Source organism: Phoxinus phoxinus (assembly GCF_949152265.1).
Source record: "Phoxinus phoxinus genome assembly, chromosome: 6".
Classification (NCBI taxonomy): domain Eukaryota; kingdom Metazoa; phylum Chordata; class Actinopteri; order Cypriniformes; family Leuciscidae; genus Phoxinus; species Phoxinus phoxinus.
In genome coordinates this window covers 22,215,218-22,276,165 of record NC_136881.1, presented here as the reverse complement: position 1 = coordinate 22,276,165, position 60,948 = coordinate 22,215,218, and the positions used below count along the sequence as shown (strand labels likewise).

Here is a 60,948-nt window from a genome sequence, read left to right as displayed (position 1 = left end):
CCACCTCAGTGCTGGCTTCGGCGGGAACCCTCCACGCGACCTGGGGAGTGGAATAGGTTTATGGGAGAGTGAGTGAGTGAGTGAGTGAGTGAGTGAGTGAGTGAGTGAGTGAGTGAGTGAGTGAGTGAGTGAGTGAGTGAATAAGTGAGAGAGAGAGAGAGAACAGAAACTGAAATGACGTAGCTACACATACACGTACATGTTGAGCTATGCTCCCACAACTTATGTTGCATTAATTACTTAAATCAAACTATGCTTTAACTTGAACTTCATTCAAAACGGAAGAAGCTTTACCATCCTGCTAAAACTATGCCTCCAAAAGTTGGGAAGAGCAGAGTTGATCAGGGAGTTACAAGTCCTGACGACGGAGGAGAAGTGTTGACATTGGCGTCCATAGCCACCTTATTAGAGGAGAACCGTAAAGCCCTCACAGCTGACTTCAACGCCATCCATCCATCCATCCATCTTCTTCCGCTTATCCGGGGCCGGGTCGCGGGGGCAGCAGTCTAAGCAGAGATGCCCAGACTTCCCTTTCCCTAGCCACTTCCTCTAGCTCTTCCGGGGGGACACCGAGGCGTTCCCAGGCCAGCCGAGAGACATAGTCTCTCCAGCGTGTCCTAGGTCTTCCCCGGGGTCTCCTCCCGGTGGGACGTGCCCGGAACACCTTCCCGGGGAGGCGTCCAGGAGGCATCCGGAACAGATGCCCGAGCCACCTCAGCTGACCCCTCTCGATGTGGAGGAGCAGCGGCTCTACTCTGAGCTCCTCCCGAGTGACCGAGCTCCTCACCCTATCTCTAAGGGATCGCCCAGCCACCCTGCGGAGAAAGCTCATTTCGGCCGCCTGTATCCGGGATCTTGTCCTTTCGGTCATGACCCAAAGCTCATGACCATAGGTGAGAGTAGGAACGTAGATTGACCGGTAAATCGAGAGCTTCGCCTTGCGGCTCAGCTCTTTCTTCACCACGACAGACCGGTACATCGTCCGCATTACTGTGGAAGCTGCACCGATCCGTCTGTCAATCTCCCGTTCCATCCTTCCCTCACTCGTGAACAAGACCCCAAGATACTTGAACTCCTCCACTTGAGGCAGGAACTCTCCACCAACCTGAAGTAGGCAAGCCACCTTTTTCCGACTGAGGACCATGGCCTCGGATTTGGAGGTGCTGATTCTCATCCCAGCCGCTTCACACTCGGCTGCAAACCGTCCCAGTGCATGCTGAAGGTCCTGGTCTGATGGGGCCAACACGACAACATCATCCGCAAAGAGCAGAGACGAAATCGTGTTGTTCCCAAACCAGACACCCTCCGGCCCCTGGCTGCGCCTAGAAATTCTGTCCACAAAAATTATGAACAGAACCGGCGACAAAGGGCAGCCCTGCCGGAGTCCAACATGCACCGGGAAGAAGTCTGACTTACTGCCGGCAATGCGAACCAAGCTCCTGCTTCGGTCGTACAGGGACCGGACAGCCCTTAGCAAAGGACCCCGGACCCCATACTCCCGGAGCACCCTCCACAGGCCGCCACGAGGGACACAGTCGAATGCCTTCTCCAAATCCACAAAGCACATGTGGATTGGTTGGGCAAACTCCCATGAACCCTCCAGCACCCTGTAGAGGGTATAGAGCTGGTCCAGTGTTCCACGGCCCGGACGAAAACCGCACTGTTCCTCCTGAATCCGAGGTTCTACTATCGGCCGTATTCTCCTCTCCAGTACCCTGGCATAGACTTTCCCAGGGAGGCTGAGAAGTGTGATCCCCCTATAGTTGGAACACACCCTCCGGTCCCCCTTCTTAAAAAGAGGGACCACCACCCCGGTCTGCCATCCCAGAGGCACTGTCCCCGACTGCCACGCGATGCTGCAGAGGCGTGTCAGCCAAGACAGCCCCGCAACATCCAGAGACTTGAGGTACTCAGGGCGGATCTCATCCACCCCCGGTGCCTTGCCACCAAGGAGTTTTTTGACTACCCCGGTGACTTCAGCTTGGGTGATGGACGAGTCCACCTCTGAGACCTCAGCCTCTGCTTCCTCCATGGAAGACGTGACGCCGGGATTGAGGAGATCCTCGAAGTATTCCTTCCACCGTCCGACAACATCCCCAGTTGAGGTCAACAGCTGCCCACCTCCACTGTAAACAGCGTTGGTAGGGCACTGCTTCCCTCTCCTGAGTCGCCGGACGGTTTGCCAGAATCTCTTCGAGGCCAACCGATAGTCCTTTTCCATGGCCTCACCGAACTCCTCCCAGGCCCGAGTTTTTGCCTCCACAACCACCCGGGCTGCAGTTCGCTTGGCCTGCCGGTACCCGTCAGCTGCTTCAGGAGTCCCACAAGCCAACCAGGCCCGATAGGACTCCTTCTTCAGCTTGACGGCATCCTTTACTTCCGGTGTCCACCACCGGGTTCGGGGATTGCCGCCTCGACAGGCACCGGAGACCTTACGGCCACAGCTCCGAGCGGCCGCTTCGACAATGGAGGTGGAGAACATGGTCCACTCGGACTCAATATCTCCAGCCTCCCTCGGGATCCGGTCGAAGCTCCGCCGGAGGTGGGAGTTGAAGATCTCTCTGACAGGAGACTCGGCCAAACGTTCCCAGCAGACCCTTACAGTACGCTTGGGTCTGCCGAGTCTGTCCAGCTTCCTCTTCCGCCATCGGATCCAACTCACCACCAGGTGGTGATCAGTTGACAGCTCCGCCCCTCTCTTTACCCGAGTGTCCAAGACATACGGCCGCAGGTCAGATGAAACGACCACAAAGTCGATCATCGACCTACGGCCTAGGGTGTCCTGGTGCCACGTGTACTGATGGACACCCTTATGCTTGAACATGGTGTTCGTTATGGACAAACTGTAACTAGCACAGAAGTCCAATAACTGAACACCGCTCGGGTTCAGATCAGGGGGGCCGTTCATCCCAATCACGCCCATCCAGGTAACACTGTCGTTGCCCACGTGAGCGTTGAAGTCCCCCAGTAGAACGACGGAGTCTCCAGTCGGAGCACTTTCCAGCACCCCTCCCAGAGACTCCAAGAAGGCCGGGTACTCTGCACTGCCGTTTGGCCCGTAGGCACACACGACAGTGAGAGACCTATCCCCAACCCGTAGGCGCAGGGAAACGACCCTCTCGTTCACCGGGGTAAACTCCAACACTCCAAAATTTTTATTTTTTAATTTTTTTTACTCATGTCAATTTACTTTATTTACTAAATAGTATGTTTTTTTTCTTGTTAATTTGTATTGCCTATCTTTGGCCTTAATTGGAGCAAATAAAAAGATTCCATCTGTTCAAACTCATCCAACTTCTCCTGAGTGTTTACATCTGCCTGGAGGGGCGTGACTTCAACGCCACAATGGTGAAACTTGAAAAAAAGCTTGATCGTATTCAAACTACGGTGACGGATCACGTTGTGAAGATCGGAGAGCTCGAATTGAATGCTAATCTGCAGGATGAACGCCTGATAGCTCTGGAAACTACATGTACCAAGCTAACCGAGAGCAACGCTAAACTTGTTGCTAAAGTCATTGATTTAGAATCTCGTTGTCGGCGCAAGAATATCAGAGTGCTTGGTCTTCCTGAATTGATTGAGGGGTATAATCCCACTACTTTCTTTTCGAATATGCTGGCTGAGATTTTCGGCAACAAGATTCTTGACTCTCCGCTGGAATGCGACAGAGCTCACCGGACCCTCGCTAGGAAACCACAGCCGGGTCAGTGGCCGAGACCGGTTATCATCCGCCTTCACAATCCCCAGGTAAAGGATAAAGTGAGTCATTGACTATCCATTTTCTATCATCCCATTCAAATTGCATTTCTGAAGGACTTCATATTGAAGATCCAGTACTGGAGGTGGATTATTTGCTGGATAGACTAAAAGGCATGTCTTTCTCGTCATCGCTGTAGACTGAAGTCATGCTGGTGTCCAATATTGCCATCTCAGTCTGAAATGCGTCTGACTGTTGAGAAGTGTTATAATGGAGCTTTAGATTTTCAAGCAGGTATTGACAAATTATTGCAAGTAAATAATGGTATATAGAATAGTTAGACAAAAGACAGAAATAGCTTACAGCCAGAGTTGATCTCTTCCCGAAAGCAGTGTAGGAAAGATACGTGCCAGATAGGGACTTCCTTGACTTCTGAGAACCTTGTGGGCTGTGTTGAGGGTAGACGTGACGGAGTTGTCATGAGCAGATGTAAACACTCAGGAGAAGTTGGATGAGTTTGAACAGATGGAATCTTTTTATTTGCTCCAATTAAGGCCAAAGATAGGCAATACAAATTAACAAGAAAAAAAACATACTATTTAGTAAATAAAGTAAATTGACATGAGTAAAAAAATTTAAAAAATAAAAATTTTGGAGTTGCTTAGAAATTGACCTTTGCACAAGCCACTATACAGAGCGCATCAACAGACTTATGTCCTCTCACCTCCTGCCCCCAGAGAGATTGAAGCTACTAGTCTTTATAGGCATGAGGGCACCCCTGGGATTGGCACACACCAACACAATATTACAATACAGGGGTGCCTCAGATGAATAGGCCATAAATGCTTAAAAACAGCCGAAATGCTACATCAATTAAACTAGAAAATACATAATATTATTTGTATGGTCCCAGCTAACATTTGGCAAAGGCACAAGTCATATTAACAGCTAAAAAATTAATAACTTTAAGTCATAGCGTCATTTAAACCCCACCATTGCAGCAAATATTCCTTTACACCAACAAACAGGACTCGCCAGTAAGACACAAAGAGGGTATGTCAAAGTTATGTTCCTTTTAAACTAAATAAACAGTGTTATGGAAATTTTACATTTAGATGTGTTTCTTTTGCTTTTGTATGGGTACAACTTGTATTAACGTTGAACTTTCATTTACTCATAAGCATTTAAAGGAATATAATCATATAAGCTAAAGCACAATAATAAAATATGTAACCAGACATGCATAAGTTGGAATAGGCTTGCAGGAACAATATGTTCTAAAAAGAACTAAGTAGCAAGTGACTTTTTGTACTCCAAGTGTGAAAATATGTGCGCAGCTTTGATCGAACTAAAGATAGACAAGATGTGTGAAAAAAGAGCAGCAGTAAGAAACAGGAAACTTTTGCAGACATGACGTTGCTCAGACCAGTTAGAATTTGGGTTGGACATGAGCTAATGAGCTAAGACATCTCCATTTAAGGTAACAAAGGATTTTTACACAGGGTGTGTTAGGGTATATAACCTTGGCGAAAGGGACTAGCCTTCGCCTTCTCATGTCAGATGCTCTCTGCGTGAGAATGCCATGGGCCTTCTCATACTTAGACACTGTCTGTATGTTGAACGCTTATTTCATGCATGAAATAAAATACTTTGTTTAATCTCTTGAGAATCGACTTTGTCTCCTTCATCCAGGTTTTAATATTGAGTAATTTTCCACAACAAATGGCGACGAGGATGCGATTGCAAAACCGATGATCGTCGTGAGGGGAACAGTTGACTGGCCATCCCGAGAGAACACTCTACGGCTCGATATCCTCAAGCTTGAGGAAAGAGAATTGTTCAACTCCTCACGACGACCTAGGTGGACGCAATTAAAGAACTCACAGACAGTGAGACTCACAAGACGGTGAGAGAAAATTTAAATTATTCACATGGTGGATAAGAAAATTATTTGCGTATTGAATATTTTTTCTAAAAGGGTCAGAGTTTTGGAATAAGCGTTTCCAAACAGGGTTTGAGAATAAGCCTAAAAGTAAGTTCTCAAATGCCATGTGTTAATTCTTCTCTAAAAGGGCCAGAGTTTTGAGAATAGGTCTGATAGAAAATTTCTCAAACACCAGACAAGGTGCTCGTTCGAAGTTTCGGACATTAGAGGAGGCACTTGTTTGGGAAAGACCTGCATCGACGGAGACAGGCAATTTTGAAAGTCCTAGATTGACGAATTTAGGCATGTCGTGGTGGCCACGCTGAGAGAAGAATTAACACAGTAAATATAGTGCGTGGTGACCACGCGGGGGAAAATATTTAAATACGCAAATATAAATACTGTTGATTAAGAAGAAGGAAAGAGGAAAATTTATAGGTAAATATAAAGTAATATAATAATAAATAAAAATACGCAAATATGGATTAATAAAATTAATTAATATAGGGAAATTGAACAAACAAAATTGTCTAAGTAAAAATGGGTAACGGAAATTCAAAAAAGAAGGATGGAGAACAGGTTGATTTCTCGAAGGGTTCATAAAAAATAATGGACAAAGCAATAGGAATTTGGTATCATGAATATGTGCCGTATTTAAAAGAGCAATATGGGTTCAATGGGGGTTTAGGCGTGTCACATTTGACAAAAACAAAAGCAAAATTGGTCTACTCACGTTGTCAAGAGGAAAGACAAGACACATAGAGAAACGCATTATGCAATCTTAAAAATGACATATCTTTGAAAAATGACGTCTGACATTGTTTCTTCTTCTCCCTATTATGGCATTGTTTTTTTGTTTGTTTTTGTTTTGTGAGAATAAGATAGGAGGACAGGATGTATCCGGCTCATCTTCCACCTCCTCGCAATCCTAACCAGATTCCAGCAGCCGCAGAAGGACGGGGTCACGCAGTTCCTAACGCACCACACAAAGAACCATGCCACCGCTCTGCAGCCCTCCAGAAAATGAAAGTAAAGACTTTGTTCTTGGATGGATTGGACAGTGACATTTCAAAAGCAATTCAAAAGAGCTGTGTCGGATGGCAATTTGCCTCCACAGTAGAAATGAGACAACACGCAAGACATCATGAAAGCGCAGCGGAAAATCAACGCAGCCAAGCAAGACAAAGACCTCATGTTGGCCCTGGTGACAATGCAAGGTGTGTATATGGGCAACAACGACTCCACCCATCACCAACAGAACCAGAGAGGCAATGGCAGAGGAAGAGGCAGAGGACGTGGTCGTGGAAAAGGACCAAACTGTCAACAACAACGCCAAGAGCCCTATGATCCAGACAAATGTTTCAAATGTGGACTTAAAGGACATTGGTATAATGATTGCCCACACGGCAAAGGCAGGAATAAGGCGGATTGAAAGGAGGAGGAGGGGGTGAGCGACGGGGTTCCTGTCTCCCCAGCAGATGAGTATAATTTACCTTTATTTTCTGATTATGCTCTATGCAATGAAGACTTGCTTGCTAGGGTTTTTCTATAAGGCTAATTTTTCTTTACCCTTGATAGAAATGACTGTTAATGACGTATCTTTACTATTTCTGCTTGACACGGGAGCTTCCAATTTGGTAATTAAAGCGACAAAGTTTGAAAAACCAGTTCCACTATCTGGGAAGACGACTTCTTCCAGAAGTGCAACTGGTCATGTGGTCATAGAACAATATTCGAAAACACTTGAGTGTTTAATTGAAGGGGAAAAATAAAATAATAATGTGCATTGTTTTTTAAATTACTAAGTTATGCCCAGTGAATTTAATGCGAAGGGATTTACTTTGTAAGTAGGGTGTTTTTGTTTACTGTGGTGATCAGGGCTTATCAGCTGACATGAGAATGACGCATGAAACTGAAAGCACAGAGGATTTTTCTCTGTTTGTATATGAATGGCAAATTTCTGACACATGTCTGACCACAAAGCGGCTCATGACAGAGTGTTGCCATCTTCTGAATCTATGAGAGACTCAGATTTACATTGCACTTCTCATGTAAGCACTGATCATGATGATGAATATGCGCAGCAATGATTTAATGTTGACATAGAAATTGTGACGACTGACTATGTGTATTGGACTGACCAATGGTGTGTTTTGAATGTGAAATTGACTGACAAACAGACAGTGTTTTATGACATGGAAAATGCACAAGCCTCATATCGCTGGCCAAACCAGTGAAGGCTGAATGGCGTGACGCGGGTCCCTTCATGGCCAGGTGCCATGAACTGACCGACTGGGTCATAATAGATCAAAAAAAAAAAAGAATGATCTGCCAAAATGAAGGTACCAAAAATAGCCATGTCATAAAACACAGAAGTTTGAGAGCAGTCACAGTGTTGGATGAGGAAGTGAAACTGAACAGACTAAGTTTAACACAACTCCCTGTCATAACAGACGGGTTGGAGAGAGTTTCCAAAATGTTTATGGGCTACTGATAAAAAATTATGTAGGTCTGATTGCAGATTGTGAGCCGATTCAAATAAAGACCAAATCCGACTATAGACCAAAAATAAAATGCAGTATCCACTAAAAAGGAAGTGGCAGTTTGTAAGTGCCAGGCTCATACTTCGGGTAGTGATGACGTTTCTAAGGAAAACAGGGTGTCAGAGTTTAGCAGAGAAGGCTGCAGCTCGACTTCCTGTTCAGATAACCATAGCAATACAGCTGAATGAGGAACTAGGTGACAGAAGCGATGCAACAACAACAACGCTTCTGCCTATGATAAAGAGAAATGGAAGAAGGCAGGCCGTGAATATAAAAATGGACAATGGGGCCCCAGAAACAAATGGAGATGTTTACTATTATGCAAAATAACTGATTTACCAAAGTTTTTTCCACAGTGGCAGCAGATTTTTGCAGCAGATGTTTGATTTGTGGTATTAACAATGTGGGGAGGGGTCAGGCAATGAGACAGGGGGGCATCCCAGGCCGCAGAGACCATTCTCAAATGTAATGCTCGATTATATTGAATTATCAAAATCTGACAAAAAGAGATACTGCGTAGTGGCAGTCGACATGTTTTCAGAATGGGTAGAAGCCATGCCAACAACAAAGGCAGATTCAAAAGGAGTGGCAAAACTGCTCCTACAAAAATTGTCCCACGATGGGGAAATCCTGAAAAATTATTAAGTGACAATGGTTCACATTTTGTAAACAGTGCAATTTCAGTTTGAAACATTCCTGGGTACATCCGGAAGCGGGAGGAGCTAACTTACATGAGAATGAGAAAGAGGGGACGCGCACAGCTCTCACCATTTGAGATTCTGTTTGCTCGCCCACCTCAGATGGACTGGGAGGCACGAAATCCTCGAACATTGCCTGACACCACTATTTGTGAGCATGACATGTTGCAATATTGTGTTGAGCTGGATAAGGTGTTCTGTGATATCTCAAAACAGGTCCAGGCAGCAGTTCCAGAGCCAGCTGAGACGGCCCTGCACAGCTTCCGAGGAGAGTTCGTGTTGATAAAGGATCTGAGACGAAAGCATTGGAAGGCGAAAAGGTGACAGGGACCATTCCAGGTATTGCTGACAACTCAAAATGCGGTGAAAGAGAAGCATCAGCTCATGCGGGTAGCTGCAACGGAAGAAGAATCCCACTCAAAGCTAACGAGTGCCAAACAGAGATCAGACTAACCAGAGACGTGTCATCCCGTAGGTTACCAATTTGAAAACCACCGTCACTGGAGAGCAGACGAATCAATAGTAAGAGACGATTGTGCAATTTCAGGAGTGGTCAGAACTGTATCAAGGACTTTGTGGAACTTTAACGGCGTGGGCATTGAAATAACCTGTCTGATCATATCAACTAGACCTGCCCTGAGACCAAAAATACATCGAGAAACGGGACTGATATCGTTCAAACAAGAACATTTTCTCGCCTGACAAGGTTGTAATGTGTGGCAATAGGTCACTAAATCTTATCCTCTTAATTAGTGTGGCTGTAAGCCTAGCACGAGATGATAGCATATAGAGGTGAAAATGACAAAGGGAAAATGGGGTAAGACCATGTATTTTTGTAAGGATCCATGTCAAGGGCAATATGTGTACGGAGGTAATCAGGATGCTATCAGAGAGGGTCTATTGACCAAGGCGGGGTATGTCTCACTTCAGGGTGATTAAATTAGAATATTAGAGTGATGCCAGAGTTTTTGGAATTAGAAGAAATCACTGAAAATTTAGGAGAATTAATAGGGTTAATTCCATGTACTATGTAGAAATTACTGAATGTGAAAAATTCTGTAGAAATCATATCAAATTATCTCCAAAGAAAGTCAAAAGTCAGAACCCATCAGAACACAGCACTAGAGACTTTGACAATGTATGGGCAGTGAAACCACAATTAGGCGACGTATGTTTATGTAAATTAGGGACCCAACAAGGGGCAATAATGGCTGGTACAGCACACTGTAAAACCACGATAATCATGAATAATAACAAATGTATAACATCTAATGGTACAAATATCACATGTCCAGGTGACGACGATGACCTCGGAGAGACAACAGCTTGAACAGTATGTGCACACCCTTCCTAAGAAATGGATGGGGTGCTGTTATCCAGGACTTTTAGATGTAGGAGGTTTATTTGAAAATATGCAAAATGTTAGTAACCTCTTGTTGTTTTAATTTGACTGACGTCTTTCAAAATGTATCAGACATAATAGAACACATGAAAATGGCCATAGCCACTCCAGATGAAATGTAATTTTCACTAGATAATTGGTTCTTGGGCCTGCAGGGGTGGACGAAATTGTTAATAAGTACGATTATGCCAATCGGATGTTTGATTTTCATTTTGATTTTTCTTTTAATGATTCCATGTTTAATGAATTGTATTTCTAGAATCACGGCTAAGGCAGTGACTGTAACAATGATGAGTATGAGAATGAGTCCAGGGGAATACACAACAGTGATAAGTAGAGCACCAGAGGACGAAGTTAAGGTGTTAGTGGCTGATGATGATGAGGATTATGAGAACAAGAGCGAACATGAGTTTGACTAGGAAATTAAGTAACCATGGAAAAATTTACCTGTTGTGAATTACTATGATTATGGAAGAGTAAATGTAAAATTGTGTGTATGTTCTTTGAATGAACATATGGGGGATTGTTATGGAAATTTTACATTTAGATGTGTTTCTTTTGCTTTTGTATGGGTACAACTTGTATTAACGTTGAACTTTCATTTACTCATAAGCATTTAAAGGAATATAATCATATAAGCTAAAGCACAATAATAAAATATGTAACCAGACATGCATAAGTTGGAATAGGCTTGCAGGAACAATATGTTCTAAAAAGAACTAAGTAGCAAGTGACTTTTTGTACTCCAAGTGTGAAAATATGTGCGCAGCTTTGATCGAACTAAAGATAGACAAGATGTGTGAAAAAAGAGCAGCAGTAAGAAACAGGAAACTTTTGCAGACATGACGTTGCTCAGACCAGTTAGAATTTGGGTTGGACATGAGCTAATGAGCTAAGACATCTCCATTTAAGGTAACAAAGGATTTTTACACAGGGTGTGTTAGGGTATATAACCTTGGCGAAAGGGACTAGCCTTCGCCTTCTCATGTCAGATGCTCTCTGCGTGAGAATGCCATGGGCCTTCTCATACTTAGACACTGTCTGTATGTTGAACGCTTATTTCATGCATGAAATAAAATACTTTGTTTAATCTCTTGAGAATCGACTTTGTCTCCTTCATCCAGGTTTTAATATTGAGTAATTTTCCACAACAACAGATACATAATTAATGAAAACAAGTGTTGCGTAGTTATTGTAACTGGATATGTTTGTGAAGTAAATGGCATGGTTTTAAACAGTAAAACATTTATTGATAGTAGTAGCTATAGCACCGTAGCATTAGATGTTAAAAGTGCACACACGAATTCTACGGGATTTCTGTGGGGGTTTTAATGAAAGGCTAAGTTAATCGCTGATTTGAAACAGTATGAGGATTAACAGAACACATTGACAAACAAATACAGGCAACATTTGCACTCAGTCTTTGTGAACTGGCATAGGTAGTGCATCGCTGCCGTGACGGTAGCATTGCGCCCCGTCACAGGCTGGTAAGAAGCAAAGGCATCCCAACACTGCCGAAGGATAAAGGGCCTGCCAGTGCTTGGTTCCTTCACGGGAGTTGACTGTGGCACTTTGAAAATGTGAGGTTCAGCTTCAATAATCCATTCTTTTTGTCTTTTTTATGTTGAACGGAATGGCTACTGTTCTCTGCTTTTCAACAAATCATTTGCACAAACATTCTGTAATTTTTCTATCTGAAGCTATTGCCTGCAACATTGAAAGCTCCGGTCTCTGTGTTTAGCGCGAATGCTCACGTGATTGCCGCCGGCTCGGGATAAAATTTGTGCAGGACAGTCGTGCCGTGTACCAGCTGCTTTGACGCGATTATCAGTTTAACTGACTCGTAATGTGTGCAATATCTCACGACCTCCCGAGTGTCCGAACTCGCACCGTGTACGCCGGACGCCCGCCTTTACTTGTGTTCTTCACCGGCCGCTGTTTGCGCCACTTACCCCTATTTACTCGAACAGCGCCCCCCGCAAACAGAATGGTAGATATTGGGTAGTGACAGTGACACTGACAACGGGTAAATTAATAATTTTGTGTTGTAATAAAATATCGATATTGGGCGTTGGTGTATCGATTATTTATTGCGACAGAGAGCACAACAATATATTGCAATATCGATTTTTTTTCCCACCCCTAGGACAAAGTATATGCTATTCTGGGCCGACACATCGGATCTGACTTCATATGACATAATAGAGTATGGCAATTCCTTATTGTCACATCCATGGGTAATGCTAAAATGTCTAGGAACTTGCACGATGTAAATGATAGCCTACGTGAATCATTACGTTTTCATCACGAAAGTTCCACAGCCAAAAAAATAGTAAACGCACAAAATCATGTACCCAAATTCTTAATGTAGGCTAGGATTTTATTGTTTGCTTACAATCCACACACACACATCACATCTCAGTTCCACTTATCTCTACTGATTTACAGAAACCAGAATATCATAACTCAATCCCCTAAATTGCACAGACAGCCTTATAGCTGCTTGCTCCATCTCGTTACAAAAAAAGAATCTCCTGACATCTAATGTCATGCATCTATCTAATGGATGAAAAATAAAATGAAACCCTTTTATAAGTTATATTCAATCTTACTCCCCTATATGTTGATTTGTTCTGCATCGACTTCTCTTTTATCTGCAATCCAACAATTCACTGTTTTGTCACTGTTTTGTCATTTCCACCAGAAAAAAATGGAAATTACAGAAAAAATTCAGTTCAACAATTCTCTGTCTGTTCACAGTTTTACACAGATGCTGAACACGAATATAAAAACCCTTTTGGTTAAACAATTATCCATTTCCCAATTTCTTGCATGCATTTCTGGCCGTAATTTTTCCCATTTTATAGAAAACCGGTAAAAAAAAAAAAAAAAAAATGTATTCAGTTTACTGTTAGATGACCCCATATTGGCTGATCCTATCTGTCCTGGATTTTCCTTCAACGCGCGTCTAATAATTTGTCAAACGTCTTCAACAGATCCGATTTTGTCACCTCAAATTGGCAATGACAGCAAATATGCTTCTGTAATTACGGTTTACTCAAAATCTTTCTGTGAGTGCTTTCCAGCGCTCGATTGATTCTGATTCACCTAATTAATCAGGTGTGGCTCTTCCGTCCACGGTGTGGCTCTTCCATCCACTTTTACAAGCTAGTTTTCGGCATAAAATTGACTTGACTTCCTCAGGTTACAATTTCCCCCTCGAAAACCTTCTAACCCGCACCAAAGAGATAGTTTCAGCCACTATGGTTCACTCACAGTCATACCAAAAATTACTCCCACAAAATAAAAATAAATAATTTTACAGTTTCTTACCCTAAGATACCTTTACTGCCACCGGTTCTTTCTGATTCCAGTGGAGTTCCTCCTGGCCCTGATAGCAGTTTGGCTCTTCTCTCTCAATTCGGCGAGGTAAGATCAAAGCCTGGTGCTTTGAGATGATCAATTCGTCAATCCGCTGTATTCAGGACCAGAAGAAACCTCAAGGAATCCCACTTCTGACACCAATTGTTGTGGAAAAAACAATAATTAAACAAACAGCATCCCAGGCATAAGAAACACCAAGATTATTTGTCCTTTAAAGATATTTATTCTTGCAAGAATCGTTCCCACTCCACCATACAGGCCAGCTGCAGGCAGAGTACCACCTTGGAGAGGTGTTTGCCTGGTAGTTTTATAATGAGCTATCTCTTACCCCCACTGTTTACATAAGAAGGAACAAAGATGACTACCCTCAAGACCTCTCCCAGCCCGGATACAGGTCATTCTCAGGCTCACACCTCCAGCTGTATGAACGTTACAACAGGAAACTCAAAATACAGACAAAGAACACATGGCATTCATTTGTTAAATCATCAAGAAAACAAAATAAGAAATCAAAGATAAAAATTGCCACTACACCGGTTATGAAATAGGCAGGTATTTTTCCCTGTTTTCCGTCACCTCATTCATTTCTTATTTATCAAAAATCTCCAAAAAGTTTCCATTAGAGGCTACTTAGGTGGAATACAATTATTTCATAAATATTTAAGGCACAGCCTCCTCGAGATAAACAATGTGCAGACATTCAAAGGTATTAAAAAGGATGTGTTGTAGAAAGGCCAGTCTAATCTTCCGCTACCACTCTTTCCATTGTAGTCGTGCACTTGGTGGATTTTTTACGCTGCATCTTAAATTTACTAATGATCTGCGCTTTTGATCTCGAGAAACCACACTCAAGCATTTTTTTCCGGATTCGGACACACACTAACGCTTCGCGTACCGTTCCACAAAGCTGGCGAACGATCTCAGCTTCAGCACGGATAGTAAGGAGTTCCTGGGGCCTGTACCATGAAGGTAGCTGAACAAACTCTGGGTTACAGGATTGGTTTTGAGTTGACAAAACCAAACCGATGCAATCAGGCTTTATTGGTACCATGACGCTCATCAACTTTCTCTGTCAACTCAGGCTTTGATATTTTAGCTATGATTACTCAACGAGCGTGTACACATACCAAAGTGACAATGGCACCGAACAACCAATCGCGTTCGATATGGATAGAGTGAGAGCGATATATTTTTCCGTGGAGGAGCAAGAGATAATTATTCCGAATTCCGATGATTAATTTAAACATGTATTTCAAGCTTGAAGCAATACTGTCTCTGCTGCCAAAGCAAGAGAAGACTGTTGGAGAAAGATTGCTGATTGCGTTAATGCATAAAAACAAATACGTTCTATAGCTATTCATGTAAAATGATGTATACATACATGTATGTGTAATATAGCCTGCCCTATATTTTTATAATATATAAAAAAATGTGCATGGATATACTAAGAAATATTAATATTTATTGATTTTTAGATGCAACCCCAACTCCAAACGTTCTTGGCAGCAGATAAAGACAAAATATAATTCAAAGTGGTGAGTATTTACCACAACCTTTTATTATTTTTGTGGACATTTTATCACAAACACTGGTTTGCAGCAAACAGAAAAAAGAGTGAAATTCAGAATACACTGGCAGAGAAGTGGTCTCTGAGTAGCAATAAGGGACGGCCGATTATGGATGGGATTACAGGTGCTGTACAATCTGACCCTGGTGCTGGCTCCTCTAAGCAAGTAATGTGTGTGATACTGTAAAAGCCGGCTATTCGGCCCAACTTCCGGTTTCCAAATAGCCGGTAAAGGACGTGCGTGTTCAAGTCTTTCCAGCGTATCAAAAGTCATTTGTTTAAATAAGACATGTTCTCATATGCAATTATCTCGTTTTAATCTGACTCCATGAATTAAAAAAGTTCAATGTGCAATAAGGTTATGTTTACACTTAAAATAGTTACAACATGGATGTACTGTAATAATAATTTAAACCATTTGTACCCAGCATAAATGTAAAATATTACCTGAGAGAGAGAGAGTGTGAGAGAGAAAGAGAGAGAGAGTGTGAGAGAGAGAGCGAGAGAGAGACCAAGGCAGAGCCTCTGTCTCAAGACCAGCTCAGCATCCAAAACAAAGAGCCAGAAGAACATTTGCAATCCTGTTTTATCATCTCCCCCGACCATGTGACTAACACTCAGGTGTGAGACATTCAAACTGACCAATCAGACCATCACAATTTCCCCCATTGTCCAAAAGCTTTTGCCTACAGGCCCACATCAGTCTTAGCACTGCTGTGCTGGAAATGTCTGAGAGAAAAGCAAGTGTCTTTGTTGCGTTGAAATAATCTTGGATTATTTCCAACCTTACAATACATTACTATTTTTTTTAAGTTTTAAATATGGCTGACAGTATGTTTCAGTAGAGGGAAATGCAGTGTCCCTGTTGAAGCCAGCACACAGTCTCCCACACAGAGGTCAGTATGCAGCAGAGTGCAGACAGAACACCAGAAACATACTTTACAACAGTTATGCTTTATATTGGTCTACTTTTATTTATTAGGGTGGAGGAAATGATGAAGACACTCTGTCTGTGTTCTGAGACAGTTGCTGAGGTGAATGCACTGGGATTTTTATTATGGCAAATGTAACAGGTTAAATAAAGATAATTATTTAATTTATACACAATTTAGTGATACGATGTTCCCTTAATAAAAGTCGATAAGAGATGTAAAAATTCATTCACGCCATGGGTGTTGTTGAGCATGCGCGATGACAGAAGAAAGGAGCTTGATTGAGAGGAGCAGACGCAATCTGATCGTCGTGATCCATTTTATAAATCTTAGAAAATCTTAGAAAAAGTATTGATAAGTTTGAGATTAAAATTATTTGATGGATTCTGAATAAGAAGCCGACTGAATAAAGGAATACATTCTACTCGTTCATCGACGCCATTTGTGAGAGCAAAAGAAAAAAATCGATCACAAAGGCCAGTTTTACTTTTTGAAAGAAAACAATTTGTTCATGTGATGTCACCCTATCAATACATCTTACCAGCGATTTTATAAAAAGCCCTCTTTTATGGACATGGTCGATAGTTCTGAGAACACTATTAATGAAACTATTCATGTACTCCCGCAGAGCGAGGACCACCTTGCGAATGGTTAGACAAACCGTGTTTTCCCCTAGGTTCTGTGCATCACCGACCGTGCAAGTATGTAGCTACCACTTGGAAAAATAAAAACGCAACACAATACTATTTGCGGTACAGTAAGTGCATGGATTGTACATCTCAAATTCTTTATGTGCGGCTCAAGAAGTTCGCAAAGATAAGATATTCCTTCCGCGGAAAATCTGTATCTTTCATACAAGTAACTAGGAAAGGCAAGGGGATTTTGTCTGTCCCTTTCTCTACGATGTACTCGTCTAACGATTTGCGCTGAGGATTTGGAAGAAAAGGTGAAGCCATTGCAACAGACACTGGGAATTAGTTACGTCACCTATATGTTTCTTTGCTCAAAGCTGATTGGTCGAACTTCAGTCTGAGATCTCGAATCCAGAACATAACCTGCCCCGGAGCAGGTTAGCCATGCAGCGTAAGATAACATGGTGACAAACACAGATTAAAGCCGAGCTACTTTCATAGTAGCTAAAACCCAGGGTTGGTGGAAACTAAACTGGAACATAGCTGGCTAGCCACCTAAACCGGCTTCATGGTATTGGCCCCTGGTCTCTGCTTCATTCCATTTTGCAGACATTTTTTCGTTCTTTCTTTGTTGATGACGAACACAAACTTTCTTCTAAGAGCAACAAAATACCCTTTAACGGCATTGGTCCTGGCTTTTGTTCACACAGGGTGCGTTCCGGGACTGATCCCGGCAATGTTACTAGGTCCTAGGGGTGTAACGGTACGCAAAAATCACGGTTCGGTATGTACCTCGGTTTTAAAGTCACGGTTCGGTTCATTTTCGGTACAGTAAGGGAAAGAAATGCAAAACATTAAACTGCTGGTTGTTTACTATAAACTTTTTTTAACAATTTGTTTTTTTTTCTCATACTAATGACACATGTACGTTTGTTTGTGTGGAAAGCCTGCTTTTAACTGAAAGGCATTTGGAAATGTCAACAGATGAGCACATCAGCATGCATGGAGCAACAAGCGCTCTTAACACAGGCGCGCATGCACGCGTTTCGTTGTCACAGCAACATAAACAAATTTCCGCACACAGGAAGACAGATGTTATGGTAATATTTTACATGTATTTGAATCACAAAAACGATTAATCAGATTTAATCAGTGCAACGCGGAGACTTCCGACACTTAATATGTTCGTGTGGAAACTCGGAATTGATGTATGTTCCGCACACAAAACAAGCCTAATTTACGTGAAAGATTGCATTCGGTGCACATGTGAACCGTACCGAAAGTCCTGTACCGAAACGGTCCGGTACGAATACATGTACCGTTACACCCCTACTAGGTCCCCAATCCCTTTAGAAGTTCACAGGCTAAATGTAACATTTACATTTGAAGATAAGCATCACATTGCTAAAATAATAATGGGAGCAGGTACCATGAACACATACAACCTCCTAGACAATGTTCAGCAAATTATTTTATTTGCATGCTGTTGATTCAGGAATACACATCCTGAGGACAAAAACCTAGACAATGTTCAGCAAAAGATTTTATTTGCATGCTGTTGATTCATTCAAAGTTTTTTGCCATCAGCAATCTCAAGTCTCTGATGTTACTGCGTTTGCCCCTTTCTCATTCCTTGGTTGACTAAGCAGCTCCTCTATTCGTTGAAGGTCATTATCAGTGTCCTGGTGTTTCTCACTCCTCATTTCTCCAATTAGATCATCTGTAAGCTTTAGACGAGCATTCCTGCAATGGAAATATCAGCTCAATTATCTTTTCTAAAGGATATGCATATCTTCATAAAATCTGTGCATTTAAAAAGATGATCTTTTCTTGGTTGAACTAACCATTCAGTGACTCTCAGCTCATATAACTCTTGTCTTTCTCGTCGACTCTTGTCACGCATAGTCTCGCCCCCCAGCTTCTGCAGACCCATGATTAAAACTCCAGCCGGCAACCTGTAACATCAAACATTCTTACAAAATCAATTAAGCATAATCACATGAGAAAGAGTGCTGCTATATTGAATATCAGCACAGATATAGAAACAAGGGGCACAAGACATGGCCATGCTGATATTTAGAACAACGACATTCTGTTTCTCAATGATAATGCTATCATACAACAGTTTTATAAACAGTAAGTTATAACAGCATAATTACTATTTCAGACACAATGTGGCCAGCTATTTTCTTAGTGTTAAATCAATGTTAATCAATTTGTTGTTTTATTGTTTAATCAAACAGTTTGATTGTCCCTGCTACATAGAATGCCAATGCTTGATCCTGCTTTGACTTCTGGAAGTGTGATGAATTAGTTGATGAATGTATGAAGTTGTTGGAGTTAACTTTTTTCAACTTGTCGATTAGCTTGTTCCGTCATGATTAGGGTGACCAGACGTCCCGTTTTTCCCGGGACAGTCCCGTATTTCAACTCTAATTTTAATGTCCCGACTTATTATGAAAAAAAGCATGTTTTGTCCTGCATTTCATTAATATATATGTAAAATAAAAAATAAAAATCTGAGTGATAGCGTGCGTGAGTACTCCTCTCATACGGAATAGCCTAATAAAACTAGCAAATCACCTCATAGTATATTTTAGAGAAAAAAAATTCCATCCAATAAGAGAAGGCAGAAGGACAATTCCATCCAATCACAATTCCCCCAATCAATCTCAACTTGCAGTTAGTTAGTGAAGGCGGAATCCGACGTCAAGTGCAATGTATACGAGACGAGACCACGGATAAGCTTAATTGACTCACTCAAGTTCAAAGATGTTAAAGAAGCGTTCCTGTACATTCAACGACGATCTTCAGAAAGAGTTTAAATTTCTCAAAAGAGAGTCACAATCAGAGGCAAGCAAATTAAGATGCGACATTTGCGGGGCTCACTTTTCCATTGCTCACGGAGGCCGGGCCGAGCCGAGATTACGCAGCATATGCACACACAAAAGCACATGGACGCTGCTAAAAGTAAGTGTGCTACTCCAAGTGTCAGCAAATTTTTTGTGAAGCAAAGTTGCGAATCTGATAAAGTACATGCAAGTGAAGGACTTTTTGCTTACCATTCTGTTATTCATGGCCATAGTTTTCAGTCAGCTGACTGCACTGCAAAATTGATTAAGAAATTGTATGATCCAAAATTTTCTTCAGCTCGCACTAAATCTGAGGCTATAATATGCAACGTTCTTGGTCCTTTATCAGAGGAAGAAGTTCAGCATGATTTGGACAAGTGCTCATTTGTCACATTAACCCTCTGGGGTCGGCAAACGCTCGGGCGTTTAAATTATTTTTGTGTTTTATTAGTGACAAATTTGGGGAAAGGATAGCCTACATATTGCAAAACTTTCTGAAAATACGAATGAGAATTAACTGCACAATTACTAGAAATGTTTACCTTGGATATTATACAATTTGCAAGCATACAAAGTTTGTGGAAAAATACACTTTTTTTCAAGATGTTTCCAACTCTGAACCAATTCTGTATTAATATATATATATATATATATATATATATATATATATATATATATATATATATATATATATATATATATATATGTGTGTGTGTGTTGTCTTTGCATTCTTTCTTGTGGCTCAGTGACACCTGAATGAAATGCTCATTAGTATGCAGTATTAGCATAGAGGTCTTTGTCTTCTCAGGTGTGAATGAGGACATTATTCATGACCTTGTTGGATCATTCACGCCCACCTGCATATTGCCTTTCCAAACAAAAAGTGTCTTACAAAATTTAAATCAATCTATTGTTTAATGTGAACGATTAGCCCGGATGATTTTCAGATCATTTTGAAGTAAAAACTCTAGCCGACAACTTCCATTAGTCAAAAGTATTGTGGGAATATGTGAAGTTGGTCGTTTGTGGTCTTATATCAGACAATTTAAGTTTGAGTTTTTTGAATAACCACGCATAAATAATATTCTCTCAAAAATGCAAACATGTACATACATGTTGCTCACATATTATGATAGCCATGTTCGTGCTAAATAGAGTGTAATTACACCTTTGTCATTAATATGTTTATAAGCAACTGAAAAAAATACAAATATCAGGGCATGTCAAAACATCTCAAGGACCCCAAAAACACCTTAGACCCCAGAGGGTTAACTGTGGATGCATCCAACCACAAAGACATTAAATTGTTCCCTGTGCTTGTGCGATACTTCAAGCCACTAGAGGGTGTAAAGGTCAAGATAATCGAATTTTCATCAACTGCCTACATTTCCAATGTCATTGAAAAACATGGCCTTGCTCAGAAAATAGTTGCACTTTGTGCTGATAACACGAACACAAACTTTGGCGGTGTTAAAAGAGCTGGTAAAGGCAACATCTGGAGAAAGCTAAATATGCAGCTAGGAAGGGATATTCTGGGCATTGGCTGTAGTGCACACATCATCCACAATACCCTGCAAACAGCAGTGGATTGCTTACCGATTGATTTGGACTGTTTTGCTGTGAAGGTATACAAATACTTTCATATCTATACAGTGCGCGTAAAGGAGCTCAAGGAGTTTTGTGACTTTGCACAGCTGGACTACCAGAAATTACTGCAGCATGGTAGCACACGTTTTCTCTCTCTTGGTCCATCTCTTGAACGAATTCTGCACCTTTTTGATGGTCTACGTGCATACTTTCTTTCTCAGGAAAAGTGCCCAAAGTTTCTAAGAGACACATTCAGCAACCCTTGCACAAAACTTTGGCTTGGATTTGCACTTAAGCAAACTGCAGCTTTCCATCGTGCACTGGAGACAGTAGAGCAAGACAATATATCTGCCACAGAAGTGGCTTTGCACATATATGATATGAGAAATGTCTTGCAGGCCAGGCTGGAGGAATCATTTATTCCCTCTGACATCAAAACACAGTTAGACACCCTTGTTGAAGCTGGTGACATAAAAGCTGATGATTTTTATTGTGCAGTGAGAAGCTTTTACTCAGCATCAGTGGATTACCTTGATAATTGGAGCTGCTCACTGGAGAATACAAAAGAACTAGAGTTAACTGGGTCCTACTGAGAAGTGTTCCAGAATGGAGAGACATTCAGAGCAGCCTCAGCAAATTCTACTCAAGAATACCTGCTCTCACATCGGTTGACGAAACCATGCTCTGTGATGAGTGGGCCTGTGCCAAAAACATTGTCACCTCACTGAGTGGAACAAAAACAAGGTGGCTGTGTCTGATAGATGGACAGACGTGTTTAGTGAGATGGGAAGCAAATCACTCAACTTTGGAGTCTTATCTTTGACTGTGGAGTTTGTTTTATGCCTGCCTGGTACATCTGCACCTGTGGAACGTGTGTTCTCGTTAATGAATGCATCATTAATCGAATTAATTTCGGACTGGACTGCTCCGCATTTTATGATAAACTCTTGAAAGACAAGCGCACGCTGGCAAAAATTGGTTCCAGTGAAAAATACAAAACGGCAAAAGTGAATGATGCTGTTGCACCATCTTGTTCCTACTGATCTGCAATTTTATATAAGTCTATATTTATTTTTTTACATAGCTAACAATATTATTAAGTGTAAATACTTGTATGTGTGCGGTAGGTGTTGTGGGTCTGTGGGTTCTGTGTCTGTCCCGTATTCCACTCTGAGAAATCTGGTCACCCTAGTCATGATCCTCTGTAGAACTGTAGTTGGATGCCTACAGAACCAGAGAATATATCGTCGCTGTCGGGCGGAAACCTTGTATGTCCAAATTTAGTCAATTTCTGATTTTTTCACAAATCGATGCAATTGGTCAGTCCCCACGTGGGTCTGTTATTTTTACAAATTTTTAACCAATCTAAAGTGTTGAAAATAGCTTGAGAGCAAATCTCATAACTCCATTGGACACTTCAACTGTCTGAGAAGCCTTGTAACTCCACCTCTTCTTCACTCCGTGGGAGGGAGCTTCGCGGCATTTTGTTTCTTCAAGATTGAAAGTCGCAATGATCTTCATCGAGCAACACATCCTGAGGTAAATGTTCTCAAAACACTGGTTATTCATGATTCAGTTATATGAATTTTAATAAATATATTTAACAGTTTTATCTCGATCTTGAAGTAATGGTAGTGCTAAGCCTAATGTAGCTTATCGTTTCTGAGGATGCTAGATTTTTCTAGGTTTAGGTCTAGCATTGGACTGTAACGTTAACGTTAGCTATCTTGTTGATTGAAATCTTCCATGTTTTTGTTTCTGACGAGGATAATTAATTTAAAGCACAAAAATATCCTGCCGTTGACTTAGTTAGCCTGGTTTTGTCGTCATGTTTGGTGAGATAGCTAACGTGATTTTCGTGGGGCTTAAAGGAAAAAAATCTCGACCCCTGCTAGTTCTGGCACTCGTCTGAGGAACAACAAAATAACGTTAATTTAATGTACTATGTCAGGATTGTAGCTTTCAATGTCAAGGCATGCCGTCATGTTCAACAAGTAGCTGCCTTTGCCGTCATATTCTTCACTTTAAGCAAGCTATCTGCTGCACTGCAAAAAATGCTTTTCTTCTATTTTTGTCTTGTTTCCAGTCCAAATATCTAAAAATTATTAAATCAAGATGCATTACTAGATGAGTAAAATACTATAAGATATTATGTCCTGTTTTCCGGGGGAATGAATAAAAATGAATATCCTTGGAATAGCTGTGTTTGTGTTTGTCATCTTGAATTAATCATTTTTGATTTGGTATTTGGTAACAAGACAAAATACTAAGAAAAGCATTTTTTGCAGTGTGGCTTCTTGCTTCGTTTTCATACGTAAACATGCCGTATAACTTAGGGAAAGTTGATCATTTGACCTTTATTCATTTTATGTTTTGCAGCAACCATGTCTGTGTCCTTAGAGGAACTATGTAAGATGGTCAATGTGCCATATGATCAGGCAAGGGCCCTAATAGAGAGTGAGAGCTCTGATCGAGAGAGTGTAGAGAGAGAGGAAGAGATGGAGGACACAGTGATACATGCTGGTATAGTTATTTTCTATAATAATCATGAGAGATAATCATGATTTTACATACCAAAATGGATGAGTTTCATGCAAATGGATTTCACAACAATAGACATTTGTTAAAAAAAATGATTCACACTAATTGTATCATGTGTTTGAAAAGATTTATCTGGTGGTCTGGAGGTAGAGGAGGCCTCACTTCTGGCTCCAGAGCAGGTGCAGTTTGACACGGGTAGGTTAGATGCTTTTCTACAATTTCTCATTAAATTAGATATGGTTCTTCTACTATTCTACTACACTGTTGACAGTTTATAAAGATGCAACTCATTCATGCACGTTTGGTTTGTGTGTGTATTTTAAAGGTTTCCATGGTGGAAATGAAGAGGATGCAGAGAATTCGTGCTCAAATACTGTTGAATGCTCTTGATTGCTGATTGTTCACACAGCACGTGTTATTTGGATTAAAACCAAGTAAAACATGAACTGTTAACTTATTTATGTTTAACGAGTGGTTGCCTGCATTATTACAGGACATGTGCAGGTACAACTTCAAACATCCAAAGCGCGCGCCCCGAAAACCAGCGTCTCAGCTCGCGAATACTGAATTGAAGTCTTTCACGTCTTGCGCTTGTACGGATGAATTCACACAAAACTATGTAAAAACGCCCGTCTTGGCGAGTATCCTAATAAACAAAGTCTGTTATATCTCAAGTGAACGTAGACGGTATATTCAAATGGGGTCCGTGCGTTCGGTCTTAAAGGTGCAGCAGTTTAATGAATCTGCTGCTGTGTTTTAATGTTAATCAAACAAAGGACAAATAAATTACTCACCGCTCTTGACTAAATAGGCTACCTTTTTTTAACTTTACAAAAAGATCCATCTATATTTAATTTATACAGTAATGAATATGCAGTGCATTAAATATATATTTGATGAACAAATTAAGTTTAAATTGAATAAACAACTAATATGATTGATATTCTTTTGGTTTCTCTATACCGATACATTTAAAAATGACAAATGCATGAATTCAAAATTTATTGAAAATTAAAAATACAGGTATCGGTTACGGTATCGGCGAGTACCAAAAATGAAAGTATCGGTATCGGACTCGGTCTGGAAAAAGTGGTATTGGGACATCCCTAGTTATAACTTCAGCATACATTAACTGATCTTGATGAAACTTCAGCAGTGTGTTCGTTGTAAGATGCCGATCACATGGATGTGACTATTGTGAGTTAAAGTTATAGCGCCACCAACTGGCAGCAGGAAGTGTGTCACTTTCAAAATGCTTTTGACAAAAGTGTGTGTGTGTGTGTGTTGTAGGGTTAGTTTTACCTACAGTTACAAAACTCAGTACATATATTGTTCTAATCGAGCCGGACAACTTCCTAATTTACAGTCATTAGCTCCGACCAACAGGAAGTCAGATATTTTGATTTGAATGTGGATTTTTTCCTCTTAAGTGGTTTATTTTATTTCCACCAAACTTTTTCAACATGATGAAAATACATTAAAGGGGTCATGACATGTTTTTTTTATGTTATTATTATGTTCCCTTAGGTGCATTTATAGTATTACTATAGTTTTTTTTACAATTTTTTTTTAAAATGTAGTGATTTATGACCTTTTCCCACCCTGTTTCTCATCCTCTGATTCAAACAGTCTGTTTTGGGGGTGTTTCCCCTTTAACCCTCTGGGGTCTGAGGTGTTTTCTGGGTCCTGGAGGTGTTCTGACATGCTCTAACATTTGTGCTTATTTCTGTTACTTGTGACATTTTCATGACTATAGTATTATTACGCCGGCGTGATTGCCGACCCCAGGGGGTTAAGGCGAGACACGGCAGGCAAAAACAGCGGGTTTTTTTTCACTGGTCAATTTTGAGATTTTGGGCTATTTGTCTTCAATAACATGTTTTCTTTCAGACTTGTGGTGAAAAAAAGTCCAAAATACACATTTAGGTCTTTATTTTACTACACTTTGTCTATTTGCGTCAGTAGATTTCTCTGAAATTCAACAAAAGTTGGCGTTCTAAATCAACGCGCTGCTCCGCGATCTCTCTCTGCTTCCTTTTAATCACGCACATGTCTGGAAAGCTCTCTCTCTTCTGTACAATGCTGTCGGATCCAAATATGGTAATTTCCTTTTAATCAGTAACCAATCGTGAAAGTACAATGGGCATTTAACCCTAAAAGCGAAATCTCATTGGCTGATGTCAATTTCTGACAACCTGATTTGTTCAGATGCATCACGTGACGCGCTCTGACACTCAGATGTGTGATTTTGACTGTTTTTCTGCTCAGTTGAAGGCCATAAATGCTGTGTTTATAAGTTTTGATGTGGTTTAGGTCGTTTGTATTGTTGTTGCTAATGATTTGATAAGATATTGTGTCAGTAAATAGTTGTTTCCACTAAAAAAGTATGATTTTTTACATTACAAATCTTTAAATGCCTTTTTCTCAAAATGACTTTTCTCTCATACTCCAAGTCCGAAATCTCCTCTTCAGTAGCACCTATACACACCAAACTTTCCAGTCTTGTACCTAGTTATATTATGAAGACAATTACAGAGGGATTTGTAAATATATTATTCCTAGCCTGATTTATATAACATTTTATTCCAAAAAACATGGCGAAAATAAATTTAAGGCTATTGACAGTATATTCTGTTTTACAGGATAACAAAAGTAGATATCCATAAATCCCTCTGTAATTTTTGTCCCATCTAATATGTGAACACAATGAAAAAAGAATTTTGAACCTGGCTTTATCCAATTCTGAGATTTCGTTTTTTAAAATATAGGCAAATTAGCGCATATTTAATTAGATAATGCCTAATTTGTAGGGGTGTGACGAGATCTCGCGAGACTAAAATGTGACGAGATTTCTCGTCAAGTGAAAAGCTGTCTCGCGATATCGCCATGATTAGCATAGAATATGCCATAGCTACATTCACATTACATTACGTTGTACACCGCGGCACCGGCCGCCTCCACTGTCGTTTTGCTATTGTAAACGTCTACTCTGCTCATCCAGCACGAGTTGCAGTCGCACACAGAGTGTGACAGTGCAGCAGGAATCAGTTCACTGATCGCGTTACGAAGGCGCAACAGAGAGTCGATCTGAGATGTCTTAGGGCAGTTCACACAGAACGTGTTTTTCCATTCCAGTGCGGTACTTTTCCATTATTTTTCTCTGTAAACGCGCTAGACGGATGTGTAACCTTGCGCTCGCGGCTTGCATCTTTTGCAGCGTCTCGCGCATGACACAGTGTTCTAAAAACGCGGCGCTCAAGTTAAAATCAGTTCCCCCATTCCACTGCCAGCGTATCGCATTTTACACAGCAAACACGCATTCTGTGTGAAAGGCCCCTTATCTTGTAGAACGCGCGTTCAGCACCGCCACTACGGAGTGAAAATGAAAGTAAAACACGATGCGCGCAAATTAGACTGCATACAATAGCCCGTCTCCCAATATCAAACCTATCTCTGGACGTTGTAGTTGTGGCTCTGGGGCCGTATTCACAAAGAATTTTAAGGCTAAAAGTAGCTCCTAACTGGCGAATTTAGGAGCAACTCCTAAAAATAATGGGCGTGTCACTCCTAACTTTAGGACTCCTAATTTTTTTCACTAACTGTACGTTCACACCGCCACCGGCGAGAGCGGCAAAATTCGCTCTCGCCGCCCTGCCATCGACGCCGTGAGATTCGGGGATTCTCTGACGCTCTGACGTAGATTTTAGAATGCGTGATTTTTTTTTAAACTTTATTTAATGGAGCCGCAAAGCAAATAAGAACTGAACATAAATCAGTATCCTATTTTGTGCATACTGGCAACACGTAGGGTATAAGTTAACCTATTAAAATCTTTTAAATGTGAAAGTAACAAAACACCAACCATTTCAGACACCTTTTTCCATTCGTCGTTCTTTTTATTAATGTCCCTGTATGTAAACAGGGACACGTCGTACAATAACGGGAAACCCGCAACAGAAATAATGAACTTTTCCTCCATTTTGCTTAGGAACTAATGTGGTCGGAACCAAAGTTTACAGTATTGTGTTCTCTGGTATCCTCTCAGGCGGAGGACTTCTACATTACGATTGGTTGCCGCTGGTTGCCGCCGAACCGCGTCATAGCTTATTACCATAAAGTTGACTTGATTTCAACTCTTCTCGCCGCTCTCGCCGTCCAAGACGCGCCGCGCCGCCGGCTCTCATTGAAAATGAATGGCTTCCGGACAATTTGACGCTCTCGCCGCCGGCGGTGTGAACGCACAGTAAGAGTAATTCATGAAGCATTTTAGCCCTAAAAGTAGCACCTAAGTCTGGGACAGCTTAAAAGAAGTCGAGAGGACTCCTAACTCACTAAGACCTATTCACAAAGGATCTTAAAATCGCCGCGCGACACAGTGTGTTGGAGACAGCCAATGACACGGAGTTATTACAAAGATACCGCCTTAACCTTGAGGGAATACTGATTGTTGTGGATCTTGTGAGGGATGCAATAACAGCGCCAACTAATCGCAACAACCCAATCAGTGCCGAATTGAAATGTTTGATAACACTTCGTTACCTGGCAAAGGGGAAAATGCAATTGTGTAATGCCGACGATCTAGCGATTTCCCAGCCATCGGTAAGCAGATCCATCCACCAAACCATCAATGCACTCTGTAGACCCCATATTATTCGACAGTTCATAAGTTTTCCTGACATTCGCCAACTCCAAACTCCATTCTCGATGTTGTATCCCAGTGCCGAATTTCCCTTTTATTTTATTTTTATTTTTTTCAGCACCAACTGGGCCAGTAACTGATCCTGCGTCCAGTTGGGCTTTCTTTTCCGTTTTGGCGAGTTCATAATCCGCCGTCATTCAACTATTACATTACTTAAATAGGAGCAATATTTCCTTGCTTTAAGTAGTCTATTTAGGCTAATAGGATGTCAATTAACCAAGCAAGTGTTAATGCAAGTGTCGTTTTTCATTATTAGGCAAGTGGCGGTTTTCATTAGGGTATTAGGCTACCTAGATTTAATTTAATTTAATTCACAACTTCTCTCTCTCTCTCTCTCTCTGCCTTTTTAGAATTACACTTCACTGGGGCCTGCACAAACATGTCATTATATATGCATTTCGATTACATTATTATTATTATTTTGTGTAGGACACAGACATATTTAGATGTCGTAATTGCATGATTTGGTGCGTCTGTGTTATGGTTCGCATGATGGCCCTGTCATCTAACAACCAATCACCGTGATCATTGCGAGGAAGCTCGTGCATGAGAATTGACGTCATCCATAGCAACGAAGACTCACTCTTAGTTTAGGAGTTGTCATTTTTCCTTACTAAGAGTAGGTCTGAAAGGCGTTGTGAATAACTTTTAAGAGAACACTCCTAGCTAAAATCTTTTAGTGCGATTTAGGAGTACTCCTAGTGGTAAGATAAAATGCTTTGTGAATACGGCCCCTGGTCTCTGTTTGCACTTTGAATACAGAGAGAGTTGGCCTACTTTGATTATGTTTGCACTTGCACTTAATTATCATTTGCACTAATAAGAAAAACTGTTGTTTTATACTGTTTTTATTTCTATTTTCAATTTGTGGAAAGTAGTTTCATTTGGAGGTCACACACAGCCTCAATCAGAAATTCTGGAAGCTCATAATTTACAGTAAGGTCTGAAGAGACCCGTGTGAAATCATACTTGAGAGAAGCCAGTCAGTTGAGTTTGTGGTAAAACCTTTACATTGCTTCTATATTGTGGTAGGCCTATTTCAATGTATTTGATAATTCATACTCATAAAGTAGAACTGAAATGACATTAATTATTTAGTTAAAACATTTCAAAATTCACCTGCAGACTTTTTCCAGTCATGAATTTTGTCATTGAGGATTTCTATCAAATATTGTGCAAAAATCTCGTCTCGTCTCGTTCTTGTGAACCCAATCTCTTGTGTTTTGTCACACCCCTGCTAATTTGCATATTTAAACAATAAATTACAGAAAACTTGTAATACATTTTATTCTCATCTTAATGTAGGTAGTAATCAACTGGGAAAGTTTCATGGTGATATCTGCTAGTTACAAATATTTCCCTATTCACCTGTAGTGTCTCGCCTTAAGAGTTCAGTGTTAACGCCCACTGTTATGATTGGCTAACGTCAGTGCCTATGCATCAATTATTAACGCCCGCAGCCAGAACATTTGCGGATCAGCGTATTTAAAAAGTAGTTTAAAGTTTTAAATACATTACTTACAGTTTGCATCGTCGTTATTGAGCCCAGAATAGTCGGCACGGACTTATCTTTGAGCAACAGTTTTCTGGCAAAGCCAGCATCATTTTGGGATTTGTTCTCAATACAGTCATCCTTCAAATGGACAGGGACGTCGGCAAACAAATAAAGTGCATCCATTTTTCCCTGACGACTGGATCTTTCGCAGCGTATTCAAAGATGTTGTTTGTCCACAGCCAGGAACAGCACATCTGCGGCATCGTAATTTCCCTGTACACAGACCCACTCGCTGTCCGTCGACTGAACACTTGTGAGACGAGCGGGCGCGGTCGTGACAATGATACGAAATGAGTGTAGTTGTCTTGCGCTTAAAGCGTAGTTGTCTCGTGCTGGAGGCGGTCGTATGCAAACGCGGGTACGTCACTTCGTACCGTGACGTCACTTCTTACCATGGATCCAGAACGAGCTGTATTTCGAGCTTGATTAAATAAATGATTCATTTATAATGGGGAGGACGTCTTAAGCTATGAAACTTGCAGGATGTTTTAATGGTACAAAGACCTCTTATATACCAAAAGATCAAGGCAAATTTGGTTTCTCATGTCATGACCCCTTTAAAGATGCTAAATTGTGAACGGATAATAAATATCTCAAACGGTTTTGCTATGGCAAGGGATTGAAGTAATGTCAAAAAAAGAAACACTAAAAGCCTCATATCTTCTACAAATGTAATTATACACCATTTACATATATAGTATTCGCTGAGTTTTGTTTATGTTTAGAGACGTGCACCAGAAATAAAGTTCACGGAGACGGAGAGGTAGAAAGCACACCCTGTTTATTTTCTTTATTTTACAAAAGCACAATGTTTTATTTCGATTGTAAGTGGACACATAAAAAAGTAGACATTTAACAGCTTATTTTTTCATATTTCTTAAGTCTGTATGATCAAAAATGACGGAGTATTTTATGTCTATTTTGCTGCTATGTGAAAAAAAAACGAGCAAAACGGGCCGGCGCGTTTGCGGTCCCCAGAGGGTTAATTGTAAGTCCTAATATTAACAATAATAACACTAGCCTTATAATAAGGGATAATCCACGGCTAGCCATGCATTAAAGGATTTTAATGCACGACGTAGAGGCGAGGAACCACCCGACGCGAAGTGGAGTGTAATTGTAACTGTGTTACTATGGTTACCAATGTTTATAGTAGCGGATTAATTTCGAACTGTAATCAAACTGACTGGAACTACCTGTGCATTAAACGGTTTTACTGCACACCTTCCAGCCAATCAGAATCGAGTATTTAAACAGCCCGTGGTATAATAGTAATTTAATAGCCTATATTAATGGGAAAACTAGAAGCAATTACCATCTCGATAATATCACCACTTGCGATATCTCTGACTATACACGATATTATTGTCTATCCGCACAACCCTAACTGGAACCACCCACACGCACCTCTTTCTCTCCGTGTTCTACTCACCCCATCACAGCTCCTATGGCTGTACCAGCCAGCAGCCCTCGAAGTCCCAGATTCAGCCGGAACAATCCTCCAGTTGCAGCTAAACACAAACTCTGTCATTCATTCTTGTCATCTTAGTTTAAAGCAAAAATTCTATGAAAAACAACAAAAACAACAAACAAGTTTATGAACTTACCACCTGCAATAGTGAAATGGCCCAGAGCGTCTTTGTCTCTATACACTGTCAAGCCAGTATTTACAGTGCTGTGTAAGAAAAAAATTATATATATATATATTATATACATTTGAATAGCATAAAGTGTTTTTCATAATTGGTGAAACTGACAGTAGGGTATCTGCATGGTTTTTAAAATCAAATTCAAGACTTTTTAAAGGGCCCCTATTATCCTATTTTAATGTTGCCAAATGTTGTTTTGGAGTCTCCTACAACAGGTTAACATGCATCAAAGGTAAAAAAAACTTTGTAATTTTCTTATAATATACATTTGCACATCACCAGATTTTCAATGACTCTCAAACGACTCGCCAGATGAATCAATCTCTCTAAATCCCTCCTTTCCACGAGCTGCTCTGCTCTGATTGGTCAGACAGCTCAGTCTGTTGTGATTGGTTATTCAACCCGAACCTCCATCGCAAGGACGACTCGAGCAGAACGTTTATTAGTGATATGCTACTCAGTTTGAGGAACATTATGCAACTGTAATTCCTCACCATCAGCATTAACAAGTGCATGTCCATCAAGCGATTATTTTACTTGTACTAATTTATTTACCGAGTATGTTTCTAATATATTGCGGTGAACACGTGGAAACTGTATAAATAACAGTGCATGTATGCAATACATTAGCCGAGCTCTAGCGTGAATGACTGATGTAACAAATGTTGGTAAAAACAAATCTTGCTCCATGTTTAATCTTTACTCAAAGTAGTGAGAACGACAGACAATATGCATAGACACAGTTTTAGGTAATAGTGGCCCACAGCTGATTAGCAGAAGTATTTCAGTTAGACAGTAATATTGTGAGTTAAGCTAGTTAGCAGCAGGATATAAAACTCAAAACAAAGTATTTTGAACACCGTCTTTCAAGAGCAAGCGGTTTGCGAATCCTGCATCGAACTCCGAGATTTGAGAAGCAGTCGTCAGTAAAATAAAGTGAACATAGCAAAAGTTGAAAATGATACTGCTGTGGTATCGTGGTAAAGATTGTAACCACTGATTCTTCACATGCTCGTCCTTGGGCAGTGAAAAAAAATAAAGGCTTTATCTTTACATTTTAGAGCACAACGTCTCCTCGACATGATGTTATCCAGTATCCACAGGAATCAGCTGCTGGTTTGAGGTTCAAGTTTTCCCTGGTGTATGCGCGCGCAATAAGTGGGCGGGCAGTATTCTAACGCTTCGTCTTGACGTCACGACGAAACGGCTAATGACTCATTTGAAAAACAATTTATTTCATTGACTCAAGAGTCGACTCTTACTTTTGAAAGACAATAACTTTATATACAGTGCACTTTCAGATTTAAAACTTTGCAGGATGTTTTCATTCAGCTAGAGCTGTTACACACTACATGAAAGATAATTTTCTAAAATCCATAATAGGGCCCTTTTAAGACCTGCATAGGTGAAGTAGAGCAATGTCTCTTGACCACATCCTAAACATGCAGCTCTCACATTTAATAAAATCATAGCCCATCAATCACATTAAGCAATTTTGCGATTCTTGTTTTTCTATTGCCAAATTGAAGACCTCTTGAAATGATGATTAAGACTTTCTTTAAACTGTGATTAAACTCGCATATGAATGTCTTATTTATAGTTAAATACTATATGTAGGAGAGGACAAAAATATTTGACAATAACTTTTATATTTTTTTGTGGAAAAAAAAACAAAAAAAAAAAAACATTACCATTAACACTAAGAGAAGTTCATTAAAAAGTGTAATTAAACTGATTCACAAATTAAAACTCAATATACAGTCATGGCCAAAATTGTTGGCACCCCTGGTAAATATGATCAAAACTGGCTGTAAAAAATAAATCTGCATTGTTTATCCTTTTGATCTTTCATTCAAAAAATTGCCAAAATTCTAACCTTTCATTGAAGCAAGAGAATTGAAAGTGGGGCTAAATCACATTATGAAATAAATGTTTTTCTCCAAAACACGTTGGCCACAATTATTGGCACCCTTTTATTAAATACTTTTTGCAACCTCCTTTTGCCAAGATAACAGCTCTGAGTTTTCTCCTATAATGCCTGATGAGTTTGGAGAACACCTGACAAGAGATCAGAGACCATTCCTCCATACAGAATCTCTCCAGATCCTGCAGATTCCCAGATCCATGTTGCTGCTTCTTCTCTTCAGTTCAGCCCACTCATTTTCTATAGGGTTCAGGCCAGGGACTGGGATGGCCATTGCAGATCTTGGTTTTGTGCTCAGTGACCTATTTTTGTTTTGATTTTGATATTTGTTTTTGGATCACTGTCCTGTTGGAAGATCCAAACATGGCCCGTTATAAGATTTCTAGCCCCGGCTGTTAGGTTTCGATTTTTTATCTGTTGGTATTTGATCCAATCCATGATGCCATGTATCTGAACAAGATGTCCAGGACCTCTGGCAGAAAATTAGGCCCACAGCAGTAAAGATACAGCAGAGTATTTCATTTTACACATGGGGTACTTTTTTATCCCTGTGTGCACCAAACCCATCGTAAGTGAAAGCTATTTTTGTGGTTCCTCTGTCCATAGAACGTTTGAAAAGTACCTGACACAACTGGCACTTCAAACGGGACGGGTTCTATGGTCAGATGAAACAAAAAAATTGCTTTTTTGGCAGCAAACACTTAAGATGGGTTTGGTGCACACAGGGATAAAAAAGTACCCCATGTGTAAAATGAAATACTCTGCTGTATCTTTACTGCTGTGGGCCTAATTTTCTGCCAGAGGTCCTGGACATCTTGTTCAGATACATGGCATCATGGATTGGATCAAATACCAACAGATAAAAAATCGAAACCTAACAGCCGGGGCTAGAAATCTTATAACGGGCCATGTTTGGATCTTCCAACAGGACAGTGATCCAAAAACAAATATCAAAATCAAAACAAAAATGGGTCACTGAGCACAAAACCAAGATCTGCAATGGCCATCCCAGTCCCTGGCCTGAACCCTATAGAAAATGAGTGGGCTGAACTGAAGAGAAGAAGCAGCAACATGGATCTGGGAATCTGCAGGATCTGGAGAGATTCTGTATGGAGGAATGGTCTCTGATCTCTTGTCAGGTGTTCTCCAAACTCATCAGGCATTATAGGAGAAGACTCAGAGCTGTTATCTTGGCAAAAGGAGGTTGCAAAAAGTATTTAATAAAAGGGTGCCAATAATTGTGGCCAACGTGTTTTGGAGAAAAACATTTATTTCATAATGTGATTTAGCCCCATTTTCAATTCTCTTGCTTCAATGAAAGGTTAGAATTTTGGCAATTTTTTTAATGAAAGATCAAAAGGATAAACAATGCAGATTTATTTTTTTACAGCCAGTTTTGATCATATTTACCAGGGGTGCCAACAATTTTGGCCATGACTGTATCTATACTTACTTAAACATGGTCACAAATGCTGCTACCCTCCAGCTCCACCTCGAGCCAAACCTCACAAACCCACGAATAGCTGCATTATGTGCGGAGCGCTGGTGAGACAAAAAAAAGAAAAGAAAAAGTATATAGAACATCAATATGTGCATATTTTAACCACATAAAATAATGTGCTTTTCAGCTATATAAAATGTTAAACAAAGCAATTCAAGCCTTAAAAAACAATGGGAAATTAGAGCAGATATCTGTATGAACAAAACATGACTTTGCTACAAAACAGATGAATACATTTTCAGCCTGTCTTGTGTCTTACCACTGCATCCACTCTGTTTTGGTACATTGCAGCCTGACTGAGCTGAATAAATCTCTCACGAGCATGTCTGGCTCCTGGTAGGCCTCCATAGACCATCCCTACTATGGCTGCAGCAATTCCACACTTTACTATATTCCTTAACTCCTCTGAGTACATCTCACCTTCACTGTGTGGAGAGCAGAACATAATTAAAGAGAAGCAAATGCACCATATATAGTCCATAAGAGTGTCTCTGATATTGCGCACAATATGGTAACCAGATGTCTCTGGTTTTCTGGAGACAATCCCAGTTTTGGCATCCTGAAACATGAGGTGCATTGTTTTGGACACAGTTTTGAGGTTCTGCGATCACAACGCAGTAATTCACAAACACACTCACCTTAAAGGGATAGTTCACTTTAAAATGAAAATTCTGTCATCATATACTCACCCTCAAGTTGTTTCAAACCTGTATGAATTTCTTTCTTCTGCTGAACACAAAGGAAGATATTTTGAAAAATGTCAGTGACAAACCAGTTACCAGGTCCCATTGACTTCCATAGTATTTTTTTTTCCTACTATGGACGTCAATGGGACCTGGTAACTGTTTGGTTACTGACATTTTTCAAAATATCTTCCTTTGTGTTCAGCAGAAGAAAGAAATTCATACAGGTCTAGTAAAGTGTTTATATTCTGACTATTTTAGACCAGGGTCGGCTGCGCTGTGGAGGAGCACAGTGCCTGCGTGACTCGCCATAGACATTAACAGAGAGAAGTAGCTCCGGCTACAGTGTTCTTCCGCAAGACTTGTTTATTAACTGCTAGAGAGCAAACGTACACGCGCATTGATTCCACACTAATGATGAAACGCGTCAATGGACTATGTGCACGGACGGAGCATTCTTTAAAACTTCCATATTAGCCAGCTGGAAAACCTCCGGTGAAATGTCATTTGCTGGTGTGTCGGTATCTTCAATGTCCTGGGGTAGATTTAACATCATACATATTTTAATACTTAGTTTATAATTTGAATATAGTCACTTAAATAGTCAGACCTAGCATTCATTTAGTTATTCAAATGTAAGACGACATAAAAAAAAGACGTGTTCCTCAGCTAAATTCGATCATCATTCACACTTTCGTTTGAAAATAAAAAAAAGATTAGTGAGTACTAGAGGTCGATTTTTTAATCGGTTTTGCCGATTAATCAGCAACGATAGTTGACTGGTGGAACTATCGTTATCGGCTAAAATATATACCGATAGTTTTTCCTGGTTGCGTCCATTGCTGGAGCGGCTGAGAAGCGCACGCTGTCATTCATTACACAGTGTAAGAGCTGAGAAGGGTCTGCTGGCATGATGCAGTACAAGAGCGGCCTCTAGAGGTGTAATAAAAACTATCGCTGGTGCCTCGTGTTGTTTATTTCGACACGTGATTCTGCGTGCTGCACTGAGAGCACATGCTGCGTGGAGAGCGCTGACATCAGATGCGCGTTTAAAGCACCGACAGCTCAAATGTATGTATACAGTACATTTTGTCATATCATTATAAAGTGATTAATTTGTTGACTAAATGCTGCATTAGTAGAGAAAGAACAGCACAACAGTATGTTTGTTTGCCTTCGAGGCTGAGAGGACGCTAACATTAGTAGTACCTCAAGCGGTTAAAACACTGACAAACATAAACGTAAGTTCGACCCGAATGTTTAATGTCACAATTGTTACCTCTATTTGCATTAGTTCATATCCAGCTGGTCACTTTTATGCATTAAATATGCAGAGAAGTTGCATATTTAAAGCTAGAGACTGCAAACTGCAGCAAACTGATATGTTCATACAGCCGACAGAAACATAAACGAATCGGAAAAGCATTCGATTTCGGTTATTATTTTTTTTCATCTTCACTTTAATACAAATTTTGTTACTTTTTTATTAATTAAGTTGGCTTGAAAAGAACAGTTAAATAGTTACATTTTGAATGTAACTGGTTTTATTTGTTATTTAGAGAATTACTTTTTGTTTCAGTTTGAATGAATGTCTTTTATTGACTTAAATATTTATTCATATTTATATATTTATTTAATTTAGCATGTTTTCATGGTTCAATACAGTTTTTTTATTTTTTATAATAAAGTTCAGCACTGTTTTACTTGGAGTGTTATGTTTGTTTTTATCCAGTATCAATTTTAAAAACTATCGGTTCATTAATCGGTTATCGGCAAGTATGGCCCAACCTAGCTATCGTTATCGGTAAAATCCACTATCGGTCGACCTCTAATGAGTACTTTAGTTAAATGTATTGAGTTTTCAGTGTGCTGAAATCAGTGAGCTTGTGCTGGCAGTGCTGCACTGACTGACTGACTGTTATTGTTTTTCATGAGACTTTTGTGAATACCTGATGCTTTATTTTTAAACCTAGTGATTTTATAATATTTAATGGTATATATTTATAGTTTTTGGTATATATTTATAGTTTTTGGTCATCACGTTAAAAGTAACATTTGAAGTGCTGAACATTTTTTGCATGTGCGTGTCCACAGGCAGTGTTTCTTATTCCAACGTTCGTGGCCTTATTAAAAGTCAGTGTACCATTAGAATTATATATATATATATATATATAAAATAAATAAACACAGTTGCTTTAAAGTCGACATGAAAATGAAGCAGCGATTGCCTTTTATTGCCTATTGTAACGTATATTCGGGTAAAAGGGCTTTTTGAACAAGAAAAGATTGTTGGGATTTTGTCCATCAGGAATTGATTGGATCGTTAGCATTTGCTGTTCTCATGTGGGTGGCAGGTTGAGAAGAGAGGAGTATCCGGAATCGTATACATCTTCCTACTATATAGGCGAAAAACAGTATTGTGACAAAAAGTATATGTTCGAATTCACAGATATCATAAAAGAGTAGGCATAAAGTGCCCGGATAACCTACTACTTCCGGCGAGATTTTGAAGTGTGCATGTGCGATGGAGGCCACGGAAGATATTTAATGAATGACAGTTAAGGCTGGAATACACTACATGACTTTTGCTCAGATTTTTGCCCCGAGATTTTTTAGATCTGGGTGACTGCAGTAGTTGTCAAATGTCTGCGCCAGTCTGCAGATTTTGTGCGTTCGGAGTTGACATAATATCACGTAGTGTATGATGGGCATAGACTGCAATTTTTTAGCTTCAGACTTTGATTCCATCCAGTCAGAGGACATCAAAACATGTTCAATATTTGTTTATACACGATAAAATCGTGATCGTGATTCAAATTCGGTTAATTGTGCAGCCCTAATTCCAGACTTAAAGCGATGTAACTGACGCTGGTAGGATAATGACAACATGAAATGCATAGTCATTCTTCACACATTCACACTATAGAACGTACTTTGTAAGCGGTCGTGAATTACTTATTCAAAATATCTATAAATGTACCTACTCAAGAGAGAATGCAATTTCAGTCGCAGGCGAGATGTCGCTGCCAAAGGGAAGGGAAGTTTATCATGCAGACATTTAAATGATAAATACTACAACCCTGTGTTGATGAATTACAAACACATTACATACTAATACTTACCGACTGCTAAAAAGATCTTTGATGCGGTCCCATCCTGTGTCAGGGGACTCTGGCTTGCCTATGTTTTGTGGTAAGGTCTGTGCAGAGGTACTATCAGACGCATACACACGAGGAAGAGTGAGCCCAAGAAGAGCCTTGAGAGGACCCAGATGTGAGCCCCCAGGTCCATCTGTCCCTCCACATAAATCCTGCCGCCTTGCAGTACACATCAACAAGCTGTCAATGAATGAGAGAAACAAGGCCAGAGGTATGAGATCGTGTTATGCACTTTCATCCACACTGACATGCATGCCCTATGGATATGACAGAGAATAATGCAGACAGGCTGCATTTTAACACCTGAAGCCACGCAGCTGTCAAAAAGAGTTTCTGCATCACAGAGGAATAAAGGGTCTGTTACTGAAGAAGAAAAAAATTATCTTTTTAATTGAGTTCGAGGAAGAGTCCACTGAGATCTTTACCCTTTCAAAGGAGGATAGAAAGTGATGCCAGCTGTAGACATTCGAGGACACGCCACAATGAACTCAAATCAAATCATTAGTAAACCACAGTAAAAAGACAATATACGCTACTTTGGAGGTAACTTAGGCAAAAAGTCGAACACAAAATTATAAACAAGAACAGAGAAGCATGTAAACAATAGCCAATTCATAATACACCGTCAGACCAACTTCGGCAGTCACGAGATTACAACACATCACTTCTCATACATTCTAATTCCGATTCAGCTTGTTCAATTGTGAAAACAAATTACAGACAAACAGACTACGATAGGGGAAACAAACACACAGATCCGACAAAACCAGATGAAGTGCAGGTTGCCGTCTGTCGACAGACACTTCGTCGGCGTTGTTCAGCGCTCGTTTTCGATAATTACCGGTAATATTGATGTTTATATTATACATTAACGTTATAAGTAGAATTCTAGTCGTGCATTCTCTTCCACAAAAAGCGTTGACTGTAAAGTATTTTCAGCATGACATTGATGATAGATTATCATAAATTAATCCAGTTCTAGAATAAATGCTACAAAATCCGACATCTCACCTTCATTCAGCGCTCCTTCAGCGTCCATTACAATGTCAACATGAGTCAAGACATGTTCACCGTCTTACTCAACTCAGAAACTTCCGGTTGCTCCATCTGGTGGTGGAGGACCCAACTCAAATAATGATTTTTTTTTTTAATTGCAACAAAAAAATATTCAAAGATTTGTACATGAAAATACACCTCACAAGTAGAAATATTTATTAAGAAATTCAGAATATGTTAAAAGTAATAATTGTTCATTAAACAACTGTGATAATTCCATTACAGTAAGAATTCCATTGTAGTAGGCCTATATACCATGTCTGATTAAAGATTGACTTTTTTTTTTTTTTACGAGATATCTTTGTTATTCCATATAAAGTATTGATGCAGTGAAAAGTTATGTTTGTAGATTAATTGCCAAGCCAGCTGTGCCATCTTATGAAAGTTTGCCAGTTTAACAGGGATTTTTTCAACTGAGAAATTACATTTTAAAAGAAAATTAATGCCACCCAAAGAGTTAAATATGTAATTTGAGAATTTTAATCAATTTGATTATCCATTTTATCTTAAACACATTAGTAAGATCTGTAAAATGTAAAACCTCAAGGCCACCAAAGTCTCTATTATTATTTAGAATATCTTTCCAAAAATAGGCCTAGTGTATTTTCTTCCTCCAAAAAATAAATAAAAAAATTCTTATTTAATTCCTTGAGAACATTATTTGAAACATCTGCTGACATAGATATACAAACAGACGTTGAGATCCCTTCTGCTTTTGAAAGTAGAATACGACCATTTAGGGACAGATCTCTCATATATTGCATCTGTTTTTAATTTTCTCAATAATAGGCTCAAAATTAAACCGGCTTTTTTTATTCAAATCTTTATCCCAAGGTATGTGGTATTATCTTTAATTGGTATCCCACAAATTGATTTCAACGCACAATCTTTAAGAGAAAATAAAGTGGACTTATCCTTATTCATCTTTAATCCAGAGATTCCAGATAATGTTCCAATATATTTAATTGTAGACAAATTAGACAAAAATTGTGGTATCATCCGCTAATTGGCTAAGTTTAATCTCTTTTCCAAACACTGAAATTCCTTGAAAACTTGCATTTTTGATATGAGCAGCCATGACCTGAGTAACCAATGTGAAGAGAAAATGTGATATGGACATCCTTGTCTTATCCCACGGCCCATATCAAATCTCTGTACCGTGAGATAACTGGACTGAACTATTCGAACCATTAGGCTATAAAGCGTACTCTAAAAAATGCTGGGTTGTTTCAACCCAATTTTGGGTAAAATATGGACAAACCCAAACATTAGGTTAAAAATGTAATGTAAAAATTTAACCCAACGGCTGGGTTTGTCCATATTTTACCCAAAATTGGGTTGAAACAACCCAGCATTTTTTATAGTGATTGCTTTTTGAAAAAAATTACCAAAACCAAAGAAATCAATAACTTTGAACATAAACAAATGTTCACCAGTGTCAAACGCTTTATCAATAAATAATATAAAAGAATCATCTGGGATAAGGTGTCTGACTATAATCAATTAAATCTAAAATTAGTCTAATATTATTTCCAATGCCTTTCAAAAAACCTGACTGCTCTTCATCAATTATTGTATAAAGTCTTTTTGCCAAAATTAAAGAAAAGAGTTCAGTATCATTATTTAATAAACAAATTGGTCTCCAATTTTCTAAGAACAATCTATCTTTGTTAGGCTTGGGTATAAGTGTAATTACCCCTTGTTTTAGTGATGCGGGCTTTCTCCCAAATCAACTGCTTCTTGAAAAACTGCAAGGTCATTACAAAAATGTTTCTAAAACTCCCCTGTCAAGCCATCATTCCAAGGAGATTCATTTTCTTTAAGACTATTTCTACAATTTGTAATTTCCTCAATACTTAATTCTTTATCACATCAATTTTTATAGTCTGACGTAATCTTATACTGGTTGTGGTTGATTAATTACTAAGAAAACAATCTGCATCATTTAGCTGACTATTTGAACTATACAATTGATTTACTATAAAATTGATTAACAAACCAAGAAATATCCTTAGGATTATCATTAGTAAGTCCATCTGTTATTAATTTGTTTACAGAAGTTATTTCTCTATTTCTTTTTTCTAAAATATTTTTTCATCATCCATTTTTGTCTATTCCTAACAAAAGCACCCCTAGCTTTCTCTTCATAAATATTATCCAGCTCATTCTGCAATGTAGCAAGCTTTAATATTCAGTGCTTGACATATTTTTGTTATTTTTTACAAGTTTAGGGATATTTCATTAATTATTTTGTTTTAATTATTATTATTATTTTTTTTAACAGATTTTCCATACGTTTTTGCTTATTTCCTTACCTAAAATGTTGTTTGTTCCCATAAGTTTGAATCAAAGAAGCTTGTTGCCAATATTTAATACCATTAATTAAATTCTTAATTTGGTCACAAAAATCATTATGTTTCAATAGACTATTATTTAACTTCCAATATCCTCGTTTAACTCTACTTGATTGACAAATTACCACATTAATTTGAATAGATATGCCTTTTTGATCTGTTAAAACTGATGGATTAATACTAACAAATTCAACTCTCTTTTATATGTTCTGAAATGAGTCAAAAATCAATACGCGAATCGTTGAGATCTGTCCCTATTACTCCACGTATACAAAAGTGACTGTGGATTTTTATACCTCCAAATGTCAATTATGTTCAGTCGTAAACAAACATTGCTTAATTCACTTGCCATATTGTCTATTCTAGGTGGCAATTGATCTTGTAACACCGTATTAAAGTCACCACCCCAAATTACTTCAGCTGAGGGGAATTTTGAATGTAAATGTTTAATATGGCCTTCAATATCTTGAAAGATTAACTATTTTTTTTTATTTATTATTATTGGTGGCATATATAATTATGATAATAATTTTAGCTTGGTTTATATCAATAAGTAGAGCAATCCAATGACCTTGATCATTTGTTTTGTGACTTATAACCTTCCCTGAAAACCTGTTCTTTAAAATATCGACACCTGCTGTCCTATTTGAAGCACCAAAAGAAAACGTCTTTGGTTACGTATGTAACCTTAGTTCCCTGAGAGGGAACGAAATGCTGCGTTTACGCTGTGGGAACACCTCTGAGTGTTGCGTCATGAAGCACGTGTCAGTCCAAAAAATGAGTGAGACGTCATAGGCAGGTGACGTCATAGACCAGGAAGCTTTAAAGCACCCCTGAACGCAGTGAGTGTCAGCTTCTGATAAGCCTGAAGCAAGTCGATCAGGGCAAGCAGGAAGTATGGCAGGCGAACGCACCGTTTCGTTCCCTCTCAGGGAACTAAGGTTACATACTGTGATGACGGGTGCTAAGATGACGTCATCACTGCCAAAGTCATTACAAACTGTTTATGGGCTTATGTTTCTTTACATTTGTTATTAATGGTTTTGTGTTTGTTGACTATGGTGCAGTCCCTTAGGTTCATTATTCTATAACATTAATTTATAATAAGATATGCTGTTGGAGTTGATTGCAGATAGGCACATATCAGCGGTCATCACAACATGTTATGTCTACTATAGTTTTCCTTTGCTTTTTCTCATTAACCACACAGAGACAAGTTTGTAGTTATACGTTTTGGTATTTATTATTTCAAATCTGTAGTTATTGCCACATGGCAAACTGTTACCCCACATGTTGTCTACTCACCATTTCCTGTTCCTGTGTCTCCTCAAAGGAAGGGGCGGGACCACAGCTTTCCCTTTTCTTGTGTTGAGGCAAACCATCTCTAATAATAGGGAATGGGACTTAACCCTTGGTAATGTAGGCATGGAGAAATGCCTTATGGTGTTTACATTTAGTTTAAGTTGCTGAATGAGCACTGCAAAAAATACTTTCTTAGTTAGTATTTTTGTTTTGTTTCCAGTCCAAATATCTAAAAATTCTTAAACCAAGAAGCGTTTACTAGAGAAGTAAAATGACATAAGAAATTCTATTTTGTTTTAAGATAAAAAGAAAGTAATTTAAGTAATTTTTGCTTAAAACGAGCAAAATTATCTGCCAATGGGGTAAGCAAAAAATTCTTGGTTTCCATTCGAATTAAGATTTTTTTTCTTGTTTTCCATTCGAATTAAGATTTTTTTGCTTACCCCATTGGCAGATAATTTTGCTTGTTTTAAGCAAAAATTACTTAAATTACTTTCTTTTTATCTTAAAACAAAATAGAATTTCTTATGTCATTTTACTTCTCTAGTAAATGCTTCTTGAATTAATAATTTTTAGATATTTGGACTGGAAACAAAACAAAAATACTAAGTAAGAAAAGCATTTTTTGCAGTGAGTTTATTTAAATTATTGTTGGAAGTTATTTTTGGAAGTTATTTTGCTACAAAGGTTTTTGTATTGATGCCCCTGCAGTTGGTACGGTCTTGAGTGTAATGAGCCTGTCCTAGGCTATATAAGACAGTCTAAACTGAACCTTGGGAGGTAAAGATGGGGTCATATTGCTGAATGTATTCCTGAAGAGTTTTGCTGCCTGTAGCAATTTATTTTTCTTTGTTTGTTGTTATATCAAAGTTTGCACTGAGTCAAGTGTATATTTATTTTGGTTTAATTTCTTTTCTTTTTTTTTTGACACATCATTGTGAATATGTTCACCCCTACTTCACCACTGGCATTTAATAAAACCCTCTTTAGGATGATATCTGTGTCCTGAGCCTATCTACCACCTCCCCTTGATCTCCACGGGACACGTTATGACACATACGTAACCAGAAACGTTCCCTATCAAGGGAACTCCCGCTGCGTTTACGCTGTGGGAACCCCATACCCACTATGCTATAATGACAAGTGCCCGTTCTGTGTGAAGTTCTTGCGTACACTAAGAAGCAAGCAACCTAGCCCCAGGAGTGGAGAGGTCTAAGTCATAAGATTTGACAAATGTATGCGGCGAGGACCAGCCTGCCGCATCACAAACGTTGTGAAGGGAAACTCCCGAAATTAGAGCCATAGAGGCAGCCATACTCCTCGTAGAATGAGCCCGGACAGCCAAAGGTGAAGGCTGTCCGACCGCTTCATAAGCAAGTGAGATAGCCTCAACTACTCACTTGCTCATTATCTGTTTAAATGCAGGACAACCTATCTTAGGTAACCCAAAGCAGACAAGTAATTACTCTTATATATACGCCACAGGGCAGCTCTGTGGACATAAGCATCCAAAGCCCGGACAGGGCATAACAGATTAAGTTTTTCCTGATCTGGGGTATTAGGACAGAAGGCCTGCAGCACAAATGACCTGCACATTTAGTAGGGACCTAGGAATACAACCCAGCCTGGGGTAAAGAAAGACTATCACCATACGAGGTTCAAATCCAAGTACGTGCAGGCCTCCGCCTCATGTACCACGGAGAAAACGAAATTAAGGATCTCTCCTCAGAGATAACCCAGCAAAGAAACGTTCATTGCAGAAATCAAGTTCTGTACCATCAGGGCAGATAACAAGATACAGAGGGCGTTCCCCGCACCAGGCAGAGAACAGTTTCTATTTCAATGCATATTCAGTATTCTCGTGGAGGGAGCTCTAGACTGGAGTATGGTCTCCACAACCTCGGTCGAGAGACCTGAATCTATGAGCTGGGCCCCCTCAGAGGCCGAGCCCACAGTATCCATAACTCCGGAAGTGGGTGAAATATTGTATCCCTGATTGGGACGCTAAGTCCCTCCTGATCAGAATCTCCAAGGGAGAGCCATCTAGAAGGGACAGTAGGTCTGAGAAACACACTCGGGCCGGCCAGAATAAGGCTACTAATAATAGACGAGCCCCTACCCGGCAAACCCTCTCCAGAACTCCTGGGAGCAAAGATATCGTGAAATGCGTACAGGTGTAGCCTCAACCACACCTAATACATCGCATCCAGTCCAAGCGGAGCTGTATGCATCAGGGAGAACCACATAGGGCAATGCGTTGTAAAAAAACGATGCGAACGGTAGACTTCAGTTTTTACTGAAGTTCTCCCAAAGAAGCTCCACCACCTCGGGGTGAAGTCTCCATTCCCCGGGCCTCAGCCCCTGCCTCAACAGGATATCTGCTCATATATACGAGACCATCAGTGTGTTGTCTGGAAGGACAGGCAAATGGTGACCTCTCAGGTCTGACAGGAAGTATTGAGATTCTCGGAATGCCGCCATCACTTCTAGCCAATTATGTGCAAAAAGGAAGATGGTCCTGCCAAAGACCCTTCGCAGAGTGACTGTAATGTCTGTATATGTCCTTTACAGGCATCTATTAATACTTTAAAGACAACGACTCGTGAGTTCTCTCTGTGTTCGGTTTATTAGCTTCACAGCATGAACAACAACATAAAACCATCCCCCGGTCTATATATCTTTCTCGGCTCACTCCGACTACAACAACGACACCTCTAGGTTACTACCTGTCATTACATCTCCCCCCTCAAAGATGTTGCCCTTCTTACTTAACATGAACTGTTAGTATAAGCAATAACATGTCTCTATCTTAACAATATTTCTTATTGTAAAACACAATGGTCTTGTTAACTTCCCAACTCAATGGTGGCTAATGAAAAATAACCCTTCCTACTCGTCTTAGTTCTACAAACAACTCAGTGCATTTTCTGAACAACAAATCAGCACTTAATCAACCGTCACCCTCCTTTAGTCTTTTTTTTTTTTCAAAGTCCATACAACCATTCCCTTGATGAAATTCAAGGGAATGGTTGAATCCCCCCCCCATCCCCCCCCCCCCCCCCCCCCCCCCCCCAAGTAAGCTCTTTCTCTGCTCTTTACCAGGCCTTGGTGTCCGTCATGGATTCTCTCTAAGATGACCTTCCTCATTTCTGTGGGAATGACGATGCGGTTACCTCTAATGACCAAACCATCCATCTCAGATAGTTCTCCTCTCACTTGGTAGAAGTCCTTGACTACCTCAGGCACCCTTCCAGCATAATCAGGCCACCCATTCTTGATGAAGCCCATGACCGTCTGGAGCTGTCTATCATTTCCAGTGTGCTGTCTTAGCTCTGCCATCCGGTGGGGTGTGGCTGGGACCTGACTCATGACAGCCTCGATGTGTGCTGCCACTTCCTCATGACAGACCCCATCCCCACAACATTGCTCTGGGCTCCTAGAAAGCGCATCCGCCACTGCTAATGTTTTGCCTGGTGCATGCTCAGCTGTGGCATTGAAGCGCATGAGTCTCATTAATATCCTCTGGCACCTGATTGGGACACAGTCTAAGTCTTTACTGTTCATGAGAGGTACCAATGGTTTGTGATCAGTAACCAATCTAAAGCCATCCAGTCCATACAGGTATTTATCAAACCGTTCACAGGACCACACACTTGCCAGGCACTCCTTCTCGATTTGCGCTTACCTTTTCTCCGCGTCACTTAATCGCCTTGAGCAGTAGGCCACGGGCTTCCAGTTATCTCCGTGCTGCTGGAGAAGAACGCCACCCAGCCCGTAGCTGCTAGCGTCTGCTGACACTATGGTGGGCTTGTTGGCATCGTAGAAGGTAAGTACCGGAGCTGTGGCTAGTGCAGTCTTTAGGTTCCTGAACGCCTCGCACTGAGCAGGTCCCCACATCCACTCCTTGTCTCCTTTCAGTAGTTCGTACAGTGGGTGGGCCACTGTTGATAATTCTGGAATAAACTTGGCTAAATAATTAACCATCCCTAAGAATCTTTTGAGTTCTGTTGCGTTTTGTGGGTGTGGAAAGTTCCCTATTCCTGCGACTTTAGTTGGGTCGGCCCTGACACCTGCCTCATCGATTAGATGACCCAAGAAGCGAACCTGTCTCTGTTTGAACTTGCACTTTGCCTGGTTCAACTTGAGCCCTGCTTTCTTAATGACCTTCATCACCTCAGCCAGTCGTCGGTCATGTTGGTCCTCTGTCTCTGCGCCATTCTGTCGGCTGTGTTACTTTTTCAATAATGCCCTCATCCTCCATGCGCTGCAGTTCTTTTTTTTACCAGCGGTACCAGTGGCAGGGGTATGCGCCTGGCTGTTGGCACTGCATATGGCTGGGCATCGTCACGCAGGGCTATTCTGACTGGCTCAGTTTTCAATAATCCACTTGATCCAAACACACCACTGACCTCATCCATCCTTTTCACTAGCCCCATTTCCACTGCCTCCTCGCGGCCCAGTAAACAGCTTTTTCCATCTGTTACATACACCTTAAGGGAGTACTTTCTCTCCTTATAGCTGGTGGTACCCTGGAACATGTCTATGCAGCTGAGATCGCCCCCTGGGCTAACAAAACGTGTGTCTGGAGGCTCTAGTTTCATTTTAGGAGTCATCTTTTTAAATGTCTCTTTATCAATAATGGTAGCGTCAGCTCCTGTATCGATTTTAAAGGTTACTACCACATTGTTTACCGGTAAGCCTACAGTCCATGTATCCACATTACCCTCCCTGTCAACTGCTCCAAGGAAGTATGTCTGTCCAGGCTGTTCGCTTGTGACTTCTCTCACTGCTTTAGAATGACATTTACGTTCCCAATGTCCTCCTTTGTGACACTTATTACACTTGCTTTTTAATGCAGGACAATGTCTTTCATCAGAATGTTGTGGCTTACCGCACCTCCCACACTCCTCCTTCGTGTTGGGTCCATGGCTGTTGTTCTCTCGTCGCTGACTCTTTTTCCTACACTGTCCAACCTTTCCTTTGACAGCATTAACGTTGGCCAGCTGAGCTTCCGGTCGATTGGTTTGAAGGTTGACCTGCCGCGTTATCGCCTCTGTCTGACGCACACTTTCAATCACTTGCGTCAACGTCAGGTCTCCTTTGAGCTGGAACTGACGGGAAAGTTCCTTGTCCACTATTCCTACCACAAGACGATCCCTTATGTGTTCATCTCTTGTAGCCCCGAATTGACAGTGCTCTGCTAATTCATATAATGTCCTGATGTACATTTCCGGCATTTCCCCGGATTGCTGATTCCGTTGGTAGAAACATGCGCGCTCGTGTATGATGTTGCGTCGTGGAATAAAGTTGTCGTCACATTTTTTCATGACAACTTCAAAGTCCTTCTTTTCATCTTCCGCTGCAAACTCAAATGAACTGAATATTTTTTCAGCTTCACTGCCCATCGCGTAGATCAGCGAACTTACTTGAATCTCGCCATCATCTTTGTATAACTTTGTGGCTAACCGATAGCGGCGAAATCTCTGTTTCCACTCTGGCCATTCGGTTGGGCTCTCAAACTTAAACTCGCTCGGTGGGCTAAACTTCGCCATGTCTTCTGTAACGTTACCGACACACAGGCTATTCTGACACCATGTAATGTCTGTATATGTCCTTTACAGGCATCTATTAATACTTTAAAGACAACGACTCGTGAGTTCTCTCTGTGTTCGGTTTATTAGCTTCACAGCATGAACAACAACATAAAACCATCCCCCGGTCTATATATCTTTCTCGGCTCACTCCGACTACAACAACGACACCTCTAGGTTACTACCTGTCATTACAGTGACCACTCATGATCACCCCCCACTTGTGAGGGAGGCATCCGTCGATAGCATTATGCGTCGACAAGAAGCCCCCAACACTGGGCCTGGGCGAGGAACAAAGGTTCTTCCATGTGACGGAGGTACGTAGGCATAGCAGCGTGACCTTGATCATGCGAAAATGGATTTCCCCTTGGAGAAACCCCCTTGGTCCTGATCCACCACTGCAGGGGTCTCATGTACAGAAGGCCAAAAGTAATACGTTGGACGCAGTTGCCATGAGACCCAACAGTCTGAAACTGTTACACAGTGAGTGACTGGCCTAGTTTTAACACATTTACGGTGAATCGTTGTGAAACCCATAATACACCTAGAAAAGTGGTCCTCTGAGCTGGGAGGAGCACACTCTTCTTGGCGTTGAGTTGCAACCCCAACATCTTTAACCCTCTGGGGTCGGCAAACGCTGTTTTTTTTTTTTTACATAGCAGCAACATAGGCTGCGTTTACACTTGGGATTAACATGCGACCTGTATCTGGATGTTGTCCACATACACATTGAAAAGACGAGTGTAAACGCGCTTCTGATCGGAATGCTGTCCGATCAGCATGTCCAGATTCGGAGGTTGTCGAGGACGCATTGTGATCGGATCTCAGTGTAATGTAAACGCAATCCAGCCGTCGTGTCTGCATTCACAGGTGGACGTCATATAAATCCCCGCCCAGTCTCCCCACGTCCCACATAGCAAACGGACTTGGCCCAAATGTGGCCTCATTATGGCACTGCTGGCGTGTTGCCGGCAATGGCATGCATCATGTCAGCCAACTGTGGGCCAAGTGTGGCAGTGATGGCACTGTATGGATGACGGCAGACCAAATTTGGGCCGATTGTGGATGGGAGGTATGTGGCCCAGATCCATGTCAGCCAACTGTGGGCCAAGTGTGGCAGTGATGGCACTGTATGGATGACGGCAGACCAAATTTGGGCCGATTGTGGATGGGAGGTATGTGGCCCAGATCCATGTCAGCCAACTGTGGGCCAAGTGTGGCAGTGATGGCACTGTATGGATGACGGCAGACCAAATTTGGGCCGATTGTGGATGGGAGGTATGTGGCCCAGATCCATGTCAGCCAACTGTGGGCCAAGTGTGGCAGTGATGGCACTGTATGGATGACGGCAGACCAAATTTGGGCCGATTGTGGATGGGAGGTATGTGGCCCAGATCCATGTCAGCCAACTGTGGGCCAAGTGTGGCAGTGATGGCACTGTATGAATGACGGCAAACCAAATTTGGGCCGATTGTGGATTGAAGGTGTGTGGCCCAGATCAATGTCAGCCATCTGTTAGATGGGCCAGGTGTGGTAATGATGGCACTGCAATGACAGCAGACAAGCTTATTGTGCATGTGTGGCCCAGATCAATGTAGCAATTATGGGCCATACACTGCAAAAAATACTTTCTTAATTAGTATTTTTGTTTTGTTTCCAGTTTGTTTCCAAATATCTAAAAATGTTAAAATCAAGAAGAATTTACTAGAGAAGTAAAATGACATAAGAAATTCTATTTTGTTTTAAGATAAAAAGAAAGTAATTTAAGTAATTTTTGCTTAAAACAAGCAAAATTATCTGCCAATGGGGTAAGAAAAAAGTTATTGGTTTCCATTTGAATTAACATTTTTTTTTCTTACCCCATTGGCAGATAATTTTGCTTGTTTTAAGCAAAAAATTACTTAAATTACTTTCTTTTTATCTTAAAATAAAATAGAATTTCTTATGTCATTTTACTTCTCTAGTAAATGCTTCTTGATTTTTAGATATTTGGACAGTTGGAAACAAAACAAAAATACTAAGTAAGAAAAGCATTTTTTGCAGTGTATACTTGTGTACTGGATAATTACTGCTACTATATTTTCAAGGCAAGATTATCCTCCCCGTTCTGAATAGATGTAAATATTTGATTAATTAATAATAATTATAATAACTAGCTAATAATCAAGTCAGTGTAAAAAAATATGAATAATGAATATAGTATTTTGTTTTCAGCAATGTTCACAAAACGTAATAATCATAAATTTTTACAATAGGCCTATGTACATTTTCCTTACATGATAATTTAGTTTAAAAATAATTATTTTAATTTGTTTTTATAGTAATAAAAATCCACATACAAAAGTCTACGTTTTCCATATTTTAATCATCATAATCATGTTTTAAACTTACTAAATATCTCTTTTTTTTCCTTCTAAATAACAGTTTATTTAAAAATATACAGCTTCATTCCATTCAGGCGCGATCTCCATGGTAACAGCAGCTTTTCTGGTTGGTGAATGAGGTTCACGTGATGCGTCGGTTGAAATTTCTCCCGCTGAAGTTTGAAGAAGAAGTCTCAGTCAACCGCTGTTCAGTCCTTGATGAAATTCAAGGGAATGGTTGAATCCCCCCCCCATCCCCCCCCCCCCCCCCAAGTAAGCTCTTTCTCTGCTCTTTACCAGGCCTTGGTGTCCGTCATGGATTCTCTCTAAGATGACCTTCCTCATTTCTGTGGGAATGACGATGCGGTTACCTCTAATGACCAAACCATCCATCTCAGATAGTTCTCCTCTCACTTGGTAGAAGTCCTTGACTACCTCAGGCACCCTTCCAGCATAATCAGGCCACCCATTCTTGATGAAGCCCATGACCGTCTGGAGCTGTCTATCATTTCCAGTGTGCTGTCTTAGCTCTGCCATCCGGTGGGGTGTGGCTGGGACCTGACTCATGACAGCCTCGATGTGTGCTGCCACTTCCTCATGACAGACCCCATCCCCACAACATTGCTCTGGGCTCCTAGAAAGCGCATCCGCCACTGCTAATGTTTTGCCTGGTGCATGCTCAGCTGTGGCATTGAAGCGCATGAGTCTCATTAATATCCTCTGGCACCTGATTGGGACACAGTCTAAGTCTTTACTGTTCATGAGAGGTACCAATGGTTTGTGATCAGTAACCAATCTAAAGCCATCCAGTCCATACAGGTATTTATCAAACCGTTCACAGGACCACACACTTGCCAGGCACTCCTTCTCGATTTGCGCTTACCTTTTCTCCGCGTCACTTAATCGCCTTGAGCAGTAGGCCACGGGCTTCCAGTTATCTCCGTGCTGCTGGAGAAGAACGCCACCCAGCCCGTAGCTGCTAGCGTCTGCTGACACTATGGTGGGCTTGTTGGCATCGTAGAAGGTAAGTACCGGAGCTGTGGCTAGTGCAGTCTTTAGGTTCCTGAACGCCTCGCACTGAGCAGGTCCCCACATCCACTCCTTGTCTCCTTTCAGTAGTTCGTACAGTGGGTGGGCCACTGTTGATAATTCTGGAATAAACTTGGCTAAATAATTAACCATCCCTAAGAATCTTTTGAGTTCTGTTGCGTTTTGTGGGTGTGGAAAGTTCCCTATTCCTGCGACTTTAGTTGGGTCGGCCCTGACACCTGCCTCATCGATTAGATGACCCAAGAAGCGAACCTGTCTCTGTTTGAACTTGCACTTTGCCTGGTTCAACTTGAGCCCTGCTTTCTTAATGACCTTCATCACCTCAGCCAGTCGTCGGTCATGTTGGTCCTCTGTCTCTGCGCCATTCTGTCGGCTGTGTTACTTTTTCAATAATGCCCTCATCCTCCATGCGCTGCAGTTCTTTTTTTTACCAGCGGTACCAGTGGCAGGGGTATGCGCCTGGCTGTTGGCACTGCATATGGCTGGGCATCGTCACGCAGGGCTATTCTGACTGGCTCAGTTTTCAATAATCCACTTGATCCAAACACACCACTGACCTCATCCATCCTTTTCACTAGCCCCATTTCCACTGCCTCCTCGCGGCCCAGTAAACAGCTTTTTCCATCTGTTACATACACCTTAAGGGAGTACTTTCTCTCCTTATAGCTGGTGGTACCCTGGAACATGTCTATGCAGCTGAGATCGCCCCCTGGGCTAACAAAACGTGTGTCTGGAGGCTCTAGTTTCATTTTAGGAGTCATCTTTTTAAATGTCTCTTTATCAATAATGGTAGCGTCAGCTCCTGTATCGATTTTAAAGGTTACTACCACATTGTTTACCGGTAAGCCTACAGTCCATGTATCCACATTACCCTCCCTGTCAACTGCTCCAAGGAAGTATGTCTGTCCAGGCTGTTCGCTTGTGACTTCTCTCACTGCTTTAGAATGACATTTACGTTCCCAATGTCCTCCTTTGTGACACTTATTACACTTGCTTTTTAATGCAGGACAATGTCTTTCATCAGAATGTTGTGGCTTACCGCACCTCCCACACTCCTCCTTCGTGTTGGGTCCATGGCTGTTGTTCTCTCGTCGCTGACTCTTTTTCCTACACTGTCCAACCTTTCCTTTGACAGCATTAACGTTGGCCAGCTGAGCTTCCGGTCGATTGGTTTGAAGGTTGACCTGCCGCGTTATCGCCTCTGTCTGACGCACACTTTCAATCACTTGCGTCAACGTCAGGTCTCCTTTGAGCTGGAACTGACGGGAAAGTTCCTTGTCCACTATTCCTACCACAAGACGATCCCTTATGTGTTCATCTCTTGTAGCCCCGAATTGACAGTGCTCTGCTAATTCATATAATGTCCTGATGTACATTTCCGGCATTTCCCCGGATTGCTGATTCCGTTGGTAGAAACATGCGCGCTCGTGTATGATGTTGCGTCGTGGAATAAAGTTGTCGTCACATTTTTTCATGACAACTTCAAAGTCCTTCTTTTCATCTTCCGCTGCAAACTCAAATGAACTGAATATTTTTTCAGCTTCACTGCCCATCGCGTAGATCAGCGAACTTACTTGAATCTCGCCATCATCTTTGTATAACTTTGTGGCTAACCGATAGCGGCGAAATCTCTGTTTCCACTCTGGCCATTCGGTTGGGCTCTCAAACTTAAACTCGCTCGGTGGGCTAAACTTCGCCATGTCTTCTGTAACGTTACCGACACACAGGCTATTCTGACACCATGTAATGTCTGTATATGTCCTTTACAGGCATCTATTAATACTTTAAAGACAACGACTCGTGAGTTCTCTCTGTGTTCGGTTTATTAGCTTCACAGCATGAACAACAACATAAAACCATCCCCCGGTCTATATATCTTTCTCGGCTCACTCCGACTACAACAACGACACCTCTAGGTTACTACCTGTCATTACAGTGACCACTCATGATCACCCCCCACTTGTGAGGGAGGCATCCGTCGATAGCATTATGCGTCGACAAGAAGCCCCCAACACTGGGCCTGGGCGAGGAACAAAGGTTCTTCCATGTGACGGAGGTACGTAGGCATAGCAGCGTGACCTTGATCATGCGAAAATGGATTTCCCCTTGGAGAAACCCCCTTGGTCCTGATCCACCACTGCAGGGGTCTCATGTACAGAAGGCCAAAAGTAATACGTTGGACGCAGTTGCCATGAGACCCAACAGTCTGAAACTGTTACACAGTGAGTGACTGGCCTAGTTTTAACACATTTACGGTGAATCGTTGTGAAACCCATAATACACCTAGAAAAGTGGTCCTCTGAGCTGGGAGGAGCACACTCTTCTTGGCGTTGAGTTGCAACCCCAACATCTTTAACCCTCTGGGGTCGGCAAACGCTGTTTTTTTTTTTTTACATAGCAGCAACATAGGCTGCGTTTACACTTGGGATTAACATGCGACCTGTATCTGGATGTTGTCCACATACACATTGAAAAGACGAGTGTAAACGCGCTTCTGATCGGAATGCTGTCCGATCAGCATGTCCAGATTCGGAGGTTGTCGAGGACGCATTGTGATCGGATCTCAGTGTAATGTAAACGCAATCCAGCCGTCGTGTCTGCATTCACAGGTGGACGTCATATAAATCCCCGCCCAGTCTCCCCACGTCCCACATAGCAAACGGACTTGGCCCAAATGTGGCCTCATTATGGCACTGCTGGCGTGTTGCCGGCAATGGCATGCATCATGTCAGCCAACTGTGGGCCAAGTGTGGCAGTGATGGCACTGTATGGATGACGGCAGACCAAATTTGGGCCGATTGTGGATGGGAGGTATGTGGCCCAGATCCATGTCAGCCAACTGTGGGCCAAGTGTGGCAGTGATGGCACTGTATGGATGACGGCAGACCAAATTTGGGCCGATTGTGGATGGGAGGTATGTGGCCCAGATCCATGTCAGCCAACTGTGGGCCAAGTGTGGCAGTGATGGCACTGTATGGATGACGGCAGACCAAATTTGGGCCGATTGTGGATGGGAGGTATGTGGCCCAGATCCATGTCAGCCAACTGTGGGCCAAGTGTGGCAGTGATGGCACTGTATGGATGACGGCAGACCAAATTTGGGCCGATTGTGGATGGGAGGTATGTGGCCCAGATCCATGTCAGCCAACTGTGGGCCAAGTGTGGCAGTGATGGCACTGTATGGATGACGGCAGACCAAATTTGGGCCGATTGTGGATGGGAGGTATGTGGCCCAGATCCATGTCAGCCAACTGTGGGCCAAGTGTGGCAGTGATGGCACTGTATGAATGACGGCAAACCAAATTTGGGCCGATTGTGGATTGAAGGTGTGTGGCCCAGATCAATGTCAGCCATCTGTTAGATGGGCCAGGTGTGGTAATGATGGCACTGCAATGACAGCAGACAAGCTTATTGTGCATGTGTGGCCCAGATCAATGTAGCAATTATGGGCCATACACTGCAAAAAATACTTTCTTAATTAGTATTTTTGTTTTGTTTCCAGTTTGTTTCCAAATATCTAAAAATGTTAAAATCAAGAAGAATTTACTAGAGAAGTAAAATGACATAAGAAATTCTATTTTGTTTTAAGATAAAAAGAAAGTAATTTAAGTAATTTTTGCTTAAAACAAGCAAAATTATCTGCCAATGGGGTAAGAAAAAAGTTATTGGTTTCCATTTGAATTAACATTTTTTTTTCTTACCCCATTGGCAGATAATTTTGCTTGTTTTAAGCAAAAAATTACTTAAATTACTTTCTTTTTATCTTAAAATAAAATAGAATTTCTTATGTCATTTTACTTCTCTAGTAAATGCTTCTTGATTTTTAGATATTTGGACAGTTGGAAACAAAACAAAAATACTAAGTAAGAAAAGCATTTTTTGCAGTGTATACTTGTGTACTGGATAATTACTGCTACTATATTTTCAAGGCAAGATTATCCTCCCCGTTCTGAATAGATGTAAATATTTGATTAATTAATAATAATTATAATAACTAGCTAATAATCAAGTCAGTGTAAAAAAATATGAATAATGAATATAGTATTTTGTTTTCAGCAATGTTCACAAAACGTAATAATCATAAATTTTTACAATAGGCCTATGTACATTTTCCTTACATGATAATTTAGTTTAAAAATAATTATTTTAATTTGTTTTTATAGTAATAAAAATCCACATACAAAAGTCTACGTTTTCCATATTTTAATCATCATAATCATGTTTTAAACTTACTAAATATCTCTTTTTTTTCCTTCTAAATAACAGTTTATTTAAAAATATACAGCTTCATTCCATTCAGGCGCGATCTCCATGGTAACAGCAGCTTTTCTGGTTGGTGAATGAGGTTCACGTGATGCGTCGGTTGAAATTTCTCCCGCTGAAGTTTGAAGAAGAAGTCTCAGTCAACCGCTGTTCAGTGTTCAGGTAAGTGAAGTTCACTCTCTCTCTCTAGGCCTAACGTTAGCAGCTACTTGATTTCAAACTCGGATGCCACTTTGTTCTTTATTGAAGTTAACTTTTGTCTATAGCTGATTCACTGCCCCTGAATGCCAATACAGACGCGAACCGGGTGCAATAACGTTAGACCGGCCCGCGGAATGTCCAAAGCGGCGCAGAGTGCATATCACCGGTTTTAAAATTGGCATTTGTCAGAGTGATCGGCCGGTCACCGATCACGTGAAAATCGGTTGATTCTTCCGATCACCAGCCGATCAATCGGTGCATTTGTTCATGTTAGTTCACTGTGTTAACTCATGTAAACAAGATTAGTAAATGTTGAAATTAACACGAAAAAAGATGAATAAATGCTGTATAAGTACAGTGTAAAACATTTTTTGTATGCCCAGTACTTCAATTTCTACAACTGTTTAAAACTATCATAATAGACTTTGTACATGTTAATTTGTGCATACTTTGCAAATAAATAATGCTACTAATACATGCATTTGGTATTTGTAGGAGGTCGTTGTTAGTTTAAAATGACCAATGCAATAAGTAGGCTAAGCAACTGTTTAAGATTATTAAATGCACTTTTTTTAAGGGAAAATAAGATTTTATGCTTTGAATGCGTTAGATTATCAGTACTTGAACAGTTCATTGGTTACTGTTTACACCACAGTTTCCATATATACACATTTTTAAGTTTTTTTCTGACAAGCCAGTTAGTCAATCAATAGTGCCACATAAGCAATCATTTCCTGTATAAAATGTAACCAAAGCAACCTTATTTTAATTTGTTACCTAAATTTATGTACAGTAGGTGGATGAATGTTTCTATATGTATCTGTTAATTTTGTATTATTCATTTTGTATTTTGTCTTTTAGCTGCTGTGAGAAAAAACCGCCTGACGCAACACGCCACCGATCAGGAGATTGAAGCAACGATTCAAAGATGGCTTCAGCTTGCTCCTGATCGCGATGGAGGAAGAAGAGAGCGATTGAGGAGGAAAGAGGGGCTGCAGAACTCTACTTTAGTTCCTCCTAAATAGGATCACCTTTTCCCACTTATAGTATATAAATAATATAATATAATAATAATAATTATGTAAATTATATTATAATGTTAAAATATGAGTGCTAGATTCATTTTAGATTCATTTAATTAGCTCAGGCAACACCGTTTAACTTTCTCCCACTTATTATATTATGTAAATAATGTAATGTATAATAATAATAATTATGGAAATTATACTGTAATGTTCAAATATCAGTGCTAGATCAATTTTTGATTAATTTAGTTAGATAGCTTAGGCAACACAGTTGCACATCTCTAGCTGTCTTTTTTTTTTGTAGCTTGTGCATTACAGTCTTCACACTGTTATACCGTTCTATGTGTAATAAAAACATTTTTTGGCTTATGTTATTGTTTAATAAAATTTAAATTGAATTGAATTGAATTTTTCTGTGACTTTTTGTTCACATGGTTTGAGTAAGATTAGGCTGGGATATGGCTCAGTTTTGGGGTTTCTGGTTAAAGGGTGGTGTTGATTTGGTTAACTTGTGGCTGAGAATTGGTACTAATAATAAAACGTACTCGGTTACTAACGTAACCTCGGTTCTCTCTAGGAGAGGGAACGAGTACTGCGTCGAAAGAACGCTACGGGAAAGATATTTCTTTGTCGAGATTGAAGCCTAAAATTAATCCTTAATTTTGTAATATTGTAAAACGCTTTTCTGAAGCATACAACCTAGGCGGAGCAATACAGCTCACCCATTGGCTGCTCTGCCAGAAAAGCACAGCCTATGCGAGGCCAGAGACGCTGACCAATGAGGACGCTTCGCGCCCTTCTGCGTCACCTCCCGCCCAAACAGGCGTGGCCTAGGCCTATAAATACGAGCATAGCTGTCTAACACACTGATTTTCGTCAATGAAGCGACGCAGCGTGGGCACGCACGGCCATGAGACGCAGTACTCGTTCCCTCTCCTAGAGAGAACCGAGGTTACGTTAGTAACCGAGTACGTTCTCTTACGTAGAGTTCTCTCGTACTGCGTCGAAAGAACGCTACGGGAACCCTATGTAAACCGCCGTGCGTGCTCTTGGACCGACACAGACACCTAAGGGCGCGCGCGCCCTGGTATACAAGTGCCTACCCCAAGAAGTATAGGGAGAGCGGCTAAAATAGCATCATCCCTTTATAGTAGTGCCTCTTAAGGCACAATAGCATATATATGTAAATATAGATATATATGAGGGGTAATAGCATGCTCATGGGACACATTGTCAGTGAGTGATGCTTAAACATTGAAGTGACCTGGGCCGCAGCGCGGGGCAGGAACACTTATACATATTAAACATTGAAGTGACCTGGGCCGCAGCGCGGGGCAGGAACACTTATACATATTAAACATTGAAGTGACCTGGGCCGCAGCGCGGGGCAGGAACACTTATACATAGTCTTCTAGACCGAGAGCAGTTTAGCCTGCAACGCAGGAACCTCTAGGTTATAGAACCTAATAAATGTAGACGGGGAGGCCCAGCCTGCCGCCATACAGATATCTTGTAACGAGATTCCGCTATACCAAGCCCATGAAGAGGCCATGCCTCTCGTGGAATGTGCTCTGATGCCCAAAGGGCATTCCAAACCTCTAGATGCGTAGGCTAGCGCAATGGCGTCCACTACCCATCGAGACAGACTCTGTTTCGTTGCGGCTCGCCCTTTGGAGCGCCCGCTGAACGAAACAAAGAGCTGCTCCGTCTGTCGAAAAACAGCGGAGCGGGACACGTAAGCTCTTAATGCCCTGACCGGGCAAAGGGAGCTATTTCCGTCCTCTGAGGCCGGCAGGGCCGACAGGGAGATGACCTGAGCCCTGAACGGTGTGTTGAGGGACTTAGGCACGTACCCATGCTTCGGTTTCAATACGACTACAGAGTCGTTTGGCCCGAACTCCATACAAGAAGCTCTCACTGAGAGCGCTTGCAAGTCTCCCACACGCTTCACTGAAGCGAGAGCCAAAAGAAACACGGTCTTGAAAGACAGGTGTTTCATGTCAACTGAGTGAATAGGCTCGAAAGGGGCCCCTTTCATAGCGTTCAACACTGTAGAAAGGTCCCAAACGGGGACTGAAGGAGGCCTTGGAGGGTTTAACCTCCTGGCGCCTCTAAGGAAGCGGACCACCAGGTCGTTCCTGCCTAGTGAATGGCCAAGCGTTGGATTAACGAACGCTGATATGGCAGCCACATAGACTTTGAGCGTGGATGGGGTTCTTCCCTTATCCAATAGCTCTTGCAAGAAGGAGAGAATCTCCGGTTCTCCACACTGAAGTGGTGACAGACCTTGATCTGAACACCATCCAGAGAACACCGACCATTTGGAAGCGTAGAGTCGTCTAGTAGACGGAGCCCTAGCTTGTTCGATCGTGTCTAACACTCCTCTTGGGAGGTTAGCGGGTACCCGTTTATGGCCCATACGTGTAGGGACCAAAGCTCGGGGTGAGGATGCAGAATCGAGCCCTTGGCCTGTGAGAGGAGGTCTCTCCTCACTGGAATCGGCCACGGGGCAGTACTTTTCAGTCGCATCAAAGCTGGGAACCAGGTCTGATTCGTCCAGTATGGAGCAACCAGTAGTACTGAGCATCCGCTCTCCTTGATACGCTCCAGCACTTGAGGCAGGAGTGAGACAGGAGGAAAAGCATAGAGCGGACGGCGGGGCCAGACTCTGGCCAGCGCGTTCGTGCTCTTCGAAAAGAATTCTGGGCAGTGAGCGTTTTCCTGGTTTGCAAACAGGTCTATTTCCGCTCTGCCGAACGTTTTCCACAGCAGACGCACTGTCTGTGTGTGTAGGGACCACTCTCCCGTAGGAACG

At 41.0% G+C, this 60,948-nt stretch overlaps 1 protein-coding gene and 1 long non-coding RNA gene across 2 annotated transcripts; one reads left to right on the top strand and one right to left on the bottom strand.

The window, feature by feature from the left end:
• Positions 1-18,237: 18,237 nt before the first annotated feature.
• timmdc1 (translocase of inner mitochondrial membrane domain containing 1) lies at positions 18,238-40,033 on the bottom strand. The gene is made up of 8 exons (XM_079614693.1): positions 39,940-40,033; positions 38,893-39,108; positions 35,347-35,512; positions 35,040-35,128; positions 31,621-31,688; positions 31,446-31,524; positions 18,624-18,734; positions 18,238-18,522 (listed from the first exon to the last, which is right to left on the bottom strand). The coding sequence occupies exons 2-8, from the start codon at positions 39,099-39,101 to the stop codon at positions 18,372-18,374; spliced, it is 873 nt and encodes a 290-aa protein (XP_079470819.1). The 5' UTR covers positions 39,102-39,108; positions 39,940-40,033; the 3' UTR covers positions 18,238-18,371.
• A 16,955-nt stretch (positions 40,034-56,988) lies between these two features.
• On the top strand, positions 56,989-58,536 carry LOC307000491. The gene is made up of 2 exons (XR_013798045.1): positions 56,989-57,069; positions 57,970-58,536. It is a non-coding gene; the product is annotated as an uncharacterized lncRNA (long non-coding RNA).
• Positions 58,537-60,948: the final 2,412 nt, after the last annotated feature.

Bases quoted from the DNA above. Each gene is read 5' to 3' on its own strand.
- timmdc1 (XM_079614693.1), bottom strand. From the start codon at position 39,101: ATGTGTACTGCAAGGCGGCAGGATTTATGTGGAGGGACAGATGGACCT. The intron at 35,513-38,892 runs GTAAGTATTAGT...CTCTCCACACAG, and splicing joins AAAGATCTTTTTAGCAGTCG to TGAAGGTGAGATGTACTCAG. The intron at 31,689-35,039 runs GTAAGTATAGAT...TTTCTTACACAG, and splicing joins GCATTTGTGACCATGTTTAA to CACTGTAAATACTGGCTTGA.